Source organism: Olea europaea, chromosome 23 (assembly GCF_002742605.1).
Source record: "Olea europaea var. sylvestris chromosome 23, O_europaea_v1, whole genome shotgun sequence".
NCBI lineage: Eukaryota > Viridiplantae > Streptophyta > Magnoliopsida > Lamiales > Oleaceae > Olea > Olea europaea.
The window spans coordinates 8,608,291-8,678,006 of NC_036259.1; the positions used below are offsets into that span (position 1 = coordinate 8,608,291).

General features: G+C 34.2%; 6 protein-coding genes across 17 annotated transcripts in view; 4 read left to right on the forward strand and 2 right to left on the reverse strand.

The window, feature by feature from the left end:
• LOC111372302 (uncharacterized aarF domain-containing protein kinase At1g71810, chloroplastic) overlaps positions 1–12,643 on the forward strand; it is a 22,446-nt gene extending 9,803 nt beyond the window's left edge. Inside the window, exons 4-21 of one of the 4 annotated variants that reach the window (XM_022994563.1) lie at positions 1,900–2,070; positions 2,183–2,335; positions 2,616–2,651; positions 3,957–4,000; positions 4,895–4,988; positions 5,682–5,723; positions 5,807–5,915; positions 6,842–6,956; positions 7,047–7,096; positions 7,254–7,335; positions 7,897–7,947; positions 8,130–8,271; positions 8,632–8,676; positions 9,834–9,938; positions 10,024–10,065; positions 11,425–11,607; positions 11,795–11,917; positions 12,181–12,643. In XM_022994563.1, the coding sequence (XP_022850331.1) occupies positions 1,900–2,070; positions 2,183–2,335; positions 2,616–2,651; positions 3,957–4,000; positions 4,895–4,988; positions 5,682–5,723; positions 5,807–5,915; positions 6,842–6,956; positions 7,047–7,096; positions 7,254–7,335; positions 7,897–7,947; positions 8,130–8,271; positions 8,632–8,676; positions 9,834–9,938; positions 10,024–10,065; positions 11,425–11,607; positions 11,795–11,917; positions 12,181–12,285 (1,692 nt within the window). In that variant the 3' untranslated portion in view covers positions 12,286–12,643. The remainder of the gene's footprint in view (positions 1–1,899; positions 2,071–2,182; positions 2,336–2,615; positions 2,652–3,956; positions 4,001–4,894; positions 4,989–5,681; positions 5,724–5,806; positions 5,916–6,841; positions 6,957–7,046; positions 7,097–7,253; positions 7,336–7,896; positions 7,948–8,129; positions 8,272–8,631; positions 8,677–9,833; positions 9,939–10,023; positions 10,066–11,424; positions 11,608–11,794; positions 11,918–12,180) is intronic. The other 3 variants (XM_022994564.1, XM_022994565.1, XM_022994566.1) reach the window with 3 other exon arrangements.
• Positions 12,644–23,729: 11,086 nt separating this feature from the next.
• On the reverse strand, positions 23,730–26,943 carry LOC111372303 (NAC domain-containing protein 17-like). 5 transcript variants are annotated; one of them, XM_022994570.1, is made up of 4 exons: positions 26,501–26,566; positions 25,776–25,844; positions 24,481–25,644; positions 23,730–24,202 (listed from the first exon to the last, which is right to left on the reverse strand). In XM_022994570.1, exons 2-4 carry the CDS (start codon positions 25,783–25,785, stop codon positions 23,820–23,822), a joined length of 1,557 nt encoding a protein of 518 aa, XP_022850338.1. In that variant the 5' UTR covers positions 25,786–25,844; positions 26,501–26,566; the 3' UTR covers positions 23,730–23,819. The 5 variants fall into 5 exon arrangements, with proteins under 5 accessions (XP_022850338.1, XP_022850335.1, XP_022850337.1 ...); XM_022994567.1 differs by lacking the exon at positions 25,776–25,844 and having other exon boundaries at positions 26,501–26,943; XM_022994569.1 differs by lacking the exon at positions 26,501–26,566 and having other exon boundaries at positions 25,776–26,182.
• A 4,880-nt stretch (positions 26,944–31,823) lies between these two features.
• On the reverse strand, positions 31,824–33,875 carry LOC111372305 (probable serine/threonine-protein kinase WNK11). 2 transcript variants are annotated; one of them, XM_022994572.1, is made up of 3 exons: positions 33,486–33,875; positions 32,807–33,116; positions 31,824–32,403 (listed from the first exon to the last, which is right to left on the reverse strand). In XM_022994572.1, the coding sequence occupies exons 2-3, from the start codon at positions 33,080–33,082 to the stop codon at positions 32,230–32,232; spliced, it is 450 nt and encodes a 149-aa protein (XP_022850340.1). In that variant the 5' UTR covers positions 33,083–33,116; positions 33,486–33,875; the 3' UTR covers positions 31,824–32,229. The 2 variants fall into 2 exon arrangements, with proteins under 2 accessions (XP_022850340.1, XP_022850341.1); XM_022994573.1 differs by having other exon boundaries at positions 32,701–33,116.
• Positions 33,876–41,946: 8,071 nt separating this feature from the next.
• LOC111372306 (eukaryotic translation initiation factor 5B-like) lies at positions 41,947–54,653 on the forward strand. Of its 2 annotated transcripts, XM_022994576.1 has the most exons (13): positions 41,953–42,121; positions 42,367–42,492; positions 43,012–45,782; positions 45,856–45,963; positions 46,161–46,261; positions 46,398–46,488; positions 46,572–46,682; positions 46,760–46,825; positions 49,439–49,498; positions 50,380–50,937; positions 52,268–52,387; positions 53,892–54,011; positions 54,117–54,653. In XM_022994576.1, the coding sequence occupies exons 3-13, from the start codon at positions 43,080–43,082 to the stop codon at positions 54,180–54,182; spliced, it is 4,104 nt and encodes a 1,367-aa protein (XP_022850344.1). In that variant the 5' UTR covers positions 41,953–42,121; positions 42,367–42,492; positions 43,012–43,079; the 3' UTR covers positions 54,183–54,653. The 2 variants fall into 2 exon arrangements, with proteins under 2 accessions (XP_022850343.1, XP_022850344.1); XM_022994575.1 differs by lacking the exon at positions 42,367–42,492 and having other exon boundaries at positions 41,947–42,121.
• A 1,550-nt stretch (positions 54,654–56,203) lies between these two features.
• Positions 56,204–61,859, forward strand: LOC111372307 (uncharacterized protein At1g76660-like). 3 transcript variants are annotated; one of them, XM_022994579.1, is made up of 5 exons: positions 56,204–56,408; positions 57,322–57,510; positions 58,600–58,658; positions 59,858–61,022; positions 61,396–61,859. In XM_022994579.1, the coding sequence occupies exons 3-5, from the start codon at positions 58,656–58,658 to the stop codon at positions 61,602–61,604; spliced, it is 1,377 nt and encodes a 458-aa protein (XP_022850347.1). In that variant the 5' UTR covers positions 56,204–56,408; positions 57,322–57,510; positions 58,600–58,655; the 3' UTR covers positions 61,605–61,859. The 3 variants fall into 3 exon arrangements, with proteins under 3 accessions (XP_022850347.1, XP_022850345.1, XP_022850346.1); XM_022994577.1 differs by lacking the exon at positions 58,600–58,658; XM_022994578.1 differs by lacking the exon at positions 58,600–58,658 and having other exon boundaries at positions 57,325–57,510.
• A 983-nt stretch (positions 61,860–62,842) lies between these two features.
• LOC111372308 (type I inositol polyphosphate 5-phosphatase 1-like) lies at positions 62,843–68,148 on the forward strand. The gene is made up of 6 exons (XM_022994580.1): positions 62,843–63,487; positions 63,554–63,668; positions 63,836–63,953; positions 66,620–66,689; positions 66,818–66,922; positions 67,290–68,148. The coding sequence occupies exons 1-6, from the start codon at positions 63,366–63,368 to the stop codon at positions 68,101–68,103; spliced, it is 1,344 nt and encodes a 447-aa protein (XP_022850348.1). The 5' UTR covers positions 62,843–63,365; the 3' UTR covers positions 68,104–68,148.
• The last annotated feature ends 1,568 nt before the right edge of the window (positions 68,149–69,716 follow it).

Genomic DNA, 69,716 nt, shown 5'->3' on the forward strand with positions numbered 1-69,716 from the left:
TTTTTTTTTTTTTTTCATGAAACTGACTATCCAATATATCTAAATAAAAGCATGTGTTCAACATAATAGAAATGGGCACCTCAAGAGACTCAAAAGAGCTCAATAGTGTCCTAGTCAGCATTGTCATGCTGGTATGGCTATGATGGGGGAGAAGCTGTTTAGGACGATTCTTTTTTCATGCTTGGAGCTAAACTTGCAATCTTTATTTGGAGAGGCTGCCGCTAATTTTGGAGACTGTGCAAATTACTTAACAGAATCAGGTGGAACTAGCGGTCATGGTATTTATTGGTGTTAATGTCTGGTGGTGGAAGGTGTGGCGAAAGACAACCAAAATATAGGTTTGGGTTTCATACCTGAGCACTTTATAATTTTTATTTTTTATTTTTTTTCTAAACGTGGTTGTCCAAGTCAGCTCACGCGCACCTCAACTAATCCCATGGAACCTTGAAGTTTATAATCGAGTACTCACCAACACTTTATAAAAATTTTCCAAAGGAAAACGACTTATTCTGATACCTAATTGACGTAGGATGCAACAAACAAGAACAAGAGTAAGAAAAGAAAGAGAGAAAAAGAAGAAAGGGAGAACATATAGAAGAATTTAAGATGGAGAGAATATCAATGAATATGCCCCCTTTATACAGTGCAAAGAATTTAAAATCAAAAGAACTTCTAATAAACTAGAACCTTATCAAAATATTAAAACTAACATAATCTAATATAAACAAACATAATTTTAATCAAACTCTAATTTAAAATCCTATTTTTTATTCTTACCTTCATTTCCTATCAGTTTTCCTCTGGACTCATGATATATTTACTAGTCTAAATCTTGATGACACAATGCAATCAATCTTTTTGAGCATGTGGATGGTGTATCTAATTTCTTATTTCCTACCCCATTAACATCTTTAACCGTACTGATGTAAACTTTTTAAAGTGTACTGTGATATCTATTATTAGAATAATGACTCTACCTATATATGTTTATGAACATGTAGGAAGACAGGAGCAGCCAATAAACAAATTAAATGAAGGTTAATCAAATATTTAAAAAGGGTTTGGCTAAGTTTAATAACCACATCAGTGTAGAAAGATGACATGGTAAGTACTTTTGTTAAGCTGATGAATTCTATACTGGAGTTTGAAAAAAAGTGGTCTATGTAAGTTTAATTGAGCCATGGTCTATGTTCATATCTGTGCTCTGATACTTCGAAGTATAGAACACATATCATCAGTTTTATATTAGAAAAAATGGGAATATTTCAGTTCAACATATTTCATGTCGTGTCTAGTTATTCTGGCATATTTTTGTCAGTTAGCTGTGCTGTAACCAGTTAATATGAAGATATGTGAATGAGCTAAAAGCGAAGGAAAAAGATGGGGAAAGAGAGAGAGTCAAATGCTGAACCCTTTTCATGACCCTAGTATTTTCTAAATTTTTTTCTAATTTTTTTCACCCACTTGTTTGCTTCAGCGATATGCAATGCCAAATGAAGTGTGTGCGTGTGCATAATGATGGTTTTTTTTTTTTTTGGGGGGGGGGGGGGTAGGGTGATAGTATTTGTGGTTTGACATGTATTGACAGCACAATGTTGAAAAACTTCTCTGCGAGGTGGCTTTCAAGTTTCAAGCTCAAATAAATTTTGCCATTGGCTAGTTATTTTTTCCTTTCTCTCCTTGTCAGCAAGAAATCCAATTGAAATGTGCCGCCACACAACGTACAATACTTTTTTTTTCCTTTTTGGAGCTTATGATCAGAAAGAGTTCCAAGTTCCTATTTTTGCACTCTGAACACTTCTATTTGATCTCTTTGAAGAGTCATGAAAAGTTCATACTAATTATCAGATAATCATGAATGAATACTAAGAACTATGTCTTGTTATCAATATCTTCTAGGATTTAATACCACCTGCATATTTGGATGAGCTTGCACTGTTGCAAGATCAAATAACGCCATTTTCCACTGAAGTTGCTTTTGATACAATAGAACAAGAACTTGGATTACCAATAGATGCACTTTTCTCAGAGATTTCACCTGATCCAGTGGCAGCGGCATCACTTGGACAGGTTTTTCATGCATTTCTATTACCATCATTTGAGAGTTTGGATTTTCTACTGTAAAATAGGAACTAAAACTTATTGAGATTTTTTTCTATCACTACTTTAACGTTTTTTAAAGGTCTATCAAGCCAGACTTCGTCCTAGTGGAAAGGTTGTTGCTGTCAAAGTGCAAAGGCCAGGAGTTAGAGCTGCAATCTCATTGGACATATTAATTTTGCGCTTCCTTGCAGTGTTGGTGAAGAAAGCAGGAAAATTTAACACTGACCTACAGGTAGTGTGGCATGCAATTATATTCTTGCTGACAAAAGAGTAAGGGACTGAAATTTATAGTGGGAGATACTAATTTAGCACTTTTGTGGGCTAGATTACATATCATATTATCTTTGTTAGGAATATTTGCTAAATATGCATTGTGGTCCAGCACTCAAAAAGCAGGCCTTATAACTTTACAGTTTTATCTCATTACCTCAATAGATGACAGCCCAGTGAAGTGCATTGATATCAATTCGAATGCCTGTTTCTTATTGTGTCTTGTGATTTTCAATTTGCAGGCAGTCGTTGATGAATGGGCCTCTAGTCTTTTTCGGGTACTTAATTCTCTTTCATGCTTCCGTTGAAGAATGTTGATACTCCCATGCATGAATGATTTCCTGTTAGTGATGTGTATCTATGATGTAATTTTTCTTTCACGGGTCACTTCAGGTTTGGAGATCTCTTGAACGCTTACACCATGACTATCCTAGACTTCAGTTAATTGTTTTACTTCTCAAATATGTTTGGCAGAATCTCTCTCTTCAGGATCATTTGCCTTGTAAATGATAAGCAATCATTAGTCTTTTCCATGGGAGAAACTCGAATTTAGTTCATCCCTGATATCATATCCACTGGTTTCTACTAATTTGTTTAGAAGGCCTTAAATAAACTTTTCTAAGACAACTTCCTCAACATGATATTTATTCAATTTGTTCCTGTTTTGTCACTCTTCCATCTGTATACTTACTCCTTGGCTAAAATGGTTTTTCCTATATTCTGTATTACATGATGCTCATCTTTTAAATTATACGATCCGATGCTCCGATGTTTCAATTTGCTCACATGAAGTCTAAATATTTCGTACCCACTTCTGCTTTGATATATTCTGGAGATGACACGTTCAAGTTTTCTTCTGATCAGAAGATTTTTCAACATCCTAAATTTCATAAGAATATTGTAATAGAATAGCGATCATATTGCTGTGAGTTTAGACATTTGGTATTATATAACTGCTAAGTTTTAAGTGAACTGAATTGATTGCCAGCACCAGTGATTCTAAAAATTTTGAATTTGAAAAGAGTTCTGAAATTTGATGATCAAGTTATTCTTGGGAAAAGGAGACAAAAAAATTCTTAAGATTACCTGTCTACTTGAGTTTAAAGTCTAACCAAAATAATGACAAGAAGCTTTAGATGCTCATGAAGCTATTCCAAAAGACAAGAAACCTGGTTTGGCATTACAGACAGACTGCAGTTCCCTTCTGATAATTTGTTGAATACGGCCAATACAAAAGCTTGTTTCACACATGTGCATTACAGCGACTTGTGGAAGTTAGTGTCAGCCTTGAAAGAATAATTGGTACAAGATAGAGACTATTCTCTTGAGTGATCAAAATATGTGTGTTTGACATGAACATAGGTGCGTCATGAGACTCAGATTTAAGAAATCTTTAGTTAGCCTGGATTGATTCTATTGTAATTGCTGCTTCCTTTAGAAAACGTTTCTAGATTATCAAGTTGTATACAGTGGCAATGTGTTAAATTTTCATATGTAAAGTCTCCCATCTTTCAGACTATTACTTTGAAAGATGAATATTCTTAGTGCTTCATATTGAATACAGGTAATCAAATTGAATGCAGGAGATGGACTATAAGAGAGAAGCAAAGAATGGCGTCAAATTTAAGTAAGAGGCTACTGTGCTAAAAGCCCTTGCTTGAGTCACATTATTTTCCTTAGAATGCATTTTTGAATAGTGTATTGATGGAAAATGTGTAGTTAAAACATAAAGAAAAGTTTTAGATTTGCATGTAATAATATTTTATTGAAGAATGTGTAGTTAAAATGATATCAAATCACTGCTTAAGAATGTATTTTTTTGAAAAAATGTGGCTCAAACATGGCCTATATTTCCAACATCAATTTTAGAAGTCATCTATATTCTCATGACGCATCCGGTGTTCTCTTAAGGATTCTGAAAACCAACCTGTAATGTGTTTGCACATTGGACGAATATCTGACATGTATGCAGTAACAAAGGTTAAGAATTGTTTATTACCTGATGCTGATGTCTTTTAGCCCAACATTTTTCATTTATGATAAACCCATTAGTAACATATTGAATTCTTTTAAAAGGCATGCATTATGGCGAAGGATAAATTTGCCCTAATGGTCTTGAAGTCTTTATTACTTCATTTTACTATGTCATTAGCGAGAGCTTTTATTCCAGTTATCAACTTGCTTCATAGCCTTGCATAACAAAACGATTAAGCCAGTTTTTATAACTGTAATCAAATAGGTTTATGTATGTCCAAATGCATATTTTGCAGATTCATTTCCCTACATGCTTGTTAATATCACTTTGATATTATGTTTTATATTTTAGATTTGAATTAAATTCCTTCACTTTATATTTATGTATCCTGCTTTTGAATATTTTTATGCATATTCTTTAGTTGGTTTAAGAGTCTCTTCTTAAAAGCTTGTGCATCTTTTTTGTCCACGCTTTACTGTTTCTCTCACATGCAATCAGATATTATTTTAATCCTACACTTTGACTGTTGCCCTCTATGTGATGAAGCAGACAGTTATATGGTGGTATACAAGATGTTCTGGTTCCTGAGATGTATGTAGAGCAAACAACTCGTAAAGTTCTTGTCATGCAATGGGTGGAGGTATTTTTTTTTTTTTTTTTTTTTTTATCTCTATTAAAAACTTTTCCTTTTCCTGTGGGTATATTATAGTTAAATAAAAAATAAAAAGAACTAACTGACAATCTGGATGCAAGAGAATCTTTCTATTCTTTTCTTTTTTCTAAATTTGCAACCTCATTACCATGTGTTGGAGGTGATACCATGAAAGGTTTTCTTTATGGTTAAATAAAAAATAAAAAGAACTAACTGACAATCTGGATGCAAGAGAATCTTTCTGTTCTTTTCTTTTTTCTAAATTTGCAACCTCATTACCATGTGTTGGAGGTGATACCATGAAAGGCTTTCTACTTTAAACCTGTGATAATGATATAGCTAGAAAGGTTTGTTATCTCATGATAGTTCTAATTTAGTCATTCTGCAAATCAGCGTCTGGGTTTCCCAACATTTCCAAATTTCATATGGTGCATATTTTCTGAAGGAGTGTTAGATAGACTATTTAATATATTAGAAAAGTGCTAATTGGTCAAAGATAATGATATCTCTATGGAATATTTCATAGCTGTAATTTTTGCCTTTAAGTAATGGTTATCAAAGACTTGCAATAAATTAAGTTCTATTAGTTTAATTGATTGAGGAAGCCATAATTTTGCAAGGTGCTACTCTTCATTTTTTAAATGCGTATTTACAATTCTTTCTTATGTTTAATGCATACAGGGTCAAAAACTTTCTGAAGTTAAGGATCTTTATATGATTGAGGTCAATCCTTAAACTGGTTGTAATAATGTTATTTAACTAAATCAAATCTTGTGTAAAAGTTGCCTTGCATAATGTTTTGACAGATTGGAGTTTATTGCTCGTTCAACCAACTTCTAGAGTACGGCTTCTATCATGCTGATCCACATCCTGGAAATTTACTTCGTACATATGATGGGAAGCTAGCCTACATAGGTACTCTTTTGAAATTATGTTTACTCGATTTGGCAATAGGGGTGATTTTATTTTTCTATATTGCTTCAATGGCCTATATATATTTATAATTTCAGATGAACTTTTTAGTTCTTAGTAAATTAGGTTAACCTCTCTTTGGTTTATTATTAATCTAGGGGCAGTCCACTACGCCTCCAGTATTAGTTACACTCTCTATTAAATTAATAATTACAGATCTTTCTTTCAACTAATGGATTTTTAGTTACAATGCTAAATTTGTCAACATCAAGAACAGTTTATATACCATTATATGATTAAGATGAATAATCACAATTGCATTGAATAGAATTACATTTTCCTGCAAAATCACATCTGAATAAAACGACCAACTTTTGGCATCGAGTTTCCACAGTTAAGCTATCTATATGCTTCTATATTTACATGTTTGTGTATAGAGCAACCAACAACATGGGTTACTTGCTTGCCTATCTATGATATAATTTCCCCTTTGCGTGTTGTTTTGATCAAGTACCAACTCGTTTTTCCCCAAAACTCATTTTCAAATTCACATTCTCCCAATAAAATAATTTTGCACGTGAATCCATAGCTTCTCTTCTTTTTAACCACATTATCTCCAAAAAAAAAAATTTACCTTTCACAAAGTCTGTTCTCAAAAGTTTACAAACAGACTCTAGATAAAAACAAATACAATTTATTTATTTATTTATTTTTATCAATTGTTTTGGGGAACTAAGGACATCCTATTTCAATAGATGCTCTGCACAAACTGATTTATTGACATATGCATTTGCGTAATAATTCTGTTTCACGTCTCCTATGGCTCTTAAAAAAATGATTTCCTTACATTTTGCTTTACATAGTTCGTCAATAATCAATTGAACGTTGTTTGAAGAACTTAAAACATCTTTACTGCCCCACTTCCCCAGACTTTGGCATGATGGGTGAGTTCAAACAAGAACTACGTGACGGGTTCATTGAAGCTTGTCTCCATCTTGTAAACCGTGATTATGATGCACTGGCCAAAGACTTTGTAACTCTGGGGTACCTTGATTTTCTTCCTCTTTAATTGGGATTATAGTTCTCTTGTTATGATATTATATTTGAAGAGTGACAAACTTTTTTACTTAACAGGCTTCTTCCACCAACAGCAGACAAGGAAGCTGTTACTAAGGCATTAACAGGTTTGACTTCTACTTTGCATGGTAAAAGTTTATAGTTTCAACTTGTATGGCTATGGTTAATCACGTATCTTCATGAACTTGAATGAACAACATAGATGCATGACTTCCATATGCTGAGAAATGAGAATGCATTTTCACTTACATTTTTATTTTTCGGCAGGTGTCTTTCGAGATGCTGTTGCCAGAGGAGTTCGCAACATAAGTTTTGGGGACCTATTGGGAAATTTGGGAACAACTATGTAAACGTCGTTAGATGCTTTTTCTTTCAATTTAGATGTTTGTGGAGCATGTTTCGTACTTTTTACGCTTGTATGTATGTATGAATGTTTGTGTTTTGTGTGTATTTGTAAAGTTTCTGAAGGTTTATATATTAGTTATTGGGTTTTGAGAAGATATTATATAATTTAGAATGGTTTATAAGTAGATAGTTTTTAACTTTATTTTGTTGCAACTATTATGGTATGGCCTAAATGCTTGCCTGCATCATATTTGCAATTGCTCACGAAGTGGTTGAAGAGTCGAAGGTTATGATAATATATGCATTTTGACACTTTAACTTTATTTGCCGTCGTCTGTCAAATAGACCAACTGAACTTGTTTAACTTGCTTATGGCTTACATTCCACTCAGTGCAAAATTGAATTAATCGGATAACTTGTAGAATTATAAATGTTGATGATAAGAGTCGAAGCAGATTATGTGTTCTTGTAGTCTTGTACCTTTTTGTATTCCATTTTGTTGGCATTGGAAATTCCATTCTCATTCTGTTCTGAGAGTGAACCATAATTTCCATTTCTGCAGGTACAAATTCAAATTCAGAATACCTCCTTATTTCTCTCTTGTCATCAGAAGGTGAAAATTTTGTTTCTCTGGCATAATATCCTCTTTTCTGGATAAAACTCTTGCAGAATCTCATTATATGCTACAAGAAATTTCATTTTGTCATGAACTCCTTATTTTAATTTATCAATAAAATGTGTACTATGATGCATTTTGCCAATGTTTTGATTTCAAATACCTTCTGGAACATCCAGCCTCGCGGTTCTAGAGGGAATTGCCATCAGCTCTAACCCAAATTACAAAGTTTTGGGTAGTACTTACCCATGGATTGCTAGAAAGGTGCTGACTGACTCCTCGCCGAGGCTGCAATCTTCTTTGAAAAGTCTGCTTTACAAGGTACTGCTAGACAGAGAAATTATTTTAGCCATAAAGGCTATTCTCTTGTTTTTGTAGCCCTTGTTTGAACCCCATTTTTGGGGAAAAATAGATTTTGTAATAGTGATTTTTTGGAGAATATGTGATAGGGAAAAGTTTTCGGTTCACTTGTAAAATTATTTTATAGGAGAATGTGTAGTTGAAGATGAGTTTGGGGGAACACGATCTTTTGGAAATTGGTGATCAAACAAGGGCTTAGTTTATTCCATGTTGCCTTCAAGATCAATTTCACTGTACACTAAATGTTTTTTTGTTTTTTTTTCACTGTACACTAAATGTGCTTAATGAAATTGCTAATCTGACTTCAAGTTTTTCCACTAGGATGGTATGTTCAACATCGAACGGTTAGAGTCACTCATAGCAGAGGTAATTTACTATTTTCATGAGCAAGTTAATAATATTTCTTTTCATCATCCTGAATGGTAATAAGATTAGCCAAAGTTACGTATGTAAAAGTAAATTGAATGGTTTTTCTTTTATTCTTGCATTATTTTGTTAAAGATGTTAGATGCTCTTATTATATGATTCACTAGTCATGTGATAAATAGTTCCTGGTGCAATTCAACTCTCTCTGATCCCTGGCAGTTGCGTTTCTTGGCCACCACCAAAGAGCACCTGGTCTACCAAATTTATTGATTCTTCTACAGGACGTAGCCAATCATAGTTTTTTCCCTTTTTACTAGACCATATGGACAGCTGAGTAGTCTACCCACACTGAATTTGTGAAATACCTTATTGGTGGAATATATCCTTGTGTGCAATAACCCTCTTATTTCAACTCTCTTATTCTCTTAGGCTACATCAACATTCCTCTCCACCCACTCACCCACCAAAAATGGAAGCCATTAATAGAAAAATATTATGCTGGTTTTATTATCTTAAATATTGCTTGCCTGGTCGCTCTGCGTGTTTCGGTAAACAGGAATCTGAAGAATACTACCATCAGGGGTCAAATTTTAGCAGCGCATAGAAGGATGGACAGATGAAGTACTAAGCCATACCATCATTACATGATAATTACTTGGGTTAATTAAACATTATTAAATGTCATTTAACTCCTCCTTAACTCACATTTCACCTCATGTACAGCTCATGTTATTTTTAGCTCTTAGACGATGTTGCTGTTTTAATGACATTACTCACGAGTAAATCATCTGATTTGACCCCTCTCATCTCGCATTGGTCTCTTTAATGAGTTGATTGTTTTAACAAATTCAATGTGTATGATTTCAATAACAGTGTGACTTTTATATTTCAAATCGACCATAGTAAGTTCTTTTCTGTGTTATCAACTGTTTGCAACATATATTATACTCATAAGATATATCATTTCTCTGTATTAGCATTAAATCCATCTGCTAGATCATTCAGACAGGATGCAAAAATAATGTATATCTTTCTTGAGTATATTTTCACGTACTAGAGATCCTATGCTGTCCCAAGGCCTTCCCAACTGTGCATTTTTGTTACTTTCCAGTTGCGTTGAATTACTTTTTCTCAGCTTTATTTTCCCATCATGTCAGTCGCTACGTGCCAAGACAGAGAGAGCTTTGGTTAAGAAGCAAGTACAGGATGACAACTCCAGGATGGTTATCAAGCAAATCCTTTACTTCACCTTGGATGAGAAGGTACTCCTAACTGGTTGGTAACCTATAGGAAAAAGGATAACCATATTACTTGTAAAACATTTCAAATACAATTACTTCTTTGCAGGGTGCATTTGTGAGAGAAATTCTTATTGAAGAATTTGCTAAGGTATGACATTGAACATCTTTTGTTGTCGCTTGTGTAGAAATTACAAATATGTATTGATATCATGCCATGAGACTGAAAAACAATCTTGGTTAGTAACAATATTTGGCTGAATGATCTTCCCATTCGGGATCCATTGCATTATATAGAATGAAGTCTACATACATACATCAAATTATGGTAAATGTAAATATGGTAAAATACAATTACGTACGTAATTAAGGTAATTTAAGTTGCCCATAATTTTCGCAATCTTATTAACAGTTAGCAGAGAAAATGAGAAGCATCCTCAGCCACGTTCATGAACATGACTTGCTCTCTTTGTTGTAAAAAAAAATCGCCAAGCTTTTCTTGTCAGTCAGTTTCAAATAATCTACCTTTTTGCCCCATTAAATTGACAGTTGAAACTCTTTGAGCTGCAACTCCAACCAAACTCTGTCCCTGAACCCTTCTTCTTCTTCTTCTTCTTCTTCTTCTTCTTCTTCTTCTTCCTTTTTTTTTTCACTTCCACCTCCAGAACCAACCCGCTAAAACATCCACCATTTGCTGCTACACTACCACTACAAGTTTTTGACATTCCTGGACCAGAACTCTGAGCTGATGCTTTTGAGCTACATGATTGATTCAGAATGAATGCTATTAAAAGATTGGATTAGTACAGGTGGACCAGTGGTGATATTTATAATTTTGTTCACTTTGTCATTGTGATCTTACCATTAATTTTCTCATCTTTAATCTGCATTTTAATGGTGGGGTTAGTATTATAATAGTGAAATGTTGGTTCCTAGACCAGACTTTGGCTATCCTGTCCTTGTATTTTGGAAGTTAATGTTCTAAACTTTTGGATGATTTCTTTCTTTTTATTCTCTGTCAATGTTCCTTTTGGGAACTAAATGAGCAGGTTGGTAATTTTATTTATTTATTTATTTATTTATTATTATTATTTGCTTTTAGTGTGTTGGTGGAAGTAAGTTTAGTTTGAACCCATGGTGGGTGGCTGTTACCATGCAGTAACCGCAGCTCTAATTTGTTATTCTTACTGGAGGCAGTATTCATGCTGCATATTTTTTATGAAGTCGCAAACAAGAAAGAAAGAAAGAAAATCTGTAAGATTGAGTTGATCACCTTAACTAAAATTTTGGACCCTATCCAACCAAGACATTTGGTTTGAAAAGTTTGGACAGGTTGTTGGAGACCGGGTCTAGCATCATAAATCTGAATGATCCAGCTACTGAATCAGGCTGAGATATCAGCTCAAATGAGTTTATAATCTCATATACCCTGAATGCTAAATAATATTGATTCTGGGTACACGTGTGCTACCTAAATAGTAATCAAGAGTATTATTACCAATTATTCCAGGGCTTGGACGCACTTGGACTAGCAACCCTGGACTCAGTAACACGTGCAATGATGGCAAACATACCCTTCACAGCTTCAGGTTCTTTCTCCTCCATGAATAATGAGGATATCACCAACCTGCAAAATTTGCAACGCCTCTTGGCATTGATATCAGGAGTACAAGAGACTGGAACATCTAACATGGTAAGATATTTTACTTGGGAAATGTGGTAATTAGCAGTCAACAAGCAATGTAAAGGGGAATCAGGTCTTACCTGTGATTATCCAGTTCTGAGTTCGCCAAAAAATCGTAGACAGTGTGTACTCTCGGAGAATAAAGAGAGCCTTTCTAGTTAGAAGGAAGATAATTTTGCTAATTATATTTTTACAGAGGGATCAAGGAGTCAGTGGTCCATACAAAGATCAGGGGACCCCCTCAAATGGAGCATTGCTGGTTCCTTATCAATTTCAATCTCTTCAAGCAATAATACCACTCCTTTCCATCGTTACTGAGGTACGCATCAAGAATTATACAATTTGATGAGTCAATAGGCGTGATAACAATGTAACAAAATCGCTTCCCCAGCTTGACTATCTAGTATGAAACGATATTAGAGGTTCAAGAACTGGCTCAGGTTTTTCATAATCCTTTCATGAATCCTGCTCCCAGAGACATGATAAAAAGAATTTGTGCTTAGTATCAATTATCCGATTCGCAACAGCTTTATACTTCAGTGATGCTCTTTCTTATATATAAAATGCATGGACTTTTGACAGCTCCCACAAGATTCACAACAGCAATTTCTACGCCTGCCAGCTGATCTGGCTGCGAAGTTAGTTTCCCGGGTCACTGCACGGACAATAAGGAGGGCCTTCTTATGAATAAATCCACCAATACAGTTGATTTCTTGTATAATATACAGAATGGCTCTACTCCTGTTAATGATGATGTCGCTTCACATATTCAGAAGCTTTAGGTACAGCAAAATAATTGGTTACCTGAAAGTTTTGGGCCATCGAAGACGACTGCCTATTCAGCAGAAGGTCTAAAAGGACATTTTGTACTGCTATCTCATCACAAGATGGGAGAGCTTAACTCCAGGTGCTGTTCTTTAGTTCTTTATACAAAGCATTTTTAGAATGTAACACTTCATAAGGTAGAAAAGTATATGGAACAAACAAAGATACAGTTATATTTGCTATGTTGAAGTAAATTTCAAAATTACACATTTCGAAATTTTGTCTGTGCATGGAATTACAATAGACGACAATGAGCCTATATAACGTCAATTTCTTTCGATGGTGTCATTACAAGATTGGAATTGAGTCGAGATTGACAAGAATTTTGCTCGATAAATCTTAGGTATGTATTGCTTCAATATATATAGAATATTACAAAGAAAATTAAGGAAAGAATACAAAATCAAAAATCCATGATTCTATGGTAATTACCAATTCTATACATGGAAATCTCTAATTAGCGTTAAATACTCTAATACCCCCCCCCCTTCAAATTGATGCTCCCCCCCCCCCCCCCCAAAATTGATGTTAGTAAGTCCACGAGCATCAATTTGCTGACTAGAAAAGTATGAAGGAGACGCATCAAGGAGTTGGTGAAAATATCAGTTAGCTGGTAAGTCGTGGATTCCCCAAACATGGGGAAGAGCAATGACGTTGGAATTATAGGCGTCCCGAATATAATGACAATCTACTTCAATATGCTTGGCACGTTCATGATATACTGGATTAGTTGCAATTTGAATAGCACTAGTATTGTCACCATGAAGGGACGTAGGTTTGTAATTGGGGAACTCCAAGTTCAGCTAGCAGGCCGTCCAATCACACAATCTCAGAACATGCGATTGACATAGCACGATATTCAGCCTCAGTGGAGAACTTAGAAACACAATCTTGTTTCTTACATTTCCAAGAAATAAGGACATCACCTAGGAAGATACACCATTCAGTCGTAGATCGACGAAAATCAGGGCAACCAACCCAGTCAGCATCACTAGAAGTAGTGAGCTCAAGAGATGTACCTCGCGGAAAAAATAGGCCGCGATGAGGAGTTCCAGTAAGATATCGAATAATGCGACGGACTGCTACTAAATGAAGATGACAAGGGGTATCCATAAATCTGTTGACATTATGCAAAGGAGATGTCTGGACGTGTGATAGTGAGATAGATGAGATTCCCCACCAGCTTCCGATATAGAGTAGGGTCTGAAAGAGTATCACCTTCATCTTTCTGATATTCAACATTAAGTTCCAACGGAGTATCAACTGAGAAGGCTTCAGATAAATCTGCTAATCGAATCAAGTCTTGGATATGAAAAACCGAGTGAAGATGCTGCTGAAGTTTCTGAATAAGGGTGTTGTCAGATCTAGAGATAATAATATCATCAACATATACTAACAAGAAAACAATGCTAGTGTTACTCTTATGAAGGAACAGAGAGGCGTCATACTGACTTTGAAGAAAGGAGAAATCCAAGTGAGTACAGCGAAACTTATCAACCCATGCTCGAGAAGCTTGCTTAAAGCCATACAAAGATCGTTTGAGCTTACATACAGAGTCAGGTAAGGGAAGAAGCATACCAGAAGGAAGCTTCATATAAATATCTTCCTTGAGATCACCATGTAAAAATGCGTTTTTGACATCCATTTGGTATAAAGACCAAGATCGAGAAGCAGCAAGTGATAACAAGAGACGAAAAGTAGTCATTTTAGCAATGGGAGCAAATGTCTCATCGTAATCAATTCCATATTCCTGATGGTTACCCAAGGCAACCAACCGAGCCTTGTAGCGTTCAAGAGAACCATTTGATCAAAGGTTCACTGAATATACCCATTTACTACCAATGGATTTCATAGACTGTGGACAGGGAACAATATCCCAATTTGGTTGGCTGAGAGCCTCAAGTTTTGCATTCATTGCCTGCTGCCAACACTCTTGTTCCATAGCCTATCTATAGGAAGAGGGAATAGTAATTGAGTTAAGGGTAGCTGACATCGAGCTAAGGGAGGAGAAACCATACTTATTTGGTGGCCGATGAACACGAGAAGAGCGACGGAGAGTATGAGGAGATGAATGATCATTTGGTGAAGGATCTGATGTCGTGGGTGGAGAATCATGGAAACTTGGAGGGACGGTCGTCCGAGGGAGAAGGTCGAGATCAGTGATCGATGCTACTTGCTTCCGAAAGTAAATGAGACTGGGCTTGTATCGAGAGAATTCTGTAGGAAAGTCGGGCAAAGCAGAGAACACAGGAGGAGAAATAACAGTGTCTTGAGTAAAGAAAGATTGTTTCTCAAAGAAGACAACATTACGAGAGATCCTAAGGCAATGTATAGTAGGATCATAACATACATACCCTTTTTGTGTGCCACTATATCCCAGAAATGTACACCTAACAGATTGAGGTGTGAGTTTAGTTCTTTCATGTGATAGTAAATGAGTAAAACATACACACCCAAAAGTACGTAGATGAGAGTATGTGGGATGATGACCAAAGATCTTATAGAATGGAGAAACATTATTGAGAGTGGGAGATGGCAACCGATTAATGAGATGGACAGCGATAGACAAAGCTTCACATCAAAAACGAGAAGGAACTGAATACTTAATAGAAGAGTTCTGACCATGTCAAGAAGGTGTCGATTCTTGCGTTCCACCATCCCATTTTGTTGTGGAGTAGAAGGACAAGATTGCTGAGAAATAATACCCTTGGTCTATAGGAATGTTTGAAACTCATTAGACATATATTCGCCCCCCGAATCAGATCGTAAGATCAAGATGGAGGAAGAGAATTGGTTATCAATACGGGCAAGGAAAGTTTGAAAAACTGAGAAAACTTCACTTTTTCCATGTATAGAATTGGTAATTACCATAGAATCAGGGATTTTTGGAGAGATTAAAATATTAGGCAAATCCGGTGATATATCACCAACTGCTGAGATAGGAAGAGTGTTACCATCAGCAGTACGTATATTGAGGGGTCCATTGTATGGCTTGAGGTAACTAAGTAATAGAGGATCGTAGGTCATATGATTAGATGCACCCGAATCTAATAACTAAGGATAATGAGTAGTTGGCAGCTTCCCTGAGACACCTAAGGCGGACAAAGTAGAAATGACTATTTGCTGGATCATTTCTGGAGTGACGAAGTTTTAGGTAGGACTAGGAGAGGCTGAAACTTGAGTGGTAACAGCAGAACTAGAAGTTAAAGTGGCAGCGGTAATATGACCTACTCTAAGTTTATGTGGAGGGTGAATAGGACACTCCTTAATCACATGTCTAGCCTTCTTGCAATAATTGCATACCTTCTTAGGACACTGAAGAGCCATGTGACCAAATCTCTTACAATTGTAACACTGCACACTAGACATATCCCGAGACCTGTATTTTCCTTAAGCAGCATATGCAACAGGGATTGGTTCTACTTGGTTCTGTTGTTGCTCCAAAGAAGCACGAGTGACAAGTCGCTACTCTTCCCTTAATAACTCACCCAAACAACCATCCAAAGTTGGAAGAGATTCACGATTCATAAAATTGGATCGAATAGGTTCAAATTTGGCTCGTAACTTCATGAGAAATTAATCCCTCTTGGAAAATTCATGTACAGCTTGTACTGCCTCCAAACTATCAGGTGAAACCGAAGCATATATGATATCCGTGTACTCATCCCATAGATTGGAGAAACCAGAATAAAACTCTTCAACATATCGAGAATCCTGAGAAAAATTTGCCAATTCTAATTCTAATTGAAGTCATCGAGCATTGTTGCTTTGAGTATAGACTTTCTTCAAAAATTCCCACATAGCACAAGCAGACTTGTAAGGCCTAAGATTAAGAACAATCTGGACATCAACGGATCCAATAATCCAGGCTATAATCCTAGAATCTTTGGTTTTTCTGGCAAGGTACTTCTTCTTCTCCTTCTCTTGATCAGGAGGTATAAGAGTCCCATCAATGTGTCCCCACAAATCACCTTTGCCCTCGATCAATAATTGAAAATGAAATGCCCATGAAGAATAATTCTTTCCAGTAAAAAAAATGCAAATTGATTCATTCTTTTCAGTTGACATGAGTGAATTGTGTATGATCCAACCAATATTCACAATTTAACATAATAAGGTTTTCCCAATCCAAAGAATGCAGCCAATTAATAATTAATCAAAATAATAGCCCAACACTTAGCAATTAATAGTAGCCCAAAACAATATAAGGTAGCTTCCAATTTAAATCAATACCAGCCCAACTCAATGGCCCAAAGACAAAACCATAGCCAAGACCCACCAAGAACAGACGCGATGGAAGATCGAACGAGAAGGAACTTCGACCAACCTTACAGATGCACCGAGACAACCCAAGAAAATGCAGAGTGTAGAAGTACACCAAATCGAAAAACAAGCAGACCTCCGAACTGAGAAGATGACCACCGATGTGTAGACCTGAGAAGATGACTACCAGTGCACGCCAAAGACACCGACTATGAGAGAACCAAGCGACTTCGACTATGAATAATCAATCGATGTCGAAAACCCAAAAAAAAAAAAAAAAACCACCGTGATGCCTTACTATTAGGAATCAAGAACCGATTACTGCCTGAACAATAATTCGTAGCCCACGCCTCAACCGCACGCACAAGAGAGACAGATTAGGGCTCTGATACCATGACAAGAATTTTGCTTGATAAATCTTCGGTATGTATTGCTTCAATATATAGAATATTACAAAGAAAATTAAAGAAAGAATACAAAATCAAAAATCCCTGATTCTATGAAAATTACCAATTCTATACATGGAAATCTCTAATTAGCGTTAAATATTCTAATAGAGATGATTGATTTGTCTGTTGTGCATGTGTTAACATATGAACCTTTTTTTCTTTTTCTTTTTTTTGGTTAGCGAAAGCATAAGAGCCTATTCACAGAGAGCAGGTTGCTTCCTAGCTTGAACCATTTGAAATTGAATGCAACCTCTTTGTTTCTCTAGTTTCGATTTCTTCCAAGTGAGATGAATTACATGAACCATTTTCATGCCTTGGAGTGAAAGGTTAGGCAGGTATTACCGGCACTCTTACAAGCATGTTTGGCTAAGTTTAGACCAATGAACTTATTGATCAATCTATATTCTTAATAGAATTAATGGAGTTTGGTTAAAAAGCGTAGTCAACAAAAGTTTTTGCTTAAAAGGTTTCAGCCTACTGAAAGTCCTAAATCCCCAATTTAGCTCCTATTTGATGGCCGTTATTAAGGAATAGTGATTTTTTGCAAAATGTGTGGTTAAAAAGTTTGAAAAGTTTTTGTTTACGCGCAAAATATTTTATTACGTGGGTGTTTGGTTGAAAATGAGTATGGAAATTAAAGAATTTTAAAATAATGAATGTCAAACAAGGGCTTAATTCACCATTTTCTCTTCATTCTTCAAAATCCTTCACCATTGTGAATCCTAATTTCTTCTTCTTTCTTTGCATTATTTGCCAAGATTAATTGCATTAAATGATGTGTCATTAAACAACATTTTTCTGTTATGTAATATTATTTTCTATGAAATTCTGCATAGATGTCCTTACATTATTCATTGCAGAAAGTAAAATAAAATAAAAATAAAAATAAAAATTGTCACTTTTTCAAAATGTGCTCAAAAATATTTTTTGGGGCAAAATGTATAGAATACCCTTGTAAATACCTTTTCAATGTATATATTGTTCATTAATGCACCCATTTAATGCTAATGTCATGATTTGATAGTTAACATGGGTATGAAAATCCTATGAATATATCTAATATACAATGTGTAGTCCAATTGTTGACCAAAAATAAATAATTAAAATTATTTCATAATTTTATTTTTGAGTCTTCTCCATTGCAAACACAAGAAGAAAGTAATTTTGAATTCATCTTCAAGTTTGAAGGGTTTGCATTTATAAATTTTAAATGTTTTATCACTTACTAGTATAGAATTGTTAAATACAACATACTCATATTTATTTGCAAATTATTATTCATTCATTTGGAAAGATTCATCATCTCACATGAGAAGAGATTCATTGAGGTCCAATGGCCCGTTGCTTCCAATGGATGAACCAATATACTCGGAATTTTAGTGGATTCAGTGGGAAAAAAATTATCTGTTTGACCTCGATAATGTCACAAGGCTGGAGGAATAATTCAATGGAAATGAAAAATAGCCATGCCACGCTATTTATAAGCAAATTGTTGAAGGAAATCAACTTTGGTCATTTAGTACACAACCACCAATGCACAACTTAAGTTATTGCTTGAGTAACATTGGGTGAGATGTTTTAAGGTTTAGGTGTAACTTTATCCCCAAATCATGCAAATTTTTATTGAAAATGTGAAGTTTAGAGCATTTTAGTACTACTCATTCATAAAGTATGCATTTGTAGTTGTTGGAAATGAATGAGAATGAGCAAGCAAGTTGCATTTAAAGTTTTACACTTGTTGTGAATGAACATCTACATTTTTGACGTGAGAATTACATATTAAACAATCTATTTCAATCATTAAAGACAAGAAAATGTGTAATTGTATTCAATGATTAGTCACATATTTCTGCAAATTCTAAATACGAATTCATAGATTTACTGCGAAAGGACTATAATTTCAATGAATTTCGTTTGTGTTTTTTTGGATAAAATTATACATGTCACAAATTATAGTACGATAAAAATGAGTCATGGAGATATTAAATCTAAACAAAACAGAGATCATATCAATTGAAATTGCCTCAAGTCAAGAGTTCACCAAAGTGACTGAATTTAACTTCAGAGAAACCTTCTTTTTCTCCTATCATAAAATTTCATTAAAAGCAAACTTGAAAGGCACCATATCCCCCACCTCCCTAACCTTGACAAATGGAAAATCTGCGGACCCTTTGTGTTGCAATAAAGGATATTTCCTTGTGGGTTTCATTTTAATCCTCTACATGTGAACAATTTCAAATACTAATTAGCAGGAAGTAATAGATCAAGCTAAATCGTTACGAAATGTGTTCATACGAACGAACATCTTGAGGAGAAATTCAAAATTCATCTGCAAAAAAAGAAACATAAAGAAATAACAAAAGTCGGATGATGATATGTCATGCATTTCATTCATAATAAACATACATGAGCTGCTGAACAAATTTTGGCTTCTAAAATCAACTATCAAAATAAGTGAGTCAACTATCGAGAATTTCAAAGACAACCTGTTAAGAACGAAGTTTATCGCGACAGATGATTCCATGACTGTCGAAATTACCATTTACATTTCACATTCATATTGGTTTTCCATGGTGAGTATAAATGCAAAGACATTATTAATAATTCCATAAAATCAACAGTTGAAGTTCATGAAATAAACTAATAGCCTCAATGTGTGATTTTGTGCAATGTTCCATTTACATATTCAACATCATTGTCTAAATTTTTGAGCCGTTAAGAAGCTAAAAATTTTGGCATGCAAGCTAATATAAATTCAAGAATAATGAAAGACCAATTGCAAACATTATGCTTAGACTTGCAACAAAATAAAAGTATTTTACATTAACATATAATAGTGACAGAAAAAAAAACGCACTTCACACTCGCAAAAAATAAACCCTTTGGCAAAAAATAAACCCACTTCACACTCATTAAGATAGTATTTTTACATTAACATATAATATATTTTACATTACATGAAACTCACTTTACGCACAAAATCGAAAAATAAGTAAAATTAAATTTCACATATGGAGCGAAAAAATGAACCAATGAACTGAAAAAGAAGTTGGCGGCTTCACTTCGTTTTCTTTCTTCTTCTTCTTCTTCTTTTTTTTGGGAAACAATCCTTTATTCGTGTTGAACACAAATAAATTATAGAAATAAAATTATCAAAACCAATTTCAAACACAGAATTTCTAAATTTTCTCGTACACCCAAAGAAAATGAGAAAATGACAAATAATAGATTTTTAAATCTGTGCAAATATATCTGAAAATCCTAAAATTTGAAAAGAATTCTTAAATATTTAATTTATTTATTCATTTCTTATATCCAACATATTTTCAACAACCAAGCATTCCCCAAAAAAAAATGCAAAAAGAACAAAACATAATTTTTTCCCCACCAAAAACCCAAAAATAATAAAAAAAAATTATTGATGATGATGATAAATCATGTATGAAGGAATCATAGAAGGAACCCAAACCTTTAAAAAAAAAAAAAAAAAAAAAAAAAAAAAAAAAAAAATCTTGATTGCTGGGAAGAAAAAGATCTCCAAAAATGTCGAAACTTGGATTTCTTTCACAAATTCTCTTGAAGGGCACGAGAGGTTTCTTTCAAATTTTTGAAATTAGTATGAACATTGTCTTTGAGATAGGTTTAGAAAGTCGGGAGGATGTGGTGTGGTTTAGATGGGTTTGATGGGATATTTGTGTATTATTTTGTTCAATTTTTCATCTAATCACATTAACATTAATTATAGACAAATATGGAATTTAAATTGTCTACATGAATTAAAAAAATAAATTAAAAGTGATATTTTTGCAAAGATTATTAAAAGCGATATTTTTGAAAATGTAAAACCAAAAAATGACTTAGGGTCAAAATATTAATTTTTCAGCAATTTTTTATTATTATTATTATTTTTTATTTTTTTTTTGGTTTAACTATATTAGGAATGCCTTCGCATCAGTGAAATGGGTGAAAATGGCACCATGTCCTTTTAAATGGATATCATATTGTACACCAAATATCGTCGATAATATTTTTGTGATAGTTAGAAATAAAAAAGAGCTAAGATGTTGCATTTAACCATCTTGTATTGACGAATTTAATAAAATTTGATCAATTTCGTTGCTAGAAAATTCAACGGTGCGTCAGCGTATGACGACTAAGTGTAGGATTGAGCACAATTTATTTAGTAAGAGGAAAGTATTTTCACAAATTTTAGGTTCATACTCGGGAACATAAAGACAAACGCATATGAAATTGATGAAAACAATATCGTGTCATTTGAAATGGGTAATTATCGTTTTTGTGCATGGGATCTCGATTTCACTAAAAACATTCTCACTTATTTTTAAAAAATTTAAAAATTAAAAAGAGTCAAGATATTGCATTTCGCTGACAAACTAAAAAATTTGATGGATTTGCTGACATGACAAACGAAATTGTTGACATGAGACATCGTTATCGTTTGTTTCGTTAGTTGATAACAAATCAACCAAACAATACTTATAAAAAAAATGCGATTAATGTGAAAAAAACAATGAAGTATTAAATAAAAATACAGAAAATAAAAATAAAAATAAGGCAAAGGTTAAAATTCAGTTACACTTTTTACAACTTCAAATATATGAAAGCACATTTTTAATTAATTTTTCATCAACTAGCTAAAATAATATGTCATGTCAACATTTTCATTTGCCACATCAATAATCTCATCAAATTTTCTAATTGTGAATTTATTGAGTGACAGAGGAAAGAATGATTTGATAATTTCAATGACCAATTGAAAAACTTTTAAATTTCAACGACCAATGAAATAACAATTTACTAAGTTCTATGATCTTTTGAAAAAATTATAAAATTTAATGACCAACAAGATAACAATTTAATAAGCTCAATGGCCATCCAAAAAACTCTTAAAATTTAATGTCCAATGAAAAATATTGTGCAAAATTTAATGACCATCTGAATTTTCAACCGCACTACACGACAAACGGTAATGACCACGCACGCGCACATGGGGGTCGGGATTATTTTATTCGATCGGGACCAATGCATTCCATGTGAGGGCACGATCATCAAAACTGTCATCCGTGCTGGTCAAGTCGCATTATTCTTGAATTTTTAACCCAACTAGCTCAGATCATAATTAGACGGGCCTTAATCGACCTGAGTCCGGATACAAATGAATTGGTCCAAGTTGTCTTTCCAACATATTTTGCCCCTTTACAGAGTAACGCTGTAACAACCACATCGTTTATTGAGAAGGCTATAGAACTGTATAATTAGAGTTAAGAGTCATACTTTCATTACACTCTACAGCACTTGGAAAAAGACCACAGGATTGGTCAGAATTTTACTTTCTTTCTAGAAGTAAAAAAGTACACAAGTAAATTTAACTACTTTTAAGTTTCATCAAACACGCTCGCGCCCGTATTTACAGATTGACGATACAATTGTGGTAATTTTCCACTATGTATTACACTGTGCATCCATGGCATGTTTGTTCATTCCATCTCCATGTCGTTTTGTTTGACAAACAGACAAGACAATGTCGCAACGTAGTTGACAAACTAATCCCATTTGGCCCCCATTTTTTTAAATGATAATGTGTAGAATAATATTTTTTGGAGAATTAATGGTTGAAAAAGAAAGAAAATGATTTTGATTTACATTTAATATTATTTTATGAACAATTGTTTGATTAAAAATAAGATAAAGAAAAATAAAATTCAGTGCATGTTCGGTGTAGATTTTTTACTCCAAAAAATCAATTTTTTTAAACGTTATTTCACTATGCAAACCATCATTTTTTACTTCTCCTCTAACAGGTATGACCCACTTTTCTCCCCAACGGTCAAATAATCAATTATCAAAATCACTATCGAACAAACCCTTAGTTTAGCCCATGTTTATTTCTCATTTTTTTTCATTAAAATGAAAAATACGACCATTATCCATCACATTAAGTCACTGAATTTGAATTTTTATCTCTTACGTAGAACTCATAACGATTATATTTTTCATTCTCATTTTTGTGAGAAACAAACGGCCCCTTAATGAGGCCAAACGGGTTTTAAATTGACATGACCTTTACACTTGCCAACTAAACTGATAAATCACCTTTTCAGCTAGTTAAATCAATCGACGTGGACAACTTAACATATTAAGACAATTTTCAACGGGCAACTTAAACCCTTATTTGAGCCCCATTTTTTAAGGAAAAATGAATTTTTCATTCGCGTATTGATATGAAATGTATAATTAAAAAATAAGGAAAAATTTTAAATTTGCATGTAATTTCATTTTATTGAAAAATATGATTATAACGATGTTAAAGCACTGTAGAAAAATGAAATTTTTTACCAAAGAATAGGACTCAAACTAGGGCTAAAACAAAATAAATTTGCCCCTATTTGACAACCATTATTTTAAAACTCTTTTTTCTATATAATACTCATTTTCGACCACACATTCATACAATAAAATATTTTGCCCGTAAAATCAAAACTTTTCCCTCATTTTTAACCACACATTCTTAAAAAATAAAAAAATAATAAAAAAAGTGATCACTATTTAAAACTTCATTTTACCCTAATATACTTCCTGAATTTCAGTTAAATTTTCACTTAAAATTCAGTAAAGCGACAGGTCAAAACTTTCTATTTACATAAACACATAGATAGCTACAAATCAACCATTTACTATTACAGAGGTTCGAATCAGCACCCACAAAATAGCACATAATACTCCAAGCAAAGAAAAACATAAAATATTTGTAGGTTTGCGTGAACTTCTTGAAGTTGCAGAGGTATTACCTGCAGCAACGATCGCGTTTCTAGAATTTATTCTCATCCTACCGAAGCTAGACATTCGCTCAAAAGCCCTGTTTACCAAAGCACTTTCCGAAGCTGAAGCAGGTGTTGTAGGTATAGACTCCACAAAATCCCAGATAGCAGAAGACAACAACGAGTCTGTACCGTCATCCTGTTCGCCGCTTCGATTTTGATTTTGATATAGTTTGGTAGAATGATTGATAGAATTATCAAAATGTACCACACCTAGACATACGAAAACTAGGTAAAATCAGAAAACAGTCTAACATTAAATGATTAGAAGAAGAGCTCTTCAAGCTGGCTCAAACTCCCCCATTTCCACTTGGGCACGAGAATTCTTGCCTCGTGGAAGATGACATGGTCTTCCCATACCATCCATCTGACCAAGAGGAGCTCTTTGAGATTAGTAAAGAAGAGATTTTAATGTTGTACAAATATATGAACAATCAACTGCGATTACAGATACATTTTAAGGTGCTCAAAAACGCCGTCATTTAAATTTGCAATTAATTCAGTACCTGCAGCAGGAGAAGGAATGACCATCTGATTTGCTTCTATAGCAGAAGAATTGCTGGATCCTTGCTCACGCATCCATAGCTGATAATTGGTTTCATTTAAAAGAGGCTCATCCAGCTGGCAATTCATGGCTTTATTCACAAGATTATTGTTTAGAGAAGAATTTGAAATCAGGTTTATGAATCCATTCTCTAAATTATTCGTATACGATCGATAAATCTTGCCAGATTCAGTCTCTCGAAGGAACATGGCTGCATCTTGGCATAAGTCAAGCTCGCTCAATCCGTCAAATTCATCAAACTGAAGTTCCTCCGTGATGTCTACTGCTTTATCAAGAGTGAGAGAGTTTGGTTCCTGACCAACTAGATCGTCCAATTCAAGAAAATCTTCAAGGAAATCCCCTTCAAACACGTGACGCTCTAAGCCATTTGGAGATAAAGTGGACTTGAGTGCCTCGTATTCTTGTAACTGCATTGTGCCCAACTGTGTCAGGTCAAAATTGGCTTGCACGTTAGATTGTTGGCTGCACGGTTGGAGGACAGCACTTAGTTCAGGTAAAGTCACGTCCTTTAAACCATGATCAACCAAAGTGCTCAGGGTTTCTTCCTCACCCACAAACTGTTCCAGTACAAAGCCATTATCAAGAGCAAGAGGGGGAAAAATTTCAGGGTCGTCATCATCGCGGTTGAGGAACTCCTCAAGATCACGTATGGTATTATCTAAAGACACAGCTTCATAATCTTTCTCTGCAGAGTTCTCATTGTCAATAAGGCCATTGACATCTAGCTTATCATCATCCCATTCCTCTTCCCTAAAAGGGGCGCCATATTGTTCACCGTTTTTGGGACCAGGCCCGCTCTTCTTATATACCTTGTATAGGGCATAGTCATCCTGTGCATCCTGGCATCTCTTCAGCTCCTCCTCATCCATGGTATATTCATGCATCACCCAGTCTGTACGTTCTCCTCTCCGTGCACGGCCTTCATAGAAGACCAGTGTCTTCTTCACCCCAACAGGGCGAGAACTACGTGTGATGAAACGATCCTTCCCTGTCATCTTCCAGTATCCATGCCTTGTTCCCCTATTTGACCGTCCTCCATTTGGCTTCCTATCTCTGTGGCTAAAGAAGAACCATTGCTTGTCGCCAGTTTTCAATTTAGATAACCCTGCATTTCATACATGTACAAACTCAATCAACAAGGATCTAAAGCCAAAACAATCAAAAGTGAAAAGTAGGAAAACATTTGGCATAAAACTAACAAAAACAATAACCAAAATCGCAGTAAAATAGACAAACCATTGATCATCCTGTTCTTTTGACACTCGCACCCCTACATCCAGCCATTTGCAAACAAAATACTGAAATCTAAATATCTGGACAGTTAGTCAAAACTAAGATTTACAACAGAAGTAAGAAGGTAGGATCATTTATCAATCTTCAATTTTATAAGTTTTCCAGTCCTTAGGACATAAAAACAGGCACAAACTAATCAATTCCTTGTTTTCCTAAAGTTAGATATGAGCTCTTCATCTTCCCCTCCTGATATTACAAAATCAACAATCTGAAATTGAATTTTCAGAAATCAGAATACATATATTTTTTATTTATTATTTATTTATTTATTTGAGGGGGGGGTGTGGGAATCATCTCAGACCTGAAAAATAGCATGAATTAATCAAGCAAACTAGTTTTCAACACAATCAAATTACTCAGTAAAAAAATAAGCCAAAACTAATCATACATCACGTTGACTTCAATTTTTGATGAACCATCAATCCACCACAGATCTGTAACAACAACCCTAACAAATAAACCCATAAAAAATCGTTTAAACAAAAAAATCAGATAAAAACCAAGTTTAAACAAAAATGAAATTCAAGAAACAAAAATAAAAAAGCAGCCCAGATACTAAAATGAAGTCAGCGATCAGATAAACGCCTAAAATTAAAATCAACACCATAGAAAAATTAAAATTCTGTAACAACCCAGCGGTAAAACGGGGAAAAAACTGAAAATCGTACCAGGCAACTCTTCTGGATCCCACTTATAAACATCGATTTCTCCGATGACGTCAAGACGGTGCTTCTTTTTACAGATCTTCTTCTTGAGATAGTAAAGCACAAGCTCTTCATCGGTGGGATGAAATCGAAAACCCCGAGGAAAACATTTTTCGTCCCCGAAACACCCAGAACCCGAATCCACGGTCACCTTCATCTTTCTTTTCTTCAAAAAAAATTGGTAAAATTCACAAAAAAATGTATGTATGGGATGTTGATTATTTAGATGAAAAAAGAAAAGAGATTTTGATTTTGAGAATTGGCAAAGACTAGTACAAAATCAAACGGCGGAAGGTGAAGACAAAATCGTATAGTCAACGGAGAACGCGTCGGGGACGCGGAGTCTCTGTAGAGTCGGCGGTTTTCTTTTGGAATTTGGAGGCACTTGTTCATTTATTAGGGGAAGAGAGGACTCATTTCATAATCCCAATTTTATTTTGAGTAAATTAATTCAAATGTCAACTATCACGTGTCCATTTACAAAAATATCTATTTTCACAAATTTTTATAAAAATGTTCATTTTGAAACATTTTGGACCAAAATATCCCAGTGAACAATTTATGATTTCACACAAAGACAATAAATGGATATTTTTACAAAAATTTTATTGGTCAATAAATTTTTGACATATAACATATCATATTTATTTCAAAAGTGCACAGTCAAATCACAACTAATATTATTTTTTTCATTGACACAGAAACGTCAAAAATTACATTTCAAGTGTAGAGACATGTCATATTCAGAGTGAAATGTCATTCTACCTATTTAAAATGTCGAGAACAACGTTTGAAATATCGAGAATATTTAATATTGTGATTTGATATGTATACTTTTAAAATATAAGTGGGATTCAAATATCGAGAATGACTTTTGAAATGTCGATAAAATCATTTTAATGTTGCTTATCATGAAAGCTACTTCTCGAAATTTGCAACAAATTGAAAAAATAAATAAATTGCTTCTATTTTTCATTAAGGGCACAATAGACAGTTTAGTGTTAAATTTAAAAAGTTGATATTTTCCAATTGACACACATAAAATTAGACGTTTTTGAAAATACCTCTTTTATTTTTCAAGTGCTCAATCTTCAATTTCATCTATATATTTTATGGGATTTACAATTTAACTTTTTAATCATATATTTTACCAACATTTATCAAAAATTTTGTCACACGTCCCTAAATTTCATTCATTGTCACACTCAACTTTTAGTGAAATCTCAATCAGACTTTAATCTAATTTCAAATTTTATTGTTTCTATCACATTTCGTTACCTATCTTCTTCTAAACTAATAGAAATTGTATGGCTGGTAATTATATTGTTACTTATTTTCATTTAATAATTTTGTGCCTACAAACGAAAATAATGAAACAGAGGTTATGGCAAGATCAGTAAATTAAAATGCTAAAAAGTGTTTTTTTTCCCCCGACACATTTATGACATGACGTAGAGGTAGTTTAGCATGTCACGTGGCAGTTACAGGAAAGATTTGTTATGGGATAATTGTCAATTAAGCAATTTTTTTGAATTTGAGAGATGATAAGGGTGTAAAATTGAAATTATTTTGAAGTATAATCACTTGATTGAGATAAATTAATAATTAGTTGTTCATTTGAGAATTAGCTGAAAGTTCTATGACTGCTGATGAAATTTAACCTTCTTTTTTCTTTTTGTTGAGTTTTTATTGGTTCAGTCAAAGGAAAAGTTTTCGACATAGAGCCGGGACGATTTTTAACCCTTGTTTGATCATCGTTATTTTTAAAATGCATTTTTCTCTTCTTCTTTTTTTTCAATTATAAAAAAAATAAAATAATATTTAAATTCAAATTTTTTCTTTATTTTTTAACCACATATTTTTTATTAAAATACTATCGTAAAATGCATTTTCATAAAAAAAAAAAGGAAAAAAAAAAAGCAAAGGGGCTCAAACAAGATCTTAATCGCTCCTTTGGATAAACCTTAAAAAATAATAATAATGATAATAAATAATAAATAATAAAAAGAAAAGAAAGTTGAACAAATTTAGGTTCTATTTGGCATGACTTTCAAAAAGAGTTTCTAAGATTTAACCTCGTCAACTCCTTCAAGCGACTTTCAGATCCTGGCCCTATGGGTCATTTGGCTAATTTTATGAAATTATTTTTCCTAATTGGAAGAATTTTTAAATGAAGTTGATATAATGTGATTTCCACTAAAAATACTTCCGAAATAAGAAATTCCTTTAAAAATTAGTTTTCGAACAAAAATAAATGTAACTTTCTGCAAAAGCTCTCTTTTGTAAGAAGCAAAAACAAAAGTAAACATTAGACCAAATGGGTCCTTAAGTAAGTCCCTGTGGCGTAGATATTTTTTAGAATATGTTTTGGAAAAAATTATGAGATTACAAATATTAAAAAAAATCTGAATCTACATGCAAAATTATTTTATTAGAAAAGATTTGTGGGTGAAAATGAATTTATAGAAAAATGAAAGCAAAACCTAAATGTGCATTTGATCAAAGTGTACTTATATAAGTTATTTATGTTCGACTACATAGTTATTATTAAGTAAAAGCAAATATATTAGACAACCAAAAGCTCGTGTGAACAAGCAGTGAGTGAAGAGTGCAACTGTCAACTACTTGGTCGATCCCTTTATAAGCAAAATACTTCTTTTTATAGTCCATGTTTGAGTCCCATTTTTCTCAAAACTTATTTTTTAAAACTCGTTTTTACCACATATCCTCCCAGAAAATAACTTTCCCCATAAATTTAAAACTTTTCTTATTATTTAACCATACGTTCTCCAAAAAATCACCATTACAAAACACATTTCCCTCAAAAAATAAAAATAAAAATGGAGCTTAAATACGAGCTATGATAAGACTTCCATGGCTTCTAAAGTTGTTGGCTTTACATTTTTTGCCCCCAAAATGGAATAAAAAAGACAACTTTTTTAGCCAAACATGTATGGCAATTATTCATTACTTAAAAGTAACTTTGATCAATATTAAAACTTGACCAAATATGATGTTTTCATGGTTATCTATTGGTGACTCATATCAACGTGAAATATCACAGCTAGAGTACAATTCACTTTGCAAAGAACCAAGTATTAATGGATAAATCCATTAACATTTTTAGCCAAACAAGTTTGGCAAATATTCATTACTTAAATGTAACTTTGATCAATTTTAAAACTTAACCAAACATGATGTTTTCACTGTTTATCTTTTGGTGAATCATATCAATGTGAAATATCATAGCTAGAGTACAATTATACTTTGCAAAGAACCAAGTATTATTACTGGATAAATTACACGTCAACTAATTATTGAAATATTAATCAACATATAAGCACTTAAACCACTCTTTTGAAGGGTTGATCTTTTAAAATAAAATCACAAATCTTAACATGGTATTAGAGTCTATTAAACTCCAACAAATTATTTAATCCAATTAAAACTAAAAAATGAGTATTAATCTGCTCAAACGAGTCACCATATTACGGAACATGTTAAGGAATAAATCATAGATAATTTAATTACCAAAATATAGACTAACATAAAGAATGTGCATTACTCTTCTTAAAAATGTAAACTCAAGTTTAATGAGAAACTATACATATCTAAAATGTTTGAAAGATAGAATTTCAAAATTAAAAAATATGTTCTAAAATTTCAAAATTCAAGTGATAATTAAATTTCATTAATTAAATAGATAACTAAAATATTTTATTGCTTAATTATATTGAGGTTACTATATTATATAGTTTATTATCAGAATTACGTATTAATTATATAATTATAGAACATCACAGTCACAAATCACAACTTTATACATCATAAATTATCAAATTAATATGTCACAACTTAACAAATTATGAGTCACGATTACAAATTTAGTCGCAATCTCATTTTTTTCAGGTCACATATTATCTATTTTATCAATCATATATTATTTATTACTAAAAAATTAACCAATTTATTGATCGTAACTATCCAAATAATTGATCATAAACACTCTTTATCCCACCCGACCCCAATTTATTATCGACACCAACCGAGTGTCGTTCCATCTCACTACAACAACTAGCAACACCATTGCAGCACCAACAACAACATCATTAGCATACCACCAACCAAAATCACCTCAAACCTCTAGCTATGCAACAGAACGAAGGAGAAAGAAACCACCACAAAATCACCCCCAAAACCACCCCATAAGCATTACCCTGTGCAACGATGCTCGCCGATAGTCTTTTGGTGGTTTTTGGCGATGATCTTCCATGTGTTATAAGGGACTGTTTTTCTCGTGTTTCAATTTTGTAGTTTTAAGTTTTGAATTCATTTTGGGCTTTGTGTGTTTGAGTGCCTGTTTTGAAATTACTAAAAATACGTTCTTTTTGTCATTTTGAAAAACTGTTTTTCAAAACATAAAACTGAAAAACGCGTTTACTTTGTTATTTTGAGAATAATTTTTTATAATATTTTATTCAAGAAATATAATTATTCAATAATTTTTAATACTTTAATATTAATATAGTATTAAATAACATATAAATTTTGAAGTTAGTGAATCTTGAAATATTTTTCGATAGATATAAAAAGCACAACCTAAATTAAATTTGGCAACACAATTCACTAGATACTATTAAAAGTTTACGTGTCATGGCAAAACAAGTAGGCACTAAATAAAATATAAAGTACAAGCTACATTTCATGTGAGCCGCCCAAACTATTTTTTTCGACAATTAAATTCAAATAAAAGACATGGGAAAAGTACAAAAGCTCAGTTTGAGAGCCAAAAACGACCTCTTGATTACTTCATACAAATGAAATATATATGTATGACTAAGGACTACATACAGATTCGTGTAGCATTCCCTTGTGACACGATTGCCAAAAGCTAAAGCACTTTCACACAAGAACACGTCATCAGACCAAAACTGCAAGGTTTGGACAATGCAACCAGCGCTCGCCCGATCTATCGCAATTAACTAGCTGCATTATGTGCTTTCTGCTTCCTCAGTTGCAATCTCAAATGGTTATACTTTGCTCTTATTCCCAAAGGAAAAAACATAATTCCATTTCAATCATTTAGCCATATCATTGCAAATATGAGAACTAAAAGAACCGCATACTTAAATTTCGAGTCGTAGCTTGATATGAATGCATGAGCAGGCCAACACCAATTCCCTCACCAAAGCACATTCCAAGGCCTATTCCTACACCAACCCTTACACCAGCATTGAACCAATATACTTGGTATAGGCCAAAATATTTATGTAGCAGCCAAACACCAAAAACAATTTCCAATCTTATTTGCTTAAAGACCTCAAGTCCTGGTATTTCTTGATTACATTTAGCAACTATCAGTAATTTGTACAATAAGAAAGAATACTCTAGTCTTAAAAATAAATAAATTATGTAACTGACAATAAACAAATTATACGCCAAACCCAGTGAAATGATACAAAAGGAAAAAAGAAAAATCCTAAGAAAAATGTGGCAAAACAACATAAGGTAACAAATTCAACCTTCATTAACCTCTCCTTCCATCTGAAGCCTTTGTTGCAAGGTAATAATATTAAGTTTAGTGCTTTTGTTTCCGCAAGAATATCAACAAAAAGCCATATTTTCTCCAAGCCCAGTTGATTATACGTTCATATCCACATCTTCCATAATATGAGCTGATGATGCTAATTCCGTCAACTGCTTGCCATCAAGCTTTGATATAAGTTCCATGGAAATGAAATTTTCTTGTAAGCGCAAGAAGTTTCCTCCGTAAGTTTCCCATCTTCACCATGGTACATGTCTTCCACGTAATAGCTGCATTCAGCTTTTCCATCCATTTCATACGCATCCATGTCTACATCTGTATACTGCAAAAATAATAATAATAATAATAATAAAATAAAAAAAAACCAAGGGATACTAGTAACATGAGACAGGCAGGTGACATTAAATTATTCAGTGTGCATTTACTAAAGAAAAGAATAGCATTCTTTTCAATCATATATCATAATCACGCCCAAAAGAAAAAGTAATTAGAACAAAAAGCTGCCCAACTCATCCACAAAATTCAATCTTACTATAACTAAAATTATTTTGGCAAAACCAAATGCTGTCACAAATGCATTATTGAAGCAGAAAAAACTGCATATTAGTGGATGCCATACTTATCAATGCTTGAGAATGACCTAATACGATCACACTTAGTTTCACTTTCATCAACACATGCCTATGCTTCTTCTTGTACTCCCTCAAGTTCCCAGAAGTACACACCTCAATAATGAAATTCAGCGTGTTTATCTCCTCATCCTGCCACACTGAGTACAACGCAATAATATTCTTATTTTTCAATGTCCTCAACAGCCGAACCTTGGAATATAACCGATTGATCATCGCTTCGTCTCCAAGGAAGCTTATCAATTTGATTAGGTTCCAAGCCACCTCAATCCCTTCCTCTTGTTCAAATGCTCTGTACATTCTCTTCACAGCCCCCGATCCAAGCAGCTCGCTATACCGACCATATCGGCTAGTATACGAATGCCTCGCCATCTCAATCCACCAGTTCAGAACCCATACTAGGTATCTACAGGGAAAAAAAGCAAACTAAGCCTTGTTATCAGTAAATTTGGATTCAACTCCAAGGGAGAAGTACATTAATAACTCAGATAATGAAATTCTACTATTTCCCACATGCCTCGGTACACCATAGAAATAAAAGCTTATTCTTTTCTTTCTTTATCTCAACAGTAAAAACATAAAATAAATACACATCAACAAAAATCACAAAATATGAATTTTCCACCATAATCAAGAGCAATATTTCCGTTTACTAAAAAAAGAAAATGGAGAAAAAAAATTATTGAATAATACTAAATCAAAGTATAGTAGGAAAGAAAAAGGAATAAGAAGTGATAATTTACCAGAAACGGAAGCAATTTGAGACGAATCAAACCTGAATAATTTCCCAAGAAGAGGTGAAGCGGAAAATTAGGGACAAAATTGCAGGTGACCCATGATGGTACTAGATGCGCCTGGTTGGGAGGAGTGGAGTGGTGGTGGTTCATGCCCGAAACGGTGGTCGACGACGGTGGAAATATGGTAAAAATCGTGACTTGTAGCGCAGTTTTGGGTGGTGATTGGGGCTGTTTTGGGCAACTCCATGGCCAGGTGATGACAAGAGGTTGAAGAGGGAGGTGAGGGGGTTTGAATAGTTGTGAGATCCGGTGTTCTAGGTGGCGGGTGGTGGTAGATTGTTGAGGAAGAAGGTAGCACGTCTTCCTTGGTTTTCTGCTCTCATGCACAGTAATGGAAAAAGGGCTATTTCGCGTGTTTTCAATTTTGTTGTGTTTTGTATTGAAAATGCACAAAATGTCTTTTTCGACGTTTTATGTTTTTAGTACAAATTTTTTTTCCGAAAAGTCATTTTCGAAAATGAAAAGGAGAACGCGTTTTTACAGATTTGAAAAATTGAAAATAAAAAATAACTTGAAAACGACAAAGAGAACACACCCTTAGGTTTGGGAGTAAAATGGTGATAAGCGGATGGGCGTTGGGTAAGGTGAGATGGTATATTGATTTAATGTTATAATATTATTAGTAATATTTAAAAGTTGAATTATCACTTGATTTGTGAATAAATAATTTTTAAAATTGATTTTTGAATTGAAAAGTTAAAAATCATGTGTCAGTTTAATTTCTACAAGTCTAATTGGTATTAGAGTTCATTAAGTTCAAATGAACAATTTGATCCGATTAAGACTAATAAACAAGTTATTTAAATTTCAAAAAATTAATCCTACGTTAATTAATTACCAAAATATAACCAACATAAAAGTACTAGAGCTACTCTTTTTTAAAAAATTTAACATTTTAAGATGAAAACTTAAGTTTAATATGATATCACTACTGATTAAACTCAAATGAGCAATTTGATTCGGTTAAAACTAAAAAACGAGTACATAAATTTCAATATTGATCTGCTCAAACGAATTATCATCTTGCGAGGCATGTTAATGAATAAATATCACATCGACTAATTATCAAAATATAAACCAACATATAATAATTTTAACTACTCTTAACCTTGTTTGATTCCCATTCTTTTCTCATTAAAATAAAAAATATAACCGTTATCTATCACATCAAGCCACCAAATTTGAATTTCTATATCTTGTGTGGGGCCTGTAACGGCTATATTTTTCATTCTCATTCTTCCAAAAATGAGAAATAAACGGGGCTCAATAAAATTGACATTTTAAAATAAAACCTCAAATCTTAATAAGTATACAATGCATATGATCGAGAAAACACATTAACCTTAGATACACGTGAAACTAGAAGAAAAAATCTTTAATTTCTTAGTCATAATTCTTGTAGGACAAATCACAAATTTATGAATTTACAAAGTTTGATTCAAGAAAAATCCCGAGGATTGAGAAGTCAAATAATAATCAAATCATTTAGGAGCAATATTTATAAACATCAATTAAAGGTAAACATTCAAATGTGCTAAGAAGCACAAAATTCAGCTGTCGGGCAGTTTCATTTGGACCAGTTCAGAAGGAGGTCGTAAAGTACAAACCATATATCTCTTGTCTTCCCAAAATAGACATGGAATTTTGTTTACAATTCAACTTAATGTCGATATCTACGTAAAAATATGTCAAAACGAGACGCTGATAAAAAATAATAATAATAATAAAATAACTGCTGCAAAACTTGCAATTAATGTTCGACTACTCTTATAGCCCTTGTTTGAGCCCCATTTTTCAAAAATCTATTTTTCTCCGAACTCATTTTCAAACACACATTTTTCAAAAAATTAATTTTACATGTTAACCAAAAACCTTTCTCTACTTTTTAATAACACATTCTCCAAAAACCACTATTAGAAAATCTATTTTCTCCAAAGAACGGGGCTCAAATAAGGGCATAATTTGTGTGTCAATGTAATACAAGACAAAATGCATGCAACGCAAAGTCAGTGTGTACCTCCTCAGCTTACTTTACATTTCTTCTATCATCCTTCCCATATTGCATAAATGAACCCTTAAGACTGGAATGTCAATATTCATCTATCGAGGAAAGGGTAAAATTTAGATTGCCGAAAGGAGAAATTAACAGAGTTCTCCAAAAAGATGTAAAAGAAATGACAGTAGAAACATTGCATTACAATAAAAATAATATAATCAGAAAGCATTCCGAATCGTGACCAAACACTAAGAGTATACAATTGACTTGTTAAACTTGTTATAGGAAATTGCAAAGAAAGCAGCGGAACGTAAAAGAATATCACTAAGTGAAAACATTGATGATGGGTTGAGGTTTGGTTCAACCCAAAAGAAAAAAAGCAGCAAAAAAAAGGAAAAAAAATGGAGTTATGATATTGACAGCAAGACATTCTTTTTAGGACGTTATGATAACTCAAACCATACAGTAAAAAATGGTACGAAATGCATTTCAACAATTTGGCAAGCATGCTTGCCTTGCATAGATTCCCGACATGAGCACATCTGAATTATCAAATGTGCTTCAGAAGTTATTTAAAGCTTTAACTTACATTTCCTCTTAGTTATTGCATGATTTTAAGTCTACTAATCATTTCCTCAGCAGAACCATTGGGAGTGGATCAGAACTAGGGAATATAGAAAATCAATGGAACCAAATGTTAAGATTTATGGTTCCATCTTAAAAGATCAATTTTATTAATAGAAGTAGTTCAAGACCTTTTTAAGTAAGTCAATATTTCGGTATTTAACCGATGTGGAATTTTATCCCTTAACATGTCCCCGTAAGATGGTAATTAATTTGAGCAGACCAATCTTGAAATCTGTATGCTCATTTGTTAAGTCTTAATCGGATCGAATCGCTCGTTGGAGTTTAATGAGTTCTGATACCTTGTTAAGACTTGGGGTTCCATCTTAAAAGGTCAAATTTATTAAGATGAGTAACTCAGACCTTTTTAAATTAGTCAATATTTCAGTATTTAATTGATGTGAGATTTTTATCCCTTGACACCAAATTGCATTTTAGTTTGTTCTACTAGAAACTAACAAATCTACTCAAAGAAACATTAGGGCTCAAAGATTAATGTTCTATTGATAAAATATCTAGAGTTGAAGATATTAAAGGGGAAAATGCTCTTCGTACAGAGCATTTCCTACAGGTTCTTACCGACTCCTCACTGTAAGGGTCGATCCCATGTGGAAAAAAACAATTACGTCGAGGCCTGCGACCTGCATCATGCTCCTATTTAAGGAACTAGCATGAAGCCTATTATTAGTCTGACATGTAACAACTAACAACCATATCAATAATGGATAGACTGAAGTACAATAAGATAAGTAAATAAGCGCACTAAGAGCCAGGTGACATTTTAATTTTTAAGTGATGAATTTCCCCATGACTTCTAAAAGAACATCAGCATGAGAGATTGCCATGGTATAACTTTGAAAAGCCAAATTAACTTTGATTTAAAATTTAATTAGCATTTCTAGTTGACCCAAACTAGAGCAACGTGTGATTAAAAAGTATAAATTTTTGTTGGATTTACATACAAAAGTATTATATTGGAAGAATGGTAGTTAAAAATGAATTTGAGAAAAAATAAATTTTAAATAACGAGACTCTAAAATGGACTAAGTAAATATGTTACCTAATCGCATCGTGATTTCAAAATCTTGAAATTGTAGATAATTAGAGCTTTGTGTATACCCAAAATTAGATGGACAAGGAGCAGGAAGGGTTGAACATCGCAAGCAACCTTTTAACATATTTTCTAGAATCTTTTGTTTATATATATAAAATATATATTTAGTGGTTGTTTCGACTGATCAAATATTAATTTTAACAACATATTTCATTGAATCCACAATTTTTAACAACAAAACTTTTTATTTAAATTTGTTGAAACTTATCAATAGCTTTGTCTAACACTTCGACGATTTTTGGTTTTTGAAATTGCTTCTTTCAATTTAAATGGTGACCGAGTAATTATTATCATAGATAAATATAATCAACATTTAATTATTATATCACGTTGATTCATTTGACAAAAAAAAAAAAAGAAAAGGGTTTTGGGAGTTGCTCAAAAAGAATGGTTTGTGTACCCTTTGAGGGAGTTAAAAAAATAGCGAAAACGTTGAATCATGAAGATCGTAAAGTGGCTATATTATGAAACAAAAGAGTCAGTTCGGAGAAGCGATTGAAACAATCAACCAAAGAAAGAATGACCTAGGGATGTCGATGAGTTGAGCCGAAATTTGAGGCTCGGGCTCGGCTCGACTCGAATGAAAATGATTCAAACTTTCTATGGCCTCAGTCAAGTTGGGCTTTTGCTCAGCCAAAAAATATAAATTTGACCGAGCTTTCGACTAGAGCTTTATCGAGTCGAACTAAGCCAGCTCACCTTTTTTTTTTTTTAGTATACACAAGCAGCTAAGTAGCTGCCTGCTATGTGTACTTTTTTTTAAGACTCGGCTTGTCGTAGGCTGAAAATGGCTTGTGATACCAGCCACACTAGCTGGCTCTAGCTTGAGCTGACACCCAAAATGGGGCTCGGTTCTACTGAGTTTCGAGTCCGGCTGGTTCAATTTTTTTCTGGCCAAGATAGAGATAGTTCGAGTCAGGGAGCCAAATTAACACATTTAGAATGATCTCAATATTGGGTCTTTCTCGATATGCTTCGACTCGATTACTACGTTTTTAGGCAGTTTATGTGCCATAGTTTCAATACGGTGTGAGCAGAGTTGGTTGAATGATCCAAGTCTCTTGATCCCTAAGTGTTCACGAAATTATTTCTTTCGATTTAAAACTACCGCAAGTGTACGGTTCGTTAACAAGTAATGAAGTGGATTAAATGAGTCCGAATATCATCCCACGGAGATTGATTAGTTCAATTTTATTTATCGTCACCTTAACTGAAACAATAGAAATTCTAGATATTTTTGCTAACTAAATTATGATTTAATAACCTACTTATAAATATAAAGCCTAAATTAACTAAATGAAATGCATGATTATAACTAAATGCAAGTTTTATAAAAAATATGACAACGAAATGCGTACTAGGATCCCGAATTCCCTTATATCAATCCCCTTTAATCCGAATTTTATAAATTTGACAACACAATTCAATTATGAAGACCAATATTCCTAATTTGTTTAACAATCTCTCTCGAGTAGAATTAAATCTATTTTCACATGCGATCCGACTATATTTCTATGACGGATGCGAACATATAAAAATGTATTAAAAATTTATGAATACTAAAAGATCACGTAAAAATAGCGGTATTTTTTTATCCCCTATCGAACTTTATGACAATTAACATAATGTCTAACTTATTTTCCATCTCTCGAGGGTAAAACAAGCCACAAATCTCATACAACTATTGCGCACATAATTGTAGAGAAAATAAAATCAATGCCAATCATTCAATAATTAAAAAAAATATGTTTTAACGTCAAATAAATAAAATTCAAGATTAAGGATTCATAATATAATGTTCATCGCAAATCTTAGCACATAAAAATCTAGCCTAACACGGTTAAAATAAAAGAATACATCAGATTTTGGATAAAAGACATCACCGGGTTATCAAATCTTGAGAAATCTTGAGGCTCTTCGTGTAAATCTTCGTTCTTGCACTCAAAATCCTCTTCAGGAAGTGTTCTTCTACCTCCAATACGTTTTGCCTCTTTCTGAACGTCTTTTGGTATTTATATCGCGTGAAAATTAGGTCACCAAAAGAGTTTCGGTCGTATAAGAAAACTGCAGAATCGGCCCCCAGAATATACCTATGCGACCGCATAGTACATTTCTATGCTGTCGCATAGAGTAACAAATTTTGAGAAAAAAATTCTCGGAAGCTTCTATGCGACCACATAGTTATGCGATTCTTTCTGCTGGACAGTTTTTAGTATTTTGATTATAATTTTTTCTCCTGATCTCCAATTGAAGTGATTCAAAGTTCATTGGACAAAAAACTCTAAGATATACACTTTTGATAGAAATAGGATTTCTCAAATTCTAATGTTTACTATACCAAATATGGACCTCAATTAGAAGCTAAAAATCACAAGCATACCCTTTTTGCCTGAAAGTTGATACTTGATAATATTTCGATCATATTTCACCTCTTTGACTCCTTTCCTCATCCAATTGACCTCTAACACTCTTGAATCTTCATTCCATTTCCCGTCTCATCTATGGATTATTTGCAACTTGATCCTCGAACTTTTAGTTTGATTCATTTTGGTCATTTTGCTTGTTTATTTTATTTCTATCATCTCATAATATCACCAAATTGGTACTTAGCTCATTCACTTCCTTGATTTGTCCTTTGGACCATCGTTTGGATAATTTCACTTTGGTCCTCGAGCTATCACTTTGCTCCATTTTAGCCTTTTTGCAGCTCTTTTCTCCCGAATTCCACTATTTTTATATAAACACCTACATTGCATGAATTCAACGAGATTAAGTAACAATTTAAACATTTTGATTGTAATTAAGTCATGTTTATGATCTAAATAAGTGTGCAAAAACACACTTATCACCAAGCTACTTTGGTTCGCTTTACCAAAAAAAGAGCAAATAGTAGGTAACGAAAGGGGAACATAGTAGAGCGAGAGCCCTTAAAGTCTACTCGGTGTGCACTTTTTAATAACATAATAAAAAAATAATTAAAATTAAATTCACATTAATTACATAATAAAAAAGAACTAACACGTATTAGATTTTTTTGCTTAATTTCTTAGTTTACACGACAGACACAGTTAATTTGACGTTAATTATATTTCATTTACTTAAATATTATCTCCTATCAAAAAATACAGTAATTTATTTTCACAAATCTTCAACAACTATGTATCAAATTTAAATGACTAAATATTTAATGAAATTAACCTAAATATTGGAATGAGAAAATAAATAATGAAATTAAACACCTTTGTTCGAAATAACTTTACGAAAAAGCAAGTATTTTTTCTTTTTTTAAATCACAAAAACTATATCAACCTCTCAAAACATACAATTTACAAAAATAATCAAATACAATTAACATAACAATGTGTTGCTCAATCCAATTAAGTAATGTAAAATAAGTACATAATTTTATGTAAATAATAATTAGAAAAAGGGTTTCGAACGTTTTAAAATTTTTAGTTTGTAAAACAGATAAAATCGTATAAATCGGGTGTGGATCGCAGGTTTGAGAAAACCTGGGCAGGTCATTGATTTTTAAATTAAATGTTCTCAATGCCTAATTGACCCAAATTTCGACCCTGATTCTAGGGTCTCGATTTTTTCAATTGAATCGACCGGGACGGGTATTGGGTTGGTTTGAGATAAAGGATGAAAATCATGAAATTTAATATCTATGTAATAATGAAAGTGGAGATCATCTAATTTTAACTTTTTTGTTTTATTCATGAACTTCCTCTTCATAGTCCTACAGAAAATACGAGTTTACTCCTCCTATGTTAGTGTCCTGTTATTATTCCATCTTTTATATTGTACAAAATTTACATTTTCAAAACTTTATTTAAAGAATTTTCAAAAGACTCTTTATTTATAAAAAGTATTTTATATAATATAGAGAACATCTTTAAATTTAGAAAGTTTAAATTTTCATGCACTTCAATAATGCTCTCTATTTTGACAATTTGTTTCACTTTTCTCAAAAAGCATTTATATATCAATGACCAATCAATTTAAATGTGACTTGAATAGTTTAAGAAGTAGAATATTGAAGTACATTAAAAATAAATAATGAGTCAGACTCTTAAAATTTGGAGAGTTAAACCCACTATCTATTTTAAAAAAACCAAAATATATAGTCTTTTAGAGTTTATTTTTAAGCATAGCTCGTTAAGATAAAGAGTGTTTGTATTTAAAGAGTCTATTGAAGATGTTCTAATTCTCATATCTATTCAACTGCTAATTATCCTTGTCATTCAATATATTTAAAATAAAAATGTTAGATTATTTTCGTGTGAACTAGTATAATCATGATAGATTCCTCGTACGTTATGTTGTAATCTTTATGTACATTGATATCAAACCATACATTGTGTTAGATGCCGGACCATAGTTTTAAATGAACAAATGCTTGAGGCCTGTAAATCCGCGTGTTTTCATAGGCTCAATTCTGTCGAATTATCCTAGTGACAAGTAGATTAAGTTTCTATTTGAGCCCCAATTTTTAAAAAAATATTATTCTTTGAACTTATTTTCAATCACACATTTTTAATAAAATACGTAAATTCAATTTCCCTTTTTAATCATACACTTTGGAAAATACTATCATAACATCTATTTTACTCAAAAAATGGGCTCACGCGCTAAAACTCGATCGAAGCCCATTCTTATGAGCCATGTAAAGCCCAATCAAAAGAGAATCTTCTTGATGTAATTCACAAATCACAACCCATGCCAGTTTCCTGATAGCGCTGATAGAGTAACGGGAGGGGACAAGCGGCTTAGGGTTTCCCTTGGCACAAATTTATCTCGTGTTACAGTGACCTCTTCAAGGATTTATCTTGTGTGCAGTGATTTCTACCCAACTTCTTCATCACCAAACTTGGAAGGTAGTATCGAATTTATCTGTGTAAAAACGGGGTTTTTATATTGATTTGCTCTCGATTTGAGGGTTCTGAATGATTGAATTTCGACACAACCTTTATCTAATATTTGTCCAGCCTAATCTGAATTTAGTTTTTATGCCAATATTGTTGTTACTCGATGGTAATCTTCCTTACGCAACAGCAATTTTCTCTACAATATAGTTTTCTTAATTTTTGATATGGTTGTTTGTGGTTTTCCCCTTCCTTAGAGCTTGCCGCCCCACAATTCTCATCGGTAAAATACCCAGGACCAAATTCCAGTGGTGGCAACTCATGGGGATAAGGCTTTGTGGGGAATGTATTCAATTCCCAATCTAGAGAGTTGGACAAAGGAGGTGGAGAATTGAGATTGATAGATACTTCAAGTCATTCTAGATAAGATATTCATTTTTCTTTATGCAGTTGGTGAATCTTTTCCTGTTGGATTCTCTCTGATATAGATAAATCAATTGACTAAGGTGTTTTTTTTTTTCCATGGATTTGGATTTTTAACTTGCTTAGGTTTCATCAAATGGATTTGCATTTTCCACTTAATTAGGTCTGATTGATTTCTCTAAACAAAAACCTATGTTGTACTATCATTTAATAGAGCCTTTTTTTCCCCTGTTGGATTGATTATGGCATTCGTGATAGTCGATTTGGAGTTAGTTGGAATTTGGAAATTGCACTGTGATCGCCTCTGTAATATTATAATTTGTTTCAAGGTTTTGGTTGTCGTTTGTCCAACGAAACATGTATATTCTTAGTTTTATGTCTGATTATTACTTTTTTTTTTTAATATGATTCGTCTATCTCTTTTTGAAAGCCAATTTATACGTTCTAATTTTCTGGTTTTTAAAACATTTAAAAATCAGGGTTCAGAGGGCGGGCTTTGCAGAGATTTGACACCTCAGTTATCAATTGATATCACTAAAATACTCCGATGGGCAGAAAGAAGCCAAGCACCCGTGACGATGATGGTGCCACCACAACTCAGGGCGGTGGAGGAAAGTTAAAGAAGAAGACCTTTGTGATTGATGACGATGAGTATTTTATGGAAGAGCCTGTTGCTGTTCAGGAAAAGGAAGTAGCAGCACCAGTTGTTAATAGAACGGTTAAAACGGGAAATTCAAAGAAAATAGAAGCTATGGATGATGATGATGATGATGATGAGGTGGAGGAGACAGTGGATGAAGAAGATTATGATAATGAGGCTTTTACTTCGAAATTTTCTGGTAAAAACAAAGGAAAAGCCAGGAAAGGAGGGAATACTAATGCATTTAGTGCTTCAAATTTTGGCTTACTTGGAGAAGGAGACGATGAGGATAATGAAGATTTAGATTTGACAAAGGGTAGTGAAGAAGAAGGGAACAGTTTCTCGTCATTCACCGGGAAAAAGAAGCCCTCAAAATCAAAAAAGGGCGACGCATCTGTATTTGGCTCAATTGCTGACGATGAGAACGAAGGTGGGGAAGTTGATGATAATGAGAATGAGCCAGTGATCTCATTTTCTGGGAAGAAGAAGCCTGCAAAAAGTAAGAAGAATGATGGGAGTGTGTTTTCCTCTGCTAGATTCAATGGGTTGGATGAAGGGGAGGACGAGGATCAAGATAAACATGAGAGATTTGAAGAGGAGGATGAGGATGTTATGGAAATTACTTTTGCTGGTAAGAAGAAGTCGTCCAAGGGTTTGAAAAAAAGTGCAGGAAGTTTATTTGGGGCGGCTCTGCTTGATGAAGGAATTGATGAGGATACTTCTGCTTCAAAGCCCGATATTAATTTTGAAGAAGGTGACACTGTTGATGAGGGGGAAGATGTCTCGGTGATTAAATTTTCTGGTAAGAAGAAGTCATCTAAGAAGAAGAATAACAGTACATATGGTGCGTTGGAAACTGGGGTAGGAGATGAGTCTTCAGAAATCATAGAACCTGATCAGAGCAGTGTGAGCATCAGTAGTAAAGAAGCCGAGGAGTCAAAAAGTAAGAAGCAGACAATTGAAGATGTAGTAGAAACTTCAAAGAGTGATGTAGTCGAAACTTCAAAGAGTAAAAAGAAGAAAAAGAAGGGTGGGAGAACTGCTCAAGAAGAGGTAGACCTTGACAAGATTCTAGAAGAGCTTGGTGAAGCACCCTCAGTGTCTAAACCTTCTCCCACTCTGCCTGCAGCTTCAGCTGGGCTTACACAAGAGGAGAAAGTTCAAAGCCATCCTGAACTGGAAGATGGGGCTGGTGAAAAGGAAGCCGATGAGGAAGGGCCTGTAGAATCTGCTGCTGCGAAGAAGAAGAAAAAGAAGAAGGAAAAAGAAAAAGAGAAAAAGGCAGCTGCTGCTGCGGCAGATGCCCCTTCAGAGGGTAAGGCTCCTGATAAGAAAGTTTCAAAGCGTGTAAGGGAGATGCAAGAGAGACTTGCAAAACAGAATGAAGCTGAAGAGAGGAAGAGGAAGGAAGAAGAGGAGAGAATAAGGAAGGAAGAAGAAGAGCGCCGTCGGCAGGAAGAGCTGGAAAGGATAGCTGAAGAGAAAAAGCGCCAAAAAAAAGAAAGGGAGAGGGAGAAGAATTTGAAGAAAAAACAAGAGGGGAGACTATTAACTGGGAAGCAAAAAGAAGAAGCTCGTAGGAGGGAGGCAATGCGGAACCAAATTCTTTCTAATGCAAGTTTGCAGTTGCCTGCTGGTGACACTGCTGGAGCACCAGCTAAGCGGCCATTGTATCAGAAGAAAAAGTCAAAGACACAAGCTCGGGCAAATGGAGCAGCCTCTGGAGAGGGTGTTGAGTGTTCAGAAGCAGAAGAAAACCGGCAGGAAAATATAGGTAAAGAACTCGTGGAAGAAGCTGAGGATATTGAGGAAGTGGAATCTGAATTAGCTGAGAAGCTCGAGGAATTGAATTTAACGAATATAGAGGAGAAAGGTGAAGTTACTGATGTTGTAATGAATGGAGTTGACGAAGATGACGACGATGAAGAATGGGATGCTAAAAGTTGGGATGATGCTGATCTTAAGTTGCCAGGTAAAAATGCATTTGCTGATGAAGAGATTGACTCGGAGCCTGAACCTCTAGGTAAGAAAGGGATAAGAAGTGCGAGACCTGAGACTAATGATGTTGGCCTGCCTCCTGCAGCAGCCAAGCCTGTAGTTACAACGCCAAAAGCTATCTCAGTTCTGCAAGTTAAGAAAGACGATCCTGAAACTGAGTGTATAGACCAGAAAAAAAGAAAAGTTAAGAAGGAAGCAAAATCAGATGTCTCGAGCCCGAGTGAAAAAAGTCTTCGGTCGCCCATATGCTGCATAATGGGGCATGTGGATACTGGTAAAACAAAGCTGCTTGATTGTATAAGAGGCACTAATGTCCAAGAAGGTGAGGCTGGTGGGATTACCCAGCAAATTGGGGCAACATATTTTCCTGCTGAGAATATTCGGGATAGAACCAAGGAACTGAAAGCTGATGCGAAATTGAATGTTCCAGGACTACTAGTGATTGATACTCCAGGACACGAGTCCTTTACTAATCTGCGTTCTCGGGGTTCAGGATTATGTGATATTGCAATTTTGGTTGTTGACATAATGCATGGTTTGGAACCACAGACTATTGAGTCACTGAATCTTCTGAAGATGAGAAACACAGAATTTATAGTTGCCTTGAATAAAGTGAGTCACACAATAATTTTCCTTTGATTTCTTTGTTTCTATTAGCTCATGTTACATTGTTTTACCATGCTAGGTTGATAGACTGTATGGCTGGAAAATTTGTCGCAATGCGCCAATTGTTAAGGCAATGAAGCAACAGTCAAAAGATGTACAAATCGAATTCAATATGAGGCTTACTCAGGTATTGTATATTGCTTCCCGTGTATGTATGGATTCACAAATCTATGTTAGTATGCACAATAACTTTTGGTTATTTGTGGGGGTTTTTTGGGGGAAGGGATGGGTGTTAAGTCGGGCTATCTATCTCTTCTTTAACCCTGGTCTAACTTTTGCCATTTTTTTGAACTGTATTATGTTGACACTATTTGAATGTTACAGGTTGTAACTCAGTTCAAGGAGCAAGGGATAAACACTGAGTTGTATTATAAAAATAAAGAAATGGGGGAGACATTCAGTATTGTTCCGACGAGTGCAATCAGGTTTGGTTTGTTACTTCAATTTGTTAACACTTGTTCAATTTCTTCCCTTTACTATTTTGACTTTTTGATTACATAATGTCTAATAACTATATTCCATTTTATAACATCCTGACACCGTGTTTTACTTCTGTACCAGTGGTGAAGGTATCCCTGACTTGTTGCTATTGCTAGTGCAATGGGCTCAAAAAACTATGGTTGAGAAACTTACTTACAGCAATGAAGTGCAGGTTTGTCGTCTTTTCATTTTTTGTCCATGCTTGTGAGAAATGAAGTGTGTGAATACTGACAATGACTTGCAACTCGATGGCAGTGTACTGTTCTGGAGGTCAAGGTTATTGAAGGTCATGGAACAACCATTGATGTTGTGTTAGTCAATGGCGTGCTTCATGAAGGAGATCAAATAGTTGTTTGTGGGATGCAGGTAAGTATCGGATACTTGAGGGCCCGAAATTTAATTGGATGGTATTATCCAAACCTTAAACTTGACTTACTTCTCAGGGACCAATTGTTACCACAATTCGAGCATTATTAACTCCCCATCCAATGAAGGAGCTCAGAGTCAAGGTAAAGATTGCTTTGGTTATTGTTACTCAGTTTTACCAGCAAAGTCAGTCATTCCACTTTCCTTTTTTATCTTCCTTAAATTATTAATGACAACTTAGGCGAATGTGGAGCTAGGATAATTTTTAGTGGCTACATTTTGACAGAACTTATTATTGTATTTTGTGTCAGTGTAAATTGGAAAGTCCTTCATTATCTAAGCTGTAGCGAAGCTGCAAGCAAATGCCGTTTGAAACCATTATCATTCGTTTGAAGTTTGTGTAAGACCCTAACAGAACACTAGCTGTGCTAAATTGCGCGTGAGGTGTTTTGATCCTGTGACGGTGCTTTGAGGTGTCAGACTAATATAAAGTAACAGAACCGTAAAAAAAATTATACCCATAATAAACTTTAGACCATCTAAAAATATCCATAATAGAACATTCAGCAAAATGAAAAGTCTAATATGTAACTAGAAACATAAATTGGACTTGAAATGGAGAGAGTAGCAAAGAATAATATGAATAGCAGTGGGCACGTAACAAGTCCACTCATCCATAACTAGAGCTACAGCCTAAAACAAATTAAACAATTGGCCAACTATTTATGAAATTTTCTTATACTTAAAAAAAGAAAAGATACCTGCAACAAAAATATGGAAGGGAAGAACAGAGAAGTTCTTATCAGTCTCCTGGCAACTGTCATTTGCTGTTGAAAAGGTGCAACATTGTTTTGGAAGGAGATTACACTTCAATCAAAAGAATAAAGGCCTTGAGCATGCATGGGCTCTTCCCTAGTTCTCTTTGCCAATCAGAATATTTCGTTTCAATTTTTGAGTGCGGGTTATTTATTAAACCTCTCAAACAACCCTCTAATGTTTTGGGATATTAAAAACCAGCCAAAACGTGGAGAATAAAAAGTACCCGAGAGAGAGTGAGACTAAAGGCTAAAGAGTGCAAATGGCTGGCTGGCTGGCTGTGTTTTAGAGAGCACCACCATAAGGCCTAAGCCTTGAGCTTTCATACTGTAAGATTTGAGAGTCCTATAGGAAGCCTCACATGAGGTGTACCTTGAGGGGCACCTTGAAAACAATGCATGGTCTGTGACCACATCTTTTGTGTTTAGTCATTATTCCAGGAAGCATGGGAACAAGTTCTAGCTTCTATTTTCTAATAATGGATGCGGTTTTGTGGGTGAAATTACCAAATGGATCAGGTTACAACAATGTCTTGGTTTGTCCTTGAGAAAAAAATTACCTTTTTGTTTCTGCGCTGATCTACAATTAATCTATTGACTTTGAGTATTTCTCCAAAATCTTGTTCAAAATATCAGTGTAACAATGATAATCATGTCGTCAAAGACACGTTTCCAGTTCCTATTTTTATGATTTATCGAGTACATTGAACTGCTTCTGGTTAAGCTAAGCTGTCTTGGGATACTGATAAAAATGCCATAAGCACCTAGGCTGCCTTACAGTGAAATGTGGAAAGGAAGTTTCTGTTGATTTCAAATCTAATATTTATTAGCTGTAATATATGACAATTAAGAGTATGCCATCTCTAAGATGCTCATGCATGTACACAATCAAACCCACAAATGCCCATATACATATGTAATGGATATATATAAGAATATGTAAGTGCTTAAGAATATCTTGAGGGACTGTATTTTGATAGTTCAGCTGGGGAAGTTTGAAATAAAAAACTTCCAGTATCAGTGAGTGCGTGCTCACAGAGACTCACACATGTATTAAGTCGATGTATATGAACGCGTTAGTGAATTTTCATTTAATTGCTATTAGCTTTAGATTATCATACTTTATACCCTAGTTTCAGGGAGAACTTATAAAACAAAAATTTGCTCCTTTTTATTGTAATTCTTGACAAATCGTTTCCAGAATAAAATGAATTATAAAGGGTTCCAATTTATCAATGTGTTGGCATTGCTTTATCTCCTCTTGGACTTCATGTATAACAAGCGTTGAGCTTCACTTAAACCTTTGTTTGTTGGATTACATCTCTGTTGCTACTCTAAAATATGCTTAGCAAGTGCCGAGCCAATTGGGTTCCTTGCCTCCCAATTTTCACATGTAATGCCCAAGGAGCTGGAGCTCGATCATCCATCTCAGTGATGCGCATTTTCGAGCCATTAATACTGTTTCTTCTTTTCTCCTTTTTAGCTAATGAAACCTCATAACCTGTCAACGGCGAACGGCTTAAGGTGGATAAATCCATGTACTTTACAGGGCTCAAACACCTGAGTGTCTAAAATAGAATGAAATATGCAAAAACTGCGTTGTGAATTTCTTTGAGAAATGTCACTTACCCATCCTGGATATCTCACGAAGAAATTGATATAAAACCTCTTGATGCTTAGTGACGTTATTTATGTTTTATGCATATTTTTCTCTTCATAAATTCACCTGTTAAATAAATACATCCACTAGAATTATTAGTTACAAGTGTCTAGATCCTTAGTTGCAGCACATTCTACAATTGCAATATTCTCTATCTCTATCCCGAAATTTTTATAAGAACTTGCCTTCAAGTTCTTCTCTTCCTTTTTTAAGCATTAGGCGCACATTGATTATTGGATTCAGATTTTATAAACAGTGCTCCATTGGTTGTTTAATTTCAGGGAACTTATCTGCACCACAAAGAAATCAAGGCTGCCCAGGGTATCAAGCTTACTGGTCAGGTAATTTTATTATTAGAGGGAAGTGTTACTATGTTACCTGCGTTCTCTTGTAGTTGTCCCATCATTGCAACAATATGTCAATATAAAATGTAGTTCCAAGTGATGATGAGTGAAATATGACTGTTGACAAAGAATTGTTAATGTAGATAATATAGATATAATAAAGAGACATTGAATTTTATGTAGACGGAGTCACATTTGGGAATCCTTAATGTGGATTGCATAGGGACGGAGAGCAGACGTGAATTATATTTGCTATTTCTTATTGCATCAGAATGGAATCAATAAGTTATCCAAAAGCTTGTTAACCCGACTTCTACTATGAATAAGGTTACTTGACTTACAAAGATAGTTTGACTAAATGGTTATGTACATTGCCTTTGGGAACTTCCTAATTCAAGCCATTTCTCCTCTACAAGCCTCCTTACCCTTGGCAAACAGACTAATCTACATCTATTTTATCTCAATATTTATGGTGTTCTGTTTTGTTTCTTGTCTTCTTTTCATAATTGCTTGATTTCTAATGTTAGAAAGGTGATTTATGCTTATCAATTTATTTCATATCATGGTTTGGTGTTAAAAATCATCGAGGTTCTCTCTTCCTTCAGAAAAGTGAAGAAGTGCACTAGTAACTTGTGTCAACAGTCAAATCTATTGTTCTTGCAGAATAGTTGTGAACAGAAAAGGATAATGATGTGATTTTAGAAATATCATTGATTCTTTCTTAACTTTCATTTTGACCTAACTCTCAGTCTCTCACACCCAAAACTTGGTTCTTCAAATGCAAGCCATTGCCCCATTTTCTATTTCTAGTTTGTACATTTGCTGAGAACTCTTCTAGATATTCTCCAGTTAAAATTTGTTTTCATTGTATTCTTTAGGGCCTTGATCATGCCATTGCTGGCACTGCACTATATGTTGTGGGGCCAGATGATGATTTGGAAGATATAAAGGAATCAGCCATGGAAGATATGAGGTCAGTTATGAGCCGGATTGATAAAAGTGGTGAAGGAGTTTATGTTCAAGCATCCACCCTTGGTTCACTGGAGGCCTTGCTGGAGTTCTTGAAGACCCCAGAAGTAAAGATACCTGTTAGTGGTATAGGCATAGGCCCCGTACATAAGAAGGATGTCATGAAGGCAAGCGTCATGCTAGAGAAGAAGAAAGAGTATGCAACAATTTTGGCTTTCGATGTTAAAGTCACACCAGAGGCTCGGGAACTTGCAGATGAACTTGGTGTCAAAATATTCATTGCTGATATTATATATCACTTATTTGATCAGTTCAAGGCCTATATCGATAACCTTAAGGAGGAAAAGAAACGGGAAAGCGCTGATGATGCAGTATTTCCTTGTGTTCTCAAGATTATGCCAAATTGCATCTTTAACAAGAAAGATCCAATTGTTTTGGGAGTGGATGTTCTTGAAGGAATTGTCAAGGTAATACTGATGGGTTATTCTCTATGTTTCTTGAGACATTGAATAAATGGATGTTTATTACATGTTCTTTACACACTTTGAGTTCCAGTTATCCATTAAGAATAAGCTAAAATAAGCTTTGATGATTGAACTTTTTGAAATAGACGGAGTACCCGTGTCGATACGACATGGGCATGGGAATGACATATAAGTATATGATATGTGTCGGATCCTTCAAGTTTCAACCAAATACTCTGTCGTCGTTTCTACTTCTTTCTTCTTCTCTTTCCCTTTTCGTCCTCCTTTTTCTTTCTCCTTTTTCCTCTCTGTAAACTAGCACCACCTTCGAGATGGTGGAGGAAGGCGATGGAGGTTTTTCTTATTTCTTTCCCCGTTCTTCTTTTTCTCTCTCTCTCTCTCTCTCTCTCTCTCTCTCTATATTTATGGTTTAGGATTTTCTTTGTATGAAATGAAAATGGATTCCATGTAGTGCTACTCAGTGTTCCACTAAGTCCAAATTGTAATCATGTCCCTCATTTTTTATTCTATTACATTTAGTAATGAACTCTCATAATTGAAAACTAAATTCCGAAATTCTATTTTATTCTTCTTAACCCATTCAATACTCATTTCCTTCTTGATGAATAATAGATTTTGGTCTATTTAAAATGATATCTTGGGTTAGTAAAAAAAATATTGAAGCTTGAAAGACGTAGCCGAGTACCTTTGTTCGAAATTTGGATTCTTTTTAACCATGTTCCTATATTCTATATTTTAGAAAATAAGAGATCCGACACTTAGATATGAACTCATAACCAAGTCTGAGCATCATTGAAAATAAGTACATGATTAACAAGAAAGTAGATCCTTCCTTGTGATTTAATGCTCTCGTGATTTGCTATCTTCTGAATCTTGCATAGGATGGGATGGGTTGGTAATTGATTTGTATGTTCGGTGCTCTCATGATCTGCTACCTTTTCTATTGATGTAATTTATATATATGATTGAATAGATCTGTTGTCTTAACTATGCACTGCGATTCTAGTCATCATTTTATAGTTTCATGAGAAATGCTTCCTAATTGAGTGGTTTCTTTGTAGATATATTTTCTTTTAGTTTATAGTTAGTACACAAATGATCATTCATCGCTTTTTTTTCTTTCTGTTTCCCATGCAAGGACTTGCTTCCCTTTCTCTAATTGTCTGACCATGGTGCAAGTGTCCCTTGCTTCACTTTTAAGAGTTTATTCACTTTGCTCTATTTGCATTGTTCTATGTTTCTGTCCTATCTGCTTGATTGCCATGTATCTTTTGTTGTTTGGCTCATTATTCTACTTTCAAAACTTATACAGGTTGGGACTCCAATATGTGTTCCCCAAAAGGATTTTATTGACATTGGTCGGATTGCTTCAGTGGAGAATAACCACAAGCCTGTGGACTATGCCAAGAAAGGACAAAAAGTCGCTATTAAGGTATGATGATGTTTTCCTATGCTTGATCTTTGGTGCTTCTTTTGCATAAGATTTTGATTCTTAAATGCTGAAGTACTATTAGGGGACTGTTGAAATGTGTTTGTACAGAGAGAGAGAGAGAGATTTTTGGCAGTGAAAATAGAGAGAGCAGAAGTCAGGAAAGCAGTATGAAATTTAGCAGAGGAAAAGGTTGCTGAGGCGGATTAACAAGATAGCCCATTTATATTGTATTTTCAACCTTGTGAGGCCTTTTCCAGAGAAATTAGAGAATCACGATGCATCTTCCAAAGATGTGAATGTGGAAAATATTTTTGGATATCCTGGACATGACTTTTAAAGCTTCCTAAAGACCAAATGGCCAAAGATGTGAATGTGGAAAAATATTTTTGGATACCCTGGACATAACTTTTCAAGCTTCCTAAGACCAAATGGCCAAAATTTGGAGCAGAATTCATAAACTGTAGTCTATGAAAACATTAAAATAATGATGCACAAACAAATGAATCCTGTTGGAAGCTTTGAGAAAACAGAAGGAAAACTTATTGGAGACTGAGAGAAGTAAACTGAGGATATGGTTAAGTATAATTATATACTGGTTTTATGTTCATTTGCTTTTCACAATGTTGATCTAGAGAATAGCTGCTGGTCTTAAGCAGTTGTAGATGGTTGCATTCAATATAAGTTATTAGTATGTGTACCAGTAGTTTTTCATTCTACCGCATAATCCCACTTTTGCGATTTCCCTCCTTTTTAGCCCGAAAGAAAAAAATTTCCTGCTTATCTTTTTCTATTCACAGTTGAATGGATATAAGTGAAAAGGTTTATAGAAACAGGATAGTTTTTATGTCTTGCATAAACTATCGTTGTCCACTCAAATCAACGAATTCAATTTGATGGCAATGGGTATTGTTACAACTGATTTATTTCCTTGGGCAAGGTTAATCTTCGAGCTCCTAGGATAATATCCTTGTGATGTGCATATGGCAACGGAAAGTTTCCATTCTATTTCTCCTCCATGCATACATGATTACAATTTTGGTTGCTGCCAACTTTATAATACACCTGCTCCAGCATTATTTGGTCCTTGCCTCAAGTTTTATGCTTCATTTTACTTGGGGCCTGTTTGATTCGGTGGGTTTTCCATGGAATTTTTTCCATTTTTCACCTTTTTAGCCGTCTGATTGCTTAGATTTTCCCGGCAATTTGTTTTCCTCCCCCCACTCTCATGTGACCCACTTTCCTTAAAATTATGGAAAACCAATTCCCATGGTTTTGGTTGGGATTCCAGGTGGAAAATTATGCTAATCATATACATTTAATTGGCAATTCTCAGTAAAACAAGTACTAAGCAATTCAATTTCTTGGAATTCGTCTTTCCATTTAAGTTTCATTCTTCCAATCAAACGGACCCTTAGATTCTTGGATGTGCAGTCTTCCACTTTTACCAGGTCCATTCTATCACATGCTTAGTATTTTGAACCCCAACTTTTTTGTGTATTCTCAGATAGTTGGCAGCAGTTCCGATGAACAGCAGAAGATGTTTGGCAGGCATTTTGAGATCGAAGACGAGCTTGTCAGCCGAATTTCTAGGACATCAATTGATGTCCTTAAAGCTAATTATCGGGTATGGAAATCATCTTGGGTTTTCTTCGTATGCAAGGAGAATAGCATGTTTTTCTGCTCTAGGTTGATTTTAAGTGTAGATTTGCTGATTCATGATTTTATACAGGATGACCTGTCTAATGAAGAATGGAGACTCTTGGTCAAATTAAAAAACCTTTTCAAGATTCAATAACTTATGATAACAGCATTCGAGCTGACAGACAGGATGAAAGGGCACAGAGTCGAAGGGAGAAGCTTGGACAGGAGAGCATAATAAGGCGAAAGTGATTCGTGGGATGTGGTAATGGCGAAATTTAGTCATGATTTACTATTTTCGCCACCAATTGGGATGGTTACAAGTTGCCTTCTGTACCCCACTACGGTTTTGTTGCTTGTTTCTTCTGCTGTGAGATTGGCAGGTATGGTATAGAGGAAAATAATTATGAAGATGACTGTATGATGGTCGACTGTTTGATGAATATATAGACGATCGTAAAGTTTTGTAAGATTGGTTTTCAGTACTCGTCGGTCTCTATGTCGACGCGATGAAATAATGTTTTAATTTTATAATTCTGTCAGTATGTTTCCCCTGAATGGTCAATCCATTGAATGATAAGAAGAGACTATGGCTTTCGAGGCTGACTGGCATAGAGTTCCCCTTCAATACTTATAAGAGCATTTTTTTTTTCTTTATTTAAGTTGAAGGGCAATTCTGCCTCTCTAGAAATTTTGAATAAAACCGTTAATTAAAGGTTTTTCTAAATTTATTTTTCTCCAAAATTATTTTCAATAAAATACTTTATAGAATTTTATTTATTATTATTTTTTTTTGTTCACCTTTTAACTACATTCTTTAAAAAAACCCGCTTCAAACAAGTTTCTAATGAGGACAAATTACGTTACTTAATTAAAAATTAAGTGAAAATTTACTATTGTAACTTATTACTCAATGTTTGTAAAACCATAAGCAACCCCTTGTCAAAATTTGAGGTTAGTTTGGTATTATTTTGCACCAAATTAAAAAATCATTTTCAACTCATTATGTCAAAAGTTGTATCAAATGAATAATGTTTAATTATTTTTTTCATTCTTAATGATTTATTTATCAAAAAAAATATTTATTTATTTTGTTTACTACTACATAAATTACTAAATAAATAAATTATGTTTTGTTAATGAAATTAATAAATACATTAATAAATTTAAAAAATGTAGTTATAATTAATTAAGAATTAGAATATGTTGTGTAATAATAAAATGACACAAATACCCTTAACAAAAATTTGATTTCACATGGGCAAAAAGGACATAAATCATTTTGGTACAAATTATGGTGTTGGATTGAAGAGGGATTTCACCAAATTTTTTGTGCAAAATGGTGAATGGTGCAAGGGTTGGAGATGTCCGCAATTACAAGCAATATCAAACAAGCACTTAAAAGTGTGATAAAAATAAAAATTAAGGATACAAAATGTAACAAGAGGTAAAAGTTGGAGACGACAATTACAATTTTAACCATATATTTTCACAATTTTAAGGTTATTTATTTGTTGAAGAATGTGAGACATCTGAATATTTTCTTCTAAATCTTTTAATTTAAAATCACTATTATGAGACCTTGGTACATGGAACGTTGATACGAGATATTTTACATATCATACAATGATATTTTGGAATTAGAGTACAAGAATTTTAGTTTTGGTCTTTTTTTTTTTTTTTCACACCATACCCTTCATCATGCACCCTTTTTCGTTCCAATAATTGAAGGCAAGACATAATCCTTAAGATTTATCTATTACTAAAATACGACACTACGCATATTGAATTAAAAAAAGAAAGCCCTTGATATAACCTAATTGAATATTTTTATTGTTACGTTAGATAATATTCTTCCCACTTTCATTTTTATATAATGGGGTATCTTAATTTTGGAGCTTATTATGGACACGAAACCATGTTGTCATGTATATTCGCGATGCATGTACAAATTGTACATGAAAGCATTAGAGGGATACGAGGACAACTTAAACAAATAATTCTTAAGCACATAAAATGGTTTCTCTGCAACAAAAATGACATATTGGGAATTTAAATGTAATAAAAAAAGATTAGGGACCCATTTGTTAATAAGACTATAGTTGAGGGACCATCTGCCACCTGGACTATCTAATCCGATTAAAGGAGGTACACTGCTCCATTCCAGTTAATGTTTCATTTCCTTTTTATTTATTTTACTAAAAATCAATTTCTGTAACAAAAATCAAAATCCAGATTGCAAATCAGATCTGATCGTTGCCTCTTCTAATTTACAGGCCACCTCTAACTCCCAGTAGCTTATTAAATTACTTGCTTTCTGTAGATCCATTGGTTTTTTCCACTAGCAAAACACACGAAAGAATGTAGCTGTCACTTGCCTCGGGTAATAATGCTTTGATCTCTCTCATTTTCTTGATGCGTTGCTATTTTTTGGTACTTTAATTCTGTGGGTCTGCCTCTTTTGTGTTCTCTTTCATGGATTCTTCATCTTCTGTGGTTTTGGTTTAAGGATGGAATATTATTATTATTATTATTATTATTATTATTTTTTTTTTTTTTATTTATGTGTGACCATTTTTAGTGATGTGGGAAGAATTTAGAATTACGTAAGTATAGTGGCGGCAGTCAACATTTTTTTAAGGAACAAATGGAATCGCTTTCATGTAGGTAGAATACCCATTTTTCTTGTTTTTCAGTTAGGTAGGACAGAATAGTGTAAATGCTGACAAAATAAGTTTAAATAATTCCAAACACTTGATGGCGAGAATTTAGAACATCTGTATATAGATTTTGACCCTTCTTACTTTCTCAAATTATATCAGCCCGTTGAAGAAGAAAAAGAAATTTTATTGGTGTTTTTAGTGAAGGGATAAGTCCCACGTCGAGTAAGCATAAAATTATAAACCATCATAATAAGGGTTGATCTTTAAGGAAAGGATCCCCAAGCCTTAATAGGTTTATTGGTTAGACTTTAATCAAGCAAGCATATGGCTTATTTATGTGAAATAGTATAAACACTCATTTGTCCTTGGTATGGTCATAATAAATGATGATTGGGTTATCAATGATGACAAACATAACCTACACGGAAAAGGTAAACATAAATTTTGGATCCCTTTTTCGCTGGATAGCACTTTTATTTTTCAGCAAGTCTTGTCCAAATGTATGTACTGTTAGCTTTTGTTTTAGGGGCCATTGCATTATGGATTGCTTATATATACTGTTGACTTTCTTCTTTAGTCATGGAGCCATTAAACTGGATATTAACTTTGAATTTTGGTGCTTGTATGTTTAAGAAGGAAATGAAAGCACCAGAAACTTGCAGAAAAGTTGCAAGGCACGCTTGGTTGTAAATATAAGTGGGTGGATAGTACACCACGAAAGGAAACAAAACGAGAATCCCTATTCCATACTTGACATTCTGCACTCCACACTGATCAATGGGGTCCGAGCAGAATCAATTTCCACAACTACCAGCTCCTCGGGTATTTTGATTTCTTACTCATTCACCATCTATTCAAGTTGGCGTGCTCATGTACTTGAACAGTTGAATGGAATTGACCCTCTGGAGTCATTATACTTTATATCTTTCTTGATGGTCCCTAACTTGTTACTGGGCCTGAATTTAAGGATGCTCAATTTTCTGACTAGCTTGAAAAATGGGTATGATGGAAGTAAACTTGTCATAACATAGAAGAGCAATGTATTTTGATTGTCTATGCCATCAATTAACTTTTGGAGTGTAAATTTAAGATTTAATGATTTACAAACTGACTTCGTGGTCAAAGCATAACAGAGCAAGCGTTTCAAGAACATAACTTCAGAAAATCTCCTTCTTATAGTAGTGTTGTACTTGCCCATATAATCCTGTTGAGAGTTAAAGCATTACACTAGTCCACTAAATTTTACTTTGAGACAGTATAGACCTTAGGATATATTCTGATTTTGCCCAAAAATTTAATATATTTAGATTATAAGTTATTTTGTAGCATTCTCGCTCTTACTGCAAACAAATTGTGTACTTAACTCATTTTATTTTAATTTGTTAAAATTCCTTTTTTAAGCATTAGAATTTCTCTATTACATATTCAGCTGATCTAAGGTATGGAATGTCACTTGTTGTCCCTTGTTACTGTCTTTTTTCCTGGATAATTGATAAATTCATTAAGACTTTAGTTTCCTAAGATCCTATTTGCATATTTTGAGAATTTTGAGGCCATTTCACAAAATTATATGCCTGTAATTAAATTAATAAAACAGAAATTATTTGGGAGACATTTTAAATTTATTTGGACTAAATGGACTTAAATTGAATAGTTTGGAACTTTTGGTTGATGTGATTCCCATGTTAGCCATCACTTTGTAACTTGGTATACTATTAATGGGCTTTCTAAATTTGTTCTTTTCCCCTTAACTAAATCAAACTAGTTCCAGATAGTGAAGTCCGGTCAGCTTTCTCAATTTGTGCTAATAGAAATCCATCGTTAATTGGCTTCTTAAATTGTAGAGTGAAATTGATGTATCACATATTCATATTTACATATGCTCTTCACTCTATTTTGTTACTTGTTTAGGAGAATGTGTTATGTTATGAGCTGGGCTGGACTGGACCAAATTACATTTCTTATAAATGGTAATGATATCGTCTAGGTGCATTATCTATTTCTCAAGTCTTACAATTTAAATATGAAATCCATTGATCTTTGATCTTATCATTTAGACTTCATTTGCCTGAGATAAATTTTTGTCAAGAATCAAGCTATATCACATATACTTTTTGTGAACTTTGTGGCCACTTCACAAAATTATATGCATTATATAGAATATTCTAAACAAGATACCGATTATAAATTTGTTTGAATTCCAAGTCTTACTTAAATCTATTGGAACTCTTGGTTGGAAGTGATTAGGTGCGTCCCACGTACTCCTGTTCACAAAAATAAGATTTGTTTGGTCATGCGTGGTTAAAACTTTTAATACCATCTTAGCCATACATTTTAGAAACGTTTAGGTAAATTACCATAAAATACTTAATGAGTGGATTGCTTCCAACATCAAAACCTATGGAGGAGAACTCAACTCAATCCTTACCGTCTCTGTATTTAGGATTAAATATTCTGATGTTAATTTAATACCAGGTCCAAACACAATGTTTAAGTTGAGTTGTAGTCAATGCGGTTAGTATAGGCATACTATTTGAGAATGTGGTTGAATAATTGAAATTTGACCATTTTTATATTGCTGAATGAGCCTCTCATATCTGTTCAAGTGATTAGAGTTTTTATGTCATTGGAGCATCATTTTAATCGAACTTAGCATTACTTGCATAGAATCCTGTTTTGGTTGCACTTTTACTGGCCGGGGGCTCGTGCGGATTTATTTGAATGGATAGTTAATATATCCTTTCGACATTGATGTTACCGACGGTGGTGAAGTGGAAAAGGAACTGATATAATAAGAACAGTAAGAAAAATATGATAATAATGACGTAAAGGATTAGCACCACTCTGAACAAATTAGATCTAATATTCTCCTTACATGTTATGCATAGGAGTAGATGCATTTATTTGCTAATGTATCGCATGGAGTGCCCTCAAACTACGTACTAAGAGAATTGGTTACATGATATGTAAAGTGAGTGCATATCCTCATCTGTTTTATTATAACCTTGCTATTAATGAAATCCTACTTTCGTGGGTTCTTGGTGTCCTATTTTCACCTTTACTCTTTCTGGTTCAAATTCCATTTTAGTTAATTCTTTTACATTTTGTTATGAACCTTTGTTCCATGAGCATTTGAGGGCTAATGCGTTACCATTTTGATACTTGACAGGTAAAGAGATGGGGATGCTGTTGGGGTGGAATGTCTTGTTTTGGCAAACAAAAAGGTGGAAAACGTATTGTACCTGCATCTCGCAGTCCAGAGGCCAATTCTTTATCAAATCAGCCAGATGGACATCTGGCTGGTGGATTGCCTAATCAGTCTACATCTATTTTAGCCCCACCATCTTCACCTGTGTCCTTCTCGAATTCTGCACTCCCTTCAACAACTCAGTCACCCAATTGTTACTTGTCAGCCAATTCGCCAGGAGGTCCTTCATCTACTATGTTCGTCACAGGTCCATATGCCCATGAGACACAACTCGTATCTCCTCCCGTATTCTCGACTTTCACAACTGAACCATCTACAGCTCCTCTAACTCCCCCACCCGAGTTGGCACATATCACTACTCCCTCTTCACCAGATGTGCCTTATGCTCGATTCCTTTCATCTTCTGCCAATCTTAAAGCCACTGATAAAGACAGACAGATTAATGCCAATGATCTTCAAATGAATTATTCACTTTATCCTGAAAGTCCCGCTAGCAGTCTCAGATCACCTGTTTCAAGAACATCTGGTGATGGCCTATCATCATCTTTTCGTGAAAGGGAGATTCCTCTGCTATGGGATACTTCGATTCTTTCACAAGAGACTGCATGCACAAAATCTGAGTCGGGCAGGTTACTTGGGCTTCAACCAGTTGGTGTCTCCACATTGCGACAAGATTCCAATTTTTTCTGCCCAGAAACATTTGCTCAATTCTACTTGGACCACTCTACATTTTCTCATTCTGGTGGTAGGCTGAGTATTTCCAGGGAATCAGATGCATATTCAAGTTATGGAAATGGGCATCAGAATAGGCAGAATAAAACTTGCAAACCAGATGTTGAGGAAATCGAAGCTTACAGAGCATCCTTTGGGTTCAGTGCTGATGAAATCATCACTACAACTCAATATGTGGAAATTTCTGATATCACAGATGATTCCTTTAGCATGACACCTTGTACTTCTAATCAGCCGCATGAAGGGGAACATATCATAACTGCCCCAACAGTCGAAAATCCACTAGCAAAGAAGACACATGAAGATTTTCCAAGCCCACAGTTTGGTAAAGCGAAACAGAATCATGATGAGGGGGCACACTTTGGTATGCCTGGTTCATGCAATGGTTTCGAAGGTTAACTATTTCACTCACAGTACCTGAGCTAAGTGCCTGATTTTAAAGTTTAAACTAATAAGAATAAGTGAACTCCTAACGTAATTTAATTGAAGTGCCTGTACCTATCATTTTGTTAGATCTTCTAGCTTCTGCTTTCTCCTGTGTAGTGCCTGCCCTAAAAATTACATTATATTCAATATACTAGTGTATTCAATGCTGGCGGTACAGTTTTGATATTTATTTGGGTCCTATCAATCCCATTTTGATTAAAGTTTATTATTTGCTGGTGTTCATAGGCTCTATCATGCATTCATGATTGAATCTGTATTACCAGATCGAATGTAGTTTATGATAACATTTTTTTCTCACCTTTTTTACTTTTACATCTCAGTTCATGTTCCACACAGTCGATTTGGAGATGGTTCTGCAAGAAACGATCCTGATAACTACAGTGTGAGTGATAATGATGACTTATTCCATAACGTGGAAGCTTCCAGAATCAGCCAGAAACATCATTTGTGCTCTTCAAATTCTGATACAGAAATCGAGTATAGGAGAGGACGAAGCATGAGAGGAGGACGAAGCTTAAGACAATGCTAAGGTTACTTTTCATGGCACGACTTTCTCATGAACTCTTGTATGTATTTAAGCTTTCGTGTCCAGGGTTCTGTGACAAATAATCTGACATTTGCTCCAAGCCTTCCTTTTTTGCGAATTTGCACATCTGTCGGGATTGTAAACTTACTATCCCAACAGTACCATTGGTGGCTGTCCAGGGTAAAAGTATCAAATGATACAATTTGGTATCTTTGTATATGTTTTGAATCTTCTATTCAAAATGCTAGCTTAAATCCTTGTTTTGATTATACATACATACATACATACATACATATATATATATATATAGAGAGAGAGAGAGAGAGAGAGAGAGAGCTACTTTATTTAAAAACTTAACGTTGATATGGGATTTAAGAAATCTAAAAATAACATGCAATGCATATTGACTAATACATCTTGTTATGAAGAGGAAAATAATAAAAAAAGAAGACTTGAGCCATCAAATTTCATTGTCAAATAAAGTTATATTGAAAATATGCTCTTTACAGTAATGAATATTGTAGAAGTAGTTGATATTGCCACTTCTTTCTTTGGTTCCACTTAAAATACATGAAACTAAATTGCATCTAGTTATTTTCCAGTAAAATTGGTTCATTGAATGTATGGATACACATGTCAACTGATTAAATCAAATCTGTAAATGGTAGAATTGGAATGATCTAGCTATAGCTTAGATTAATGGGCAATCAAATTAATGAATACCCAACATTTGCGTATTGTTTTATTTATGTTTCTACCTTTTTCTTGTGGCATTCCTATCATCAACCTTCCATTAATTAGCATATCTTATCTTTGATGACAAAGCACGCTAAAAGAATAATTGGAGAAACACTGTTATTAGAGTAATGTTATTCAGCACTATTAGTGTTAATTACTATTTTAGATGGCAATTGTATGAGATTAAATGATATATTCATTTAAATACAACATTACACGATTCATTTAATTGAATCTATTATGTGCGGTCACCTAATTTAGTGCTCTAGCACCAAGAATACTATATAGCGCTATTAAATTATTATCATCACATTGGGACTTGTAACATTGTAACATTTTAAACTTTAAACAATGCTATTTGTCATTATGAGAAATTTCGTACATGTTTCCTTAAGGATTCTAGATTATTATATAGGATTTTCACTAATGGGTACTGAACTTTCACATGTTTTTGACTCATCACTGAACTTTATAAAATATTTCATTTAAGTCAATTCAAATTTAACATCTATTTTTTAATTGAATATTCTTCGTTTTCATGTGCCAACTTGCAGGATTTAACTGAAAACACTAATAGTTTGATGACTTTGCACACAAACACAAAAAAACTAAATGTCGAATTAAAGAAGTGGTCTGAACGAAATATTTTATAAAGTTTAGTGAGGAGTTCGAAACAAATTAAAATTCAGTGACCAAGGTAATAGTAAGTACAAAGTTCAGTGACCATCAATGAAATTCCCTTATTTAACAATGATAAACTTCCTCTTTTTTCAAATTTAAAATATGTATAAAGTTCATCTTCAACCGCGATTTATGCTACTGGCTAGCTTTCCCCATTCATAGCAAGTGTATTCTAGATCATACTCTGCAGTCGACCCAAACTGAATTTATAAAATCACACAACCCATTTTTGATTTTTTCTGTAGATTCAGTGTTTGAGCTTCAGTAACTGAAGCTGAATTCTCTTATTTGATCGTTTTGAGATTTTGTATTTCTTAAGATTTTTGTTAAACGGGAAATAGGAATATGTCTAACAACTATTATGATAATTGGGAGAGACTCGTGGAAGTTGTACTTCGAAGAGAAAGAGACCGAGAAGTTGCTTTAGCTGATTCGAGGGAATCAAGTTTCAGATCCACATCCTCTAGATCCAGATTCAGGCCCAGTTCTTCATTTCATGAGCAGAATTCTTTAGGTGACTCGAATAAATTAAGTTTCAGATCCATATCCTCTAGTTCCAGATTCAGGCCCGATTCTTCAGTTCGTGAGCAGAATCCTCAGCTTGAAGCTTATAATTCCAATAATGTAAATTTGCTTGGAGACAAAATGGTAATCTGTTTGATAATTCTTTGTTCTTTGTGAAGCTTCTTACTTATAGATGAATCTGTCAGCTATATGATCAAATAACGAAATTTTAAGATGGACTCATGAAGTCATTATGGTTTAGAAAACTTTCCAATTTTAGAACGATCACTTTCTGTTGCACATGCCTGCAGCTTTCCTGGGTTCGAGTGGGTATGCACAAGTGGTTCAACGTCACCACCAACAATCTCGATTACTCCGCTGACATAGACTCGGACTCCGACTCCGACTCGGACTCCGACTCCAATCCAGGTCCACTTCCGTAGACCTTGATCCTTCTTTATTTCTCACTTGACATTTAACATATTTAGTACATAGCATTGGACACACCGAATGTTATACTTAATAGAATTTCAATGTGTAATAATATTTAATCCACACGGCCAAAAATTGGAATAACGAATTATTTCTGCCTTCAAAGTTTTTAGTTTCTCCTTTTGGCTATAGCAGAATATTGTCAATGGCGAGGAGATTCACGGTTTAAGAACGATTGAAATGATGGAGTTCAGGTTGATGACTATGGTAGTATGCTTTTTTCGAAGTTCAGGGTTTAGATTTTCCCGTCAACTTTATTAAGATCTGTGTTACTGATGCAGTTTTGATAAACTTTTTCATTTCATTTTTTTTTGTGGGGGGTTGGGGGGAATTGAAATTGAGAGGTGCTACAAGTACGGGGCTCTGTTTTATAGACCCCTGCCAGAACACACACACGCATGGGTCATGGTGTTTTTTTTTCTTCTAGTTTTTTGGTTGAATCACCCTACTGTGCCGGAAGAAATTTTGCCAACCTCCCTGACCGATTCTCACATAGGGAGTGGGCCCACCTTTTTTTTTTTTTTGGCATTTTTTTATTTTTGCGGGCTCCATGCATTATGAGGATCTGTCAAACAAGTGGGTAGAAATCTTCTGGCAAATGAGTTTTATCCTTTTTGGTTAGAAATTTGTCTTAGACACTTGGGCCCCATTAGGTTTACATTTCAGTTTTCTGTTTCGAGAGTCATTGCAAAAAATTCATTTGATTTAACATCTTGAAAAATTGTTTTTCAAAATAGAAAACTGGAATATACGTTTTGTTTAAAATTTTTAGAAATTGTTTTATGACATTTTATTCAAATAACTTTGATTATTCAATAAAATTGAACAAAATTTATGCTAAAATATTATCAAGTAATATATACATTTTAAGTGTTTGATTTTGTCATTGGAAGGAGGAATTTGATTGCTTTTATTCTCATGTTTTAAATATGTCGAAAATATGTTGAGTTTTATGTTAAAAATTTAGCCCCTGTTTGTTTCCCATTAATTCTTCATTAAAATGAAAAATATGACTGTTATTGATCACATCAAACAACCAAATTCGAATTTCTATCTCTTGTGTGTGATCCATAACGACTATATTTTTCATTCTCATTTTTACAAAAATAGGAAACAAACGCCCCCTTAATTTTATTTTAAGCTCCTGTTTGATCCCCCATTTTTATAAGAATGCATTTTTTTACTTTTCATTTTCAATCACACATTCTTCTATAAAATAATAATACACGTATTTCAAAAAAAAATTCTTACTTTTTAACCACACATTCTCCACAAAATCACTATTTCATAATACATTTTCCCCCAAAAATGGGGATCAAACAGGGGCTAAAAAATGTATTTTTCAAAATTACCAAACCAATCAAGTTTTAGATGTTTTACAAAATTGAAAAAAATTTGAGAACAGAAATCCAAGCGCCCCTCACCTTTTCGGGTTGTGGGAATTTTTAACATTATATTATCGTGCATTTGAAATGGTTAATTAACTTTGGCCCTCGTTATATAAATAAAGAACTAAAGGTTTGGTGCATCTTGTTGAAAGGATTGTGTTTCATTTATCTAATTGAAGGATCTTTTAGCATTGTGGATGCACATTTTAAAATACAAATTTCAATTTCTGATGGAACTCTGCACTTGGAAGTAAAAGTAGAAAAAGGAATAAATATAGTGATAATTTGATTTTTCATCACCGAAATGATGATTCATTCGAATTGACATGAGAGTCGTACTACATTGCATAGACAGAGGATGCAAGTGTTATCTGAAATGATTGGGCGATACAACAATCTATTAGATCGTGTCCTTAGACATCGTAATGCAATCATATCTCATCTCAACTGAGCACGCTTGTTCCTGAAAATATTTTCTCATTTAGGTGTCGTAAAAAATTAAGAATTTCAATTGTTAGAATAAATAGGTCTTCAAATTGTGTGGTGACCACTGAATAATTTTCTTCAGCTTGAGTTGGGTTAAAAGCGTGGGGAGCACTTTACCACTGAACTAATGGCCCATCGTACGAGCCTCCCACTGAGGGCCCACTATGCCAAAAGCGAATCTCCACGCTTTTTAGCATGAGATTTTGAGTCTTGCGTGTCTACCATTTCACCACCAAAATCGTGCATGAGACTTTCATCTCACACGGCTCCTAAGTAATAAAAGAAAGAACTTGCTTGGCCTGTGAGGGTTCTCAGCCACATAGATAGTTCAATGTGCTCATCGGCGTTGACCACCCGATTATTGCAATTGCTTAGGATACCCTTTTTTAGCTTTTCTATGGGGGGTATTGTTCATCTACATCTATTCCAGTGAGCCGTCTATCGAATTATATGTATTCAATTTCACCAAAGAAAAATGACCCACGATTCACGGCAATTAGGAATAGAATCTACATCAATGAAAGGTCTAAATAGTGGAATAAAGGTCTCCATTGCTATTTGATCAAGTGTCGTTAGTTAGAGTTAATTGAATCAATGCAATACAGCGCCAAGTGCTCCGTGACAAAGTTCATGCTCCTTAGGCCGTTTTCTACTAGGCTTATAGTGTATAATTAACCTTTCCTTTGAATTCTTAAATGCGATTATTACCTATGTACTTTTGAATTCCAGAGGTTCTACCTAGGATAAGGAGAAAGTCGGAGACATCTAGGACTCGATATATAAACACAAAGGAAATCAGGTAGAATTTTCTTGCCATTTTGATGATATAATGCTAAAGCTAATTTACTAATGCAAGCATCATTATATTATTATGTCGAGTTAGTGGATTAGCCTTATTCTTTCTATTATGTCTTTGTCGTTTGCTAGAATATGCGCGAGCACATGGAATGTTGGAGGAAGAGTTCCTCCAGATGACCTAGATCTAGACGGATGGTTAGATGTTGATGACCCTGCTCATGTATATGTAATTGGGTAAGTCAATCTCTGTATCTTCTTGCTTGTAATCTACATTAGATCAGTCTCCAAGTTCATTTGTTTCACTTACGTCAGTTTCCACAGTTAATTATATTGCCCATCTATTTCTATCATGGCCACCTACTAAAATTAGGTAACTTGCATATGAATTGATCTTGGAATAGTCCTTAACGATCAAAGTCAAGTCATGAACCCGTATTAATGAAGCAAATTAAATGAAATAAAATTTTTGATCTTGATATGTTGAATTCCCTACACGTTTTATGTGTAGATCCTCTTTTTAATAGCCAAATTTCCACTAAATATTTATTATGTGGCTACAAAATCCTTGGTGCTTCTTTTGATGAGTGCATCATATACACAGCCTTCAGGATATTATACCATTAAATGCTGGTAATATATTTGGTGCTGAAGACCGGCGCCGAGTTTCAATATGGGAAAACAGAATTCGTAGAACTCTGAAAAAAATTCTGCCGGCCACTAAATTCAGATGCTACAATGATCCTCCTCCTCCATCAAGGTTTAAGACATCTGAAGATGCCCCATACATAGATGAAAGCTCACAGACTGACAGTGACATTGAAGAAGAAATCTGCCCACTAAATGAAGAATTGAACTTTGTTAATGAAGAAAATGTCGTTGATCTCGATGCTTCTGTTTCCATTGACAAACACAACTTGGGAATTTCAGTTGACAAGGAGTTGCAGCGCCAATTTTATTCTCCAATTACGCTGGACAGATCGAACCGCATCAGGGCAGAGGATTCTGTAGAAAATGTAGCATTGCCAAGAACCCAGTACATCAATAAATTACCCAGAAAGCTAAGTGGGACAGAACGCATTGGTTTAAGCTTGCCAGAGCCACCTCTACATCTTTTGGGTCAGCATGTTTTTGAGAGAACTAATTCCTTCAAATCTTTCAAAGCTTACAAATCTTTCAGGACATATAGTTCTTTCGAGTCAAACATGGCCTCACTTGCCAAGTTTGACCTCAAAAGCCCGAAAAACCGGAAAAAAAGGTCAACTTACGTTAAAATAGTAAGCAAGCAAATGGTTGGAATTTTCCTTACCATCTGGGTTCGCAGAAGCATGCGAAAGCTGATACAGAACTTAAATGTGTCTTCTGTTGGTGTTGGTGCCATGAGCTATATAGGCAACAAGGTTAGTTCCTTTTTATAATTGTAGCTTGGAGTTATAATAGTACTTCTGGATGCTCTTATTACTTATTACTTTTCAATGTTATAATAAATAGATTGGGAATCAATCTTGTTAGCCACTATTAACTAACCCTCTATGCTGTCATATACTTCAGGTAGTTATTTTTTTTGGCAGTGAAAGGATATATTTTCGTATATGAGCAGTGTAACAATTGTTAGAATAAATAGGTCTTCAAATTGTGTGGTGACCACTGAATAATTTTCTTCAGCTTGAGTTGGGTTAAAAGCGTGGGGCGCACTTTACCACTGAGCTAATGGCCTATCGTACGAGCCTCCCACTGGGGGCCCACTATGCCAAAAGCGAATCTCCACGCTTTTTAGCATGAGATTTTGAGTCTTGCGTGTCTACCATTTCACCACCAAAATCGTGCATGAGACTTTCATCTCACACGGTATTTTCCTTACCATCTGGGTTCGCAGAAGCATGCGAAAGCTGATACAGAACTTAAATGTGTCTTCTGTTGGTGTTGGTGCCATGAGCTATATAGGCAACAAGGTTAGTTCCTTTTTATAATTGTAGCTTGGAGTTATAATAGTACTTCTGGATGCTCTTATTACTTATTACTTTTCAATGTTATAATAAATAGATTGGGAATCAATCTTGTTAGCCACTATTAACTAACCCTCTATGCTGTCATATACTTCAGGTAGTTATTTTTTTTGGCAGTGAAAGGATATATTTTCGTATATGAGCAGTGTAACCATATTTCATATTTGTGCTCAGAAATTTATTTCAAATGTAAATCTACACACATATCTAGGATGAGAATATGTATTTCAGACTCGAGATTCTACATTTGAATTGAGGATGATAATAAACGAAAAGCTGAAAGTCGTAGTCAAACTTTCTTCTACAACCAGGATTCCCAGTCCGACTGCTTGTATGGTCTTATTCATGTTTTATTGTTCTTCCCTCATCATTCAATTGTTTGAGCTGGCTGAGCAAATGACCTAGGGAGAGGGAAGTATAAAAGACGATTAGAAGTGTTAAGGTGACTGTTTATGAAGGTATCCATCTCAAAAGTTAATTTTCAGGAGTTTTTCGCAGCCAGACAAACAATCTAGGGAGAAAGAAATATTAAAGACGATGAGAAGTGTCTATCTCTACAAGACTAAGGTTACTGTTTGTGAACATGTCCATCCTTTAGAAGTTAATCCTCAGATCAGCACTATAGGTCTTGGAGATTTTCCCGAAACCTTTAATGCTTCCAGAATATAAAGTTCTTGTATTAATAAATAAGACTCTTGATTTCTAGTTATGTATTGAACACATATTTGATGACTGATCGACATAATTTCTGCTTTGACGATTTCCTCGTCACCCTGTAAAGGCCTCTTAATTGTTTGCTTTATTGTGGGTGATGACGAGTATTTTTTCTATTTAGAACCACGATATTGTTGCTTTAAATAGAATGCTAAGTAGACAGAAGTCACAAAACTGGCATAACGTGTTCTCCCGTTTAGCTTAGCTAAGCTTTCCCCATAATATGTTTTGATGAGATAATAATTCTATTTTTGATGTAAAACGAGCAAACAATCTCTCTACACCAACATTTTTGAATCTTATCGTTTTAG

What these genes read in the sequence shown, in the direction of transcription:
- LOC111372303 (XM_022994567.1), bottom strand. Translation starts at nt 26,693, where the DNA reads ATGAAGGTGACCGTGGATTCGGGTTCTGGGTGTTTCGGGGACGAAAAA. An exon ending in GGATCCAGAAGAGTTGCCTG is followed by an intron (nt 25,645 to 26,500) that starts GTACGATTTTCA and finishes TATGAAATGCAG; the next exon opens with GGTTATCTAAATTGAAAACT. An exon ending in CATTCCTTCTCCTGCTGCAG is followed by an intron (nt 24,203 to 24,480) that starts GTACTGAATTAA and finishes GATTTTACCTAG; the next exon opens with TTTTCGTATGTCTAGGTGTG.
- LOC111372305 (XM_022994572.1), bottom strand. Translation starts at nt 33,082, where the DNA reads ATGGCGAGGCATTCGTATACTAGCCGATATGGTCGGTATAGCGAGCTG. An exon ending in CGCTGAATTTCATTATTGAG is followed by an intron (nt 32,404 to 32,806) that starts GTGTGTACTTCT and finishes TTATTTTTGCAG; the next exon opens with TATACAGATGTAGACATGGA.
- LOC111372306 (XM_022994575.1), top strand. Translation starts at nt 43,080, where the DNA reads ATGGGCAGAAAGAAGCCAAGCACCCGTGACGATGATGGTGCCACCACA. An exon ending in CTTACAGCAATGAAGTGCAG is followed by an intron (nt 46,489 to 46,571) that starts GTTTGTCGTCTT and finishes ACTCGATGGCAG; the next exon opens with TGTACTGTTCTGGAGGTCAA. An exon ending in TCCTTAAAGCTAATTATCGG is followed by an intron (nt 54,012 to 54,116) that starts GTATGGAAATCA and finishes GATTTTATACAG; the next exon opens with GATGACCTGTCTAATGAAGA.
- LOC111372307 (XM_022994577.1), top strand. Translation starts at nt 57,466, where the DNA reads ATGGGGTCCGAGCAGAATCAATTTCCACAACTACCAGCTCCTCGG. An exon ending in CACAACTACCAGCTCCTCGG is followed by an intron (nt 57,511 to 59,857) that starts GTATTTTGATTT and finishes GATACTTGACAG; the next exon opens with GTAAAGAGATGGGGATGCTG. An exon ending in TTCATGCAATGGTTTCGAAG is followed by an intron (nt 61,023 to 61,395) that starts GTTAACTATTTC and finishes TTTACATCTCAG; the next exon opens with TTCATGTTCCACACAGTCGA.
- LOC111372308 (XM_022994580.1), top strand. Translation starts at nt 63,366, where the DNA reads ATGTCTAACAACTATTATGATAATTGGGAGAGACTCGTGGAAGTTGTA. An exon ending in GGACTCCGACTCCAATCCAG is followed by an intron (nt 63,954 to 66,619) that starts GTCCACTTCCGT and finishes TTTGAATTCCAG; the next exon opens with AGGTTCTACCTAGGATAAGG. An exon ending in ATAAACACAAAGGAAATCAG is followed by an intron (nt 66,690 to 66,817) that starts GTAGAATTTTCT and finishes GTCGTTTGCTAG; the next exon opens with AATATGCGCGAGCACATGGA.